Source organism: Symphalangus syndactylus, chromosome 12 (genome assembly GCF_028878055.3).
Source record: "Symphalangus syndactylus isolate Jambi chromosome 12, NHGRI_mSymSyn1-v2.1_pri, whole genome shotgun sequence".
Lineage (NCBI taxonomy): Eukaryota > Metazoa > Chordata > Mammalia > Primates > Hylobatidae > Symphalangus > Symphalangus syndactylus.
Window position 1 is genome coordinate 50,495,658 of NC_072441.2, and position 60,948 is coordinate 50,556,605.

A 60,948-nucleotide genomic window follows, 5' to 3' on the forward strand; every position below is an offset into this window, starting at 1 on the left:
TGGACTGTTCCCAGACAGAAACCCAAAGGTAAATAGCATAAAATATAATGCAATAGAAAGACAACATTCATTGTTTTTAACATTTTTAATTTATTGGTTTTTTTATCACTAAGTCATTATCTCGTTTTTTATTTATTTATCCATCTACCCTATTAAACAAGCATTTATTAAGTATCTACACGGTACTTAGACTTCATGCTAGATGCTGAGGATACAGAGATTAGTCAGCGATATTCCTTACCCTCATGTAGCACACAATCTAATCTTCCAAAGTAGCCAACAGTAGTGGGATGAATCATGTCCCTGCCAAAGTTCACAACAGCCTGGAACCTCAAAGTGTGACCTTATTTGGAAGCAAAGTTTTGCAGATATAATCAAGTTAATGTAAGGTCAAACTGCATTAGGGTGGGTCCTAATCCAATGGCTGGTGTCCTCAAAAGAAGAGGAAAATTTGGACACAGATACACACAGAAGGAAGGTGGTTATGTGACGTCCAAGCAGAGATTGGAATTATGCTCCACAGACCTCTTGCCAAAGATTGCTGACAACCACCACTAGCTAGGCAGAGGCAAAGAAGCATGATCCCCTAGAGCTTTCAGAGAGAGAATGGAACTTCCCACACCTTGATTTCAGATTTCCAGCCTCCAGAACCGCAAGACAGTAATTTCTGTTGTTTTAAACTGCGTAGTTTGTGGTCATTTGCTATGGCAGCCTTAGCAAACTAATATAGATACTTATATTTTGATACATTTACACTGATCTCCAAATATCTGCTTCCTTTCCTTTTCTTTTGTGAAATCATTCCATTTAAATAGAAAAACTTGCAAACAAGTGCTTTGTTACAAGTTGATTTGAGATGCTCTATGGAGACCCATCTTCTTTTTTCCACTCATCTTCATCAGTACTTTTGCCTTCATTCAGAGTGGATGCTTTTTTTTTTTTTTAAGTACATCTATTTGACAGTTTGCTTTCATAGTGAAAGTATTTTTGTGGTGGAAATAAAGGCTGTTAGTAGAAGACTTACTAGAAGCTAAAGGCTTTTTTTTTTTAACCGAACAGCATGTGAATGGTTTCAAATTCTTTCCTGAATTTCAAATACTTTTTGTGAGAAGCAAAGATGGAAGGAAAATGATATCATGGCTTCTTAAAATTAAATGAAATTTCTACTTGGCCACGTCTTAATAAACAGAAGCCAGCTAAGCCATATTTCTTTTATCTGCACAAAATGAATGGCATTTCAATCAATAGATCCAACAGCAAAGAGCAAGCCATGGTACTTACAGCTGCCAATGTCAAATATAGTAAGTACTCAAGAATACATTGGCAGGGACAAGTTTTGTGCAAATGCTGTTTCGTGAAAAGCAAATTCTCATAGTAATTGTTGGTGACCATGGAGATCATGTTCTAAATTAACATTGTACGATTATTGATTTGGAGGTAGGAAATGCATTTATTCCTAAAGCTCATTACCTAGCAACCACTGAGGCAGAGTCAGCCAATCAGAAATAATCTTTCTCATAGAACTATGGAGGTCAAATTATATGTACGATGTGTGTGTGTGTGTGTGTGTGTGTGTGCATGTTCAAAAATGGCCATGGATATTCCATTATATGCAGGTCCATTACTTTTCAAACCTGTTCAAAACTAGATTGTTTTATAAAAATAAGAAAAAGCATTAAAAGATCTATTAGGTGCTTGGGAAATGGAAAAAGTATAAATTACTTGCATTGGTTAGATAATTTTTATGTTTTCTTCAGGGACAGACCTTTTTTTATCTTGTCTTTTCTACATCTTCTCCTCTGTTGCACACACACTCTCTTTTTTCTCTCTCTTCTCTCAGGACTAACCAGTTATAACATCCCAGAACTTAAATATACAGAACTATATGGCCAACGCAACCTCGTCTCATGTGGTATTTCTTTTAGAGTACTTCTTTCTGTGATAGTTTCTTGAGATAATGATGCTCAAAATTAATCAGAAAATCTCAACTTGATGTAAAACAAAATGTAACTGGTTTTCCCTGAAGTGAATGATTTCATGAGGTACAGCCATTGTGAGGTGTCAAGTCTAAGTTTACTTGTTTAACTCATGGAGTTAAATAGTAAACCACAAGAAAATAATGTTCTTCAATGATGATAAATGTTTGTGCATCTGCTTTAAGATTCTTCTAATTTTTCTCTCAGATTTTAATGTAGTGGAAAAAAATTTGATGTCACTGTATAAAAGTGGAGTTTTTTTTTTCTTTGAGATCACAGGGACACGTATCTTAAAAAATATGTTATAATAGGCCGGGCGCGGTGGCTCACACCTGTAATCCCAGCACTTTGGGAGGCCGAGGAGGGCAGATCACGAGGTCAGGAGATCGAGACCATCCTGGCTAACACGGTGAAACCCCGTCTCTACTAAAAAATACAAAAAACATTAGCCGGGCACCGTAGCAGGTGCCTGTAGTCCCAGCTACTCCAGAGGCTGAGACAGGAGAATGGTGGGAACCCGGGAGGCGGAGCTTGCAGGGAGACAAGATCGCACCACTGCACTCCAGCCTGGGCGACAGAGCGAACTCCGTCTCAAAAAAAAAATCTATCTATCTATCTATCTATCTATCTATCTATCTATCTATCTATCATCTATCTATCTATCTAACTATAAATACATAACTGGAAACACAAGAATATATATAACTTGAGGTTCAGATCCTTAGCTGAAACTAGTAATGTGTTCCATAACTCATCCATTAACAAATATTTATTTGTTATTAACAAATATTGAGGTCCAGGCAGTGAGAATTTACTAGTTAAAAAAAAAATTCCTGCCTTTGTGTAGTGCACATTTCATGATGACTTTAATTGTATTATAAACTAAATATTTAGTGAAAGGTGTATATAAGTTTGAGCAATGTAACTGGACTTTTTATTGAAGGGAAATTTATATATAATGTAACGTACAGACAGGAAGTGAACAATTCAACGAGTTTTGATAAATATATACACCTGTGTTAAGCACAACTGTTGTCAAACTACAGCACATTTCCAGAATTTTCCCTCGTACACTTTACCACTGAGTTTATACCCCACAGGAGAGATCACCGTTCTAATTTCTATCACCACAGATTGCTTTGGCTTGTTCTTACACTTCATATAAATGAAATTATAGAGTACGCACTCTTTCATGTCTTGCTTCTTTCACTCAGCATGAGGTTTTTGAGATTCATTCATGTTATATCAGTAGTTCATTCCTTTTTATTGCTTAGCGTTATTTCATTGTATGAATATACCGCAATTTGTTTATCCATTCAAATGTTGATGGACATTCGGGTTGTTTCCAGTTTTTGGTTCTTATGAATAAAGCTGCTATAAACAATCTGGTATAATTTTTTTTCCATACAAGTCTGTTGTCAGATATATGCACTGTGAATCTTTTCTCCCAGACTGTAGCTTGCATTTTCATTTCTTAACCATGTCTTTTGATGAGCAGAAGTTTTTCATTTTGATGAAGTTAATTTGTCAATTTTTTCTTTTATGATCAGTGCTTTTTGTCTCATCTTTCTGAAAGCTTTGCCTCCTTGAACCACAAAGGCATTCTGTTTTCCTCTAGATTTAGAGTTTCAGCTTTTGCTTTTAGGTCTATAAACCAGTTCAAGTTAATATTTCTGTGAGGTGGAAGTCAAAATTAATTTCTTCCTCATCTAATTTCTGCATCATTTTTGGAAGAGATTATTCTTTTCTCATTGAATTGCTGTGGGGTACTTGTCAAAAATCCACATAGTTGATCATATGTTTCTAGACTACTCTTTTCGCTGATCCTTTAAAAAATTTTATGCAATACCATACTTTTCATAGTAAACACTGAAATCAGACAGTGTGAGCTGAAATTTTTTCTTTTTTTTAAATATTGTTTTGGCTATTATAAGCTCTTTTCACATAGATTTAAGAATCAACTTTGTGGTATCTACTTTAAAAAGCTCACTGGAAGTTTTATTGAAATTGTGTTGATCGGCTGGGCACGGTGGCTCACGCCTGTAATCCCAGCACTTTGGGAGGCTGAGGCAGGCGGATCACGAGGTCAGGAGATCGAGACCATCCTGGCTAACACGGTGAAACCCCGTCTCTACTAAAAAATACAAAAAAATTAGCTGGGCGAGGTGGCGGGCACCTGTAGTCCCAGCTACGCGGGAAGCTGAGGCAGGAGAATGGCGTGAACCCCTGGGGACGGAGCCTGCAGTGAGCCGAGATCGCGCCACTGCACTCCAGCCTGGGTGAAAGAGCGAGACTCCTTCTCAAAAAAAAAAAAAAAAAAAAGAAATCGTGTTGATCAATTTAAGGAGAATTGACATTGTAATGATATTTAGTCTTCCAACCCATAAACATGGTATATCTCTTGGTTTATGTAGATCTTCTTTTATTTCTGTCAGAAATGATGTATACTTTTATATATCTTTTGGTAAATTTATTCCTATTTTCTATTTCTTGGTGCTATTTTAAATAGAATGAATCAGTTTAAATTTCACTTGTCAAGTATTTGCTGTTGATACATGAAAATTTAATTAACTTTGCATATTAACCTTGTATCCTTTGAACTTGCTAAATGTACTTATTAGCTTTGTTTTATAAATCCCTTAGGATTTTCTATGTAAAGATGATATTGTCTGCAAATAAAGACAGTTATAACTAAATTTTCAAAATCTTATTAGGAAATATAATGTTATTGAGGTACAAAAAATTAATGATGTAAGTATAAAAATGAGCCACTAAGCCTTCACCATTTCAAGGTTATGTGATGAATCTGAGACAGAGTTTATTTATATCCTTATTTACCTACATAAATTGAGTGCTAGCCATTAAAAATACAATGTGTGGCCAGGCGTGGTGGGCTCACATCTGTACTTCCAGCGGTTTGGGAGGCCAAGGTGGGAGGATTGCTTGAGGCCAGGAGTTTGAGATCAGCCTGGGCAACATAGTGAGACCCCATCTGTACAAATTAAAAAATTTGTACAAATTAAAAAATTAGCTAGCCATGGCAACATACACCTGTAGTCCTTGCAACTTGAGACTGAGGCAGGAGGATAGTTTGAGCCCAGGAGTTCAAGGTTACCATGAGCTGTGATCATGGCAATGCACTCCAGCCTGAGTGACAGTGAGGCCCTGTCTCTAAAAAAAGAAGAAAAAGTACATTATGAACCATATATGTAATTAAAAATTTTCTAGTAGCCACATTTTAAAAAGTAAACAGAAGTGGATATAATTTACATTGGTATTGTATTTTATTTAACTCAACATATCCACAATTATCATTTCAACATATAACCAGATGAAAATTATTAAAAAGGTATTTTATGGTCTCAGTTTTGGTACTCAGCCTTTGAAATTCAGCATGTAGTTTATACTTACAACATATCTAAATTTGGATTAGCCACATTTCAGGTACTCAATAGCCACGTGTAGCTGGTGGCTTTCATATTGTACAGTATAGATCTAGAGGATAAAAAATATAGAAACAAAGAACTTGTAGTTAAATGACTGTATTTTGTCTTTCTACAAATGCGCAGAAGCTGATAAAAAAACTTTAACATTTTACTTTCTTAAGGCACATATTGTGATATCGCGGACACTTTTCATTATTAAGTACTATTTTAGGAAGACAATTACAGTAATTAAGAGTCCAAGTTCTAAGGCTAGACTAGTTGTTTTTCTATGTTTCTTCCATTACTTGCTATTTGAGCTTGGGCCAGTTACTCATTCCCTCTTTGCATTCATTTCAAAAATGTTATTTCATCTCTAAAATAGGGACAATAATATTACCTATCACATAGAACTTCTGAGAGTTAAATAAGATAAAACTTAGAGAAGTTAAAAGAGATCAAACAGTGCCAGTCTGCACTGGCACATAGTAAGCAGTCAAGAAATATTAGCTATAATGAGTATTCACAGTGTGTGTGTGTGTGTGTGTGTATGTGTGTAAACACCTTGTGTATGACCTGGGTGAAAAGTGAATCCAGTGGAAAGATGTGTTCATTTATGTCCCTTTTGGTTGGTCTTATGGTTAAACTGAGCTGCGTGTATCATATTGATACATTAAAGTGGAGTAATTAGGAACATGACACTTATGAAGAATGTGTCTGTGGAACCGACCAAAGAAGCAGCTGCCTAGTCTGGTCAGCCAGGAGAGGTTCCATCTAGGGATCTCAAAATCACCCTGTATTTGGAGCTGAATGGACTTTTCAGTCATTTTCTATGGATACATTTGCTCTAATTTCTATTCCTGGTCCCTAGCTGCTAGTAACCTCTGCTGCCGCTATTGACATCTGGCAGCTCTCTGGTTCAGTAACAAGTCAAATTACCTTTTTCTCTTTGTTTTAATAACTATTCCCTCATAGCCTCCTCTCTCGAAGCCAGAAACAGGACAGAATTTAAAAAAGAAGCCCCTCTGAGGCAAAGTCTTAGATTTTTGAAAGAATCTATTTTGGACTCACTTTAAAATCCATTCATTTTGATAAATATAATCTAGCATGTGTCTGGAGCCAGACCAGTAAATTTGTGAAGATTCTCAGCTTCATCTCAGTACTCTCAGAGAGACAATAATTCTGTACTTCAGCAGCATAATGAGATTTATTTGCACAACTTCCATGAGTGTATCTATAGAATGTTCTTGTGGGGGAGAAGGGTTATTCAAGTGCTATCATCTGACTTTCCTGCTTTCAGTAAATGTTTGCTATTTGAGATATTTTTCTATGTATGTGTCTCTTAGAGTTTCTTTGCTTTGTGATGTGTTCTCCTCTTGGGAGGCTGGCAGTGTAAGTGGTTGACAAAAAAAAAAGCTAATAAATCAGAGGTTAATAGGGCTCTAGACAGCAAAGTACATAGAATAAGGAGTCTCAATAGCTGCGGAGTATTGGTGAAGAAGGAGCTGTCAACAGAAAGCCTGATTATTGCAAAGGGCAGGACAAAGCTCAGAAAAATTCCAGATCAGTTTTCAATGTGCTGAAGTAGTGCCTCACATCAGCATATTTCTCCCATGGGATGTAAAGTTGGAGCAAAAGGAGTCAAACAAAGATACAACTTTCTGTGTGATTTCAGAAATCTTAGCTTGGATTTTAAGGTAGTATATGTATGTGGGATACCTTGAGAGGACAAAATACACAGGAATGAAGAGTGTTCAGGCTCAGGTGCACAATACACCTTAAATGTTGTGTAAAGAACTAACATATTAGTCGGGGTTCTCTTAGAGGGACAGAACTAATAGGATAGTATATACATATAAAGGGGAGTTTATTAAGTATTGACTTAATGATCACAAGGTCCTACAATAGGCTGTCTACAAGCTGGGGAGCAAGGAGAGCCAGTCCAAGTCCCAAAACTGAAGAACTCGGAGTCTGATATTTGAGGGCAGGAAGCACCCAGCATGGAAGAAAGATGTAGGCTGGGAGGCTAGCCTCGTCTCTCCTTTTCATATTTTTCTGCCTGCTTTATATTCACTGGAAACTGATTAGATTGTGACCACCAGATTAAAGATGGATCTGCCTTCCATACCCTACTGACTCAAATGCTTATCTCTTTTGGCAACAGCCACACAAACATACCCAGGATTAATACTTTGTATCCCTCAATCCAATCAAGTTGACACTCAGTATTTCACCATCGCAACTAGCATGGTGAAACCTCCTGCATTTTGTAAGAGTTTGCCATTTGTGTTGCTTTTGAGGCTTCATAATTTAGCTTCTCTCTCCACCTGCAGGGAAATCAGGTACATTTAAATATTAACTGTTTGTGGTTGCACAGCCCAGGTGAATCAGCCCATTCAGCTGGACCTTCTGGTAGTAACTTGGCTGAATGTGCCGACAGTGACTGCTGACATCTGACTGTCATGGTGGCCACCTCGATATTGCTTCAGTCACGTCCTCAGGTGGTGTGAGGGAAATGTGTTACTGTGGTGGTAGAGGTGACTTGCTAGTGGGAAGAGGGTTTCTTTTCTTTAATATCTGAGCATAGAATCTGTGATGGGGATAAAGAAAAGATCTCACAGCCTCTAATATGCACTATGTAAAAAGAGTAAGTGGTTGAAACATTGTATATCTGAGGAGTGGAATCAGGAAAGAGAGCCTACAGTGTGCCTCTGACATAGGGGCACACTTCCTGAAGAAGCTAGCTGTCTCCGACTTATAACACAGGTGTTGGTTTCCCTTAAACTCAAGAAAACTACCTCTTCAAACATATACATTTCTCACACTGAAGAAAGAAAAGCATCTCATTTAAAGACGACATGTCAAGAATTGGAGTACACCAAGGCTTCCATATAAATTGTCTCTCAATATTTATTGAGCAGGCAATTTATGCCAAGTTTATTTCTAGATACATGGTGGAAGCAGGGAAGGGTTCCAAACAACCAGGGGTCAAATCCTGCAGCAATCTTCTCCAGCAACAACTCCTGTTCTCCTACTGGGTGTCCAGCTTTGTACAAGGCTCTGGTCCATGTGGGTGAGTAAGAACAGATGGGTAGACCTTACAGAATCCGAGAGGGTGACTGACCAGTCCACATACACCTTCTCTGGAGATTGCCACCTAGCTCTGAGAGACAGAGGGAAGAAAGGGAAGTATCACTGACAGAGTAAGTGAGCACTCTTAGCCCCTGATAGCACGTCACCTTCTGCAGCCTGGCAGCACTGCTTGCCATTGGAGTCATTGGATTACAATTCTTTTCTAAGAATCAACTTTCTGTTTTGGCTTATACTAGTTTGAATGTTATCTTTATTTATATTTATTTATTTATTTTTGAGACGGAGTCTTGCTCTGTTGCCCAAGCTGGAATGTAATGACATGATCTCTGTCTCCTGGGTTCAAGCAATTCTCGTGCCTCAGCCTCCCAAGCAGCTGGGATTACAGGGCTGTGCCACCATGCCTGGCTAATTTTTGTATTTTTAGTAGAGACAGTGTTTCACCATGTTGGCCAGGCTGGTCTCAAGCTCCTGACCTGAACGTCCGCCTCGACCTCCCAAAGTGCTGGGATTACAGGCATGAGCCACTGCGCCCAGCCTGGATATCTGTTATCTTTTGATGGAAGCCAGATATGTTTATTATTAAACAAAGAAAAAATGAATAAGTATAAAATTGAAACAGAAATAATCCTTTCTACTCTAATTTCCACCTTCCTGCTATACATGCATGCGTGTGTGTGTGTGTGTGTCTTTTTTTGAGCTGCTCAGGGTACCCCTTCTCTTTTCTTTACCCTTTTTCTCTTTTTAATTATTCTTGATTTCCTGGTCCTCATAATGATGTCCATGTAAATGAGTCCTTATTTTTTATCTTTCATTTCTATATTTTTTTAATATACTTTAAGTTCTAGGGTACATGTGCACAAAGTGCACGTTTGATACATAGGTATACATGCGCCATGTTTGTTTGCTGCACCCATCAACTCATCATTTACATTAAGTATTTCTCCTAATGCTATCCTCCCCCAGCCCCTCATCCCCCAACAGGCCCTGGTGTGTCATTTCTATCTTTTATGGACATTATGATGTGGTAAAATTGGACTATTCAGTGATATGACAGAAATCTATTTTACACATGTTAATGTATTTGTTATTACTAAACAAATATAGCATTTATATAAACCACAGCCTTTGTCTATCTCAATCTCTGCATGTCCAAGTCCTACCTATTTGAGTCAGCTTAAATGCTGCATCTTCAATATGTCTTCCTTATTCCTCTTGCTCACTTCATCCTTCTCCTCCTCCTCCCTTTCAAAGCTACCTACCATGGCAAGTAATGTCTCTCCTTGAATTTCCCACACTATTCTAAGTGCTTTACATCTGATAACTCATTTAATACTAACCATACCCTGTCATGTACATAACCTTGTCATCACCACTATTTGACAGATGAGGAAATTAAATATCAACAGTCATATAACTTTCCAATGTTCATGCTATTAGTAAATAACAGATCCAGGGTTCACACCTAGATGGTCTGGTTCAAGGGTCCAGGTTTTTAACCTTATTCTATAATGCCTAACTCTCTCCAGGGCTTTATGCCTAGTAGTGTTGATGAACACTACCTTTCCTGCTACACACTAATCGTCTTGAGTGTAGAGCAGCTGTCTGACTTTCTTTGTCTCCCACACATTACCTAGCAGGGTGCCTTGTACATTCCAGAAACTCAATAAATATTGGGTGAAGGATTGATTCTCTTATTTGTTACTGTATCACTTTCTGTGGTTTGGTTGTCCCTAAATTTAACCAAACAACATATTAGTTGATGGTCAATATGTTGATTTATCCAAAGCCTTATTAAGAACAGAGTAAGCCATCTCCTTTGCATCTTTCATGCCACCTCTCACCAACTCCCGGCTGAAGAAGAAAATGGAATTGGTTTGACATGATGAATTTTGTGGGCTGCTTCTAAACAACTTAATAACCTCCAGGATTTTACAAATTGATCTTTTTCTTAATGAATTGCCCCAGAAACTTTCAGATTTGAGAGCTGGACTAACTGCTCCATAATTCATGAGCTAGTACTGATGCTCTTCTTGTAGTGTAGGATGAACTGATTAATTTTTTGGACATTTTGGAAAATCTGATCTGGATGACTAAGTCCCTGGCCTGTTTTAAATCTTATTTCTTAAGTCCTCTGGTAGGAATTATATTATGTCTCTGACAATAGTAGCCTTTGTAATGAGAACTGAAACAAAACAGGCATTAAACATGTCTGTGTTAGCCAAGGGCTTCATGTGATTTTTTAAGAGGATCAAATTATATTCTGAAAACTCAGACCTAATGGAGAGAGGTATTTTATATTTAATGATCATGTATTGATAATAGTTAATGATTTATTTGCCCTGTGGCAAAAGAATTAGCTATGGCATGCCTTTCCTGCTCTCAGAATCACTGTACAGAATCACTGTTTTTTCCTATTCATCGCCCATTTTTGAAATTCAACCCCAACTCTTGATATTTAAGCAAGTTCATGTTCATTTGTGAGCTGTTTGCACAGCAAAATTCAAACAAATCTTTAATGCACATTTGTCAAGAAAATGGCATTTAAAGTAATTGTGGAGCCCAAACTTTCTCTGCTGATTATGATTAAAGTAGAATCATGTTCTATTTAAGAGGTCCTGAGACTGATTATGGGGCTTGGGATACTGTAGAGCTGATAGTGGTGATGGCTGCAAGCAATATGCAGAGCCTGACACCCAGTGAATGGCCAAACTGTTAATGGATAGTGATTCCGACCATTACGATTCACTAATATGAATGGCCTTTGGGAAAAGTAGCTGCCTTGGACATTTGGATCATGTCTTTGTTTGGGCTGCTATAATAAATTACCACAGACTGGGTGGTAATAAACAATAGAAATTTATTTCTCACAGTTCCAGAGGCTGGGAAGTTCAAGATCAAGGCACTGGCAGATTTATTGTCTGGTGAGGACCCACTTCCTGATTCATAGACAGCTGTCTTCTTGCTGTCACCTCAGGTGGCAGAAGGAAGGAGAGAGCACTCTGGGGCAACTTTTATAAGGGCACTCATCCCATTCATAAAGGCTCTGCCCTCATAACCTAATCCGTGTCTACAATCGCCACCTCCAACTACCATCACATTCAGGTTAGGCTTCAACATTGGAATTTCAGGGGGCATAAGTATTCAATCTATAGCAGCTTGGAATACTGGTGTGTTTTTGTTTCATTGGTTTTAAATTTGCTCATAGAATTTGAAAAGTTATTTCACTAGTAAAAAGAAAAGTCCACGGAAGCAAAAATTTCCTCTAGTCATGAAAAACTGTAACTTTTTACACAATTCTCAGATCTCATATTTATAAAATGAGAATCTTGCCATGCAAGGTGTCTTTGAATAGCCTGCTGGGTGGATTTGAGAACTGCAGTATATTATAGGGTGAGGAAAAGAGTAAAACACACAAAGAGAAAAATAGACACAGAGTCTATCTTTAAGGACTTATATCCTAGTTGGTTTTTAAATGTTGAAAAGTAATGAACATATATAGCAGAAACACAAATGCGTCTACAATGAATTACAACTCTAGAAAAGTATCATGATGTCATAATGTTTGGCTTGAAGTGGAAGGAATTTTGTAAGTAGAAGCTATGATCGTTTTGCTACCAAGGGATGGCAAGGGGATGACAAATCAAGGCCACAGCTACTACAGATATGATAAAGTAAGAGTCCATCTTTTCAGTCTTGTCCAAAGACCTGAGTTCAAGACCAGGTTCTCCCACATATTTGTTCTGGGATTGTGGGAGGTTTGTTTAAGCTCTGGGCCTGTTTTCTCAAATATAAGATGAAGACGTCCAATTATTTGTCCCCTGAGGTGTCTCCTAGTTCTAATATTCTTTAACTCTACAAGCTGATGGGATTGCCTGAAGGCCCACAGTTTCAGTGGTTTCATGAATCTGACCAAGAGGTTGGCTTACCAGATTCTGTTGGTTGGTTCTGGCAGCCATGGTGCTAAGCAGCAATGTAGGTGAGGCAGGGAAAGGAAGGACTTTCTCTGTATTTCTTTGTCATTGGAGCTGATTTCCATCTCTACCTCAGTCTTTGAAAACCAGTTATGAATGTAGAGTTTCTGAAGCAAGACTACAGCTATTCATAGGACTGCATTCCCCTTAGGTAAAAGAGAAGGAAACAAGGCTGGAATATTCCGGCACCTTTTTGCCATAGAGTCAATGTAGTGTGGTAGGTAAAGCATTCACTAGCTTAGTGAGTTAGATAAATTGCTTACCCTCTTTGAGCCACATTTTCCTCATTGGTAAAACTTGCCTAATAATAGCATCTATCTCATAGAGTAGGATTAAGAATTTAAGAAAATAATCTGAAAAATGGTATTTATTGAGTGGAACTAAAGCCAGGCACTTTGTATGAGCTTTGAACTCTTACTTAATCTTACTTATTTCTCCAAAAAAGTAATGAGAATGTTGAGTAGAGAGACTGAGGTATGCTAAAATAATTAGTTGAAAGACCATTAGACTAGGGCAGATCCAGTGCCCTGTGTTAAGTAAGCAACGTGAAACCCAAATCAATGTAAACTTTCATATTCTAGGTCAATTAGAAATCACCAATTACCCCTAACTAGTGACTTTCCACTATTTAGGCTTAACCAATCAGAAGGTGCCAACTAACCTCTGACTAGGGACTTTCCACTGGAATGATCCCAATAAGGCAACTGCTCCACTTTAACCAATCAAATATTTTCTTTGCCTTGCTCTAGTTTATAAGAGCCTTCCCCTCATGCTCCTTCTTCAGTGGAGCTCAAAATGGCCCACAGTCTGGAGCTGCCTGATTCATGAATCGCTGTCTGCTCAAATAAACTCTCTAAAATTTTAATGTGTCTTAGTTTATCTTTTAACAGGTGGTAGAGAGGGAGGAAAGAGAAGCACCAGAAACAATGTTTTTATAGTGTTGTAGCTTCTCCTAGATCTGGCCTCTGTCCCACATATTTGCCTCAGTTTTCTCACAATTCATAGGAAAATTGCTGTCAAATGTGTGACCCCCCTTTAAATTTCCAGAGGAAAGTAAAGAAGCAAGAGAAAGTTAGTGGACAGGCATTAGTGGCTAAATATGAATGTGGTTCTATCATTTTATGTTCCAATATATGCTTTTTTAACATTCTCTAATTCTTCTCCACATTTCAACTTGATAAAAATCATTTGCTGTCCTTATGTTCAGTTAGTGGATTTCTTCTGGGAGAAAAAGAGCTTTTAAAAAACCTACTGTAATGACCACAGCACAAGTGAATCCTCTCTGTAAATTCACTTGTATTTTTTCCTTGAATATTGTAAATGAAATGTAGGAATAAATTTAACATCCCCAAGAGAAGCAATGGTTTCCTATTCTATTACTTTCAGGCCCACTCTTATATTGTTAATTTGTTTTTGGTCTCCATAGAGGGCAGCCTAAGATAAATTGCATTTAAAGTGAAACAGGAGTGATTTGGAAGACATAGGGTAGAACTGGCTCAGATGAAGATTTTGAAACACTGTGGTGTATTATCTAGAATGACTGAGATTCCTTCCCTTGAGAACTTTGTAAGTAGACTGGCTTCCTCCTTGTTTATATTATTTCAGTGCAGTGATAGCTGAAAGAGGGTGTGTGTGTGTTTGTGTGTGTGTGTGTGTTTGTGTGTGTGTGTGTGTGTTGGGGGTGGGTGGGTATTCAAAAGCCCTTCCAGTCCAATTCTTCAGAGTTTAATACCAAAGGAGAAGGGACCTTCATAAAGAGCCTTTATCATTGGAGCCAACTTAATGACAAAGAGCAATTAAGCATTTCTATGGTGGGTAGTATTCTGTGTCTGTTAGCTATTATTAAAACTTACTGAGTTTTTGAAGGGATTTATCTCTTGTTGCCTCTCTTTGGCTCAATAGGGCAATGAAATCGGAATTGCATGCCTGCGACAACATGGGGGCGTTGCCACAGGATGAAAGATGTTACCAATTTAGCCTGACGACCACTTCAAAGTCAAGAGGAGGAACAGATGGGTTGGCATTGGAAAATTCTCCTACTTGCTTAAATAAAAATAACTCATAAAATACTAAAGATGGAAAATTGATTTAAAAAATTAAGCAAATACAATTCAATTTTTTGTTTCTATTGGGTTTTTTTAGACAATAAAGTTGTGTCTGATCTAGGATCAATCAAAAAGTATTTGTTGAGGGCCTAGTATCTATGTTATGAACTACATAATACAAAATTAATGAGTGTTAAAGATGTGGACTGCTTCTGAAGAGAGTATGTATGATTACCTGGACAAGCTACACTCACATGTGTGTATGTGTATATATGTTGTGTGTGTATACATTTAAAAATATGTGTATATCTATCTATATATCTATAAAATTGTATTAGTAGCAGACTTTATATTGGAATTGTATGTGTATCACATGCAGATAAAACTAAATGTTAAATTGTGAAGTACTATCATGAAAAGAACTATAATCTGTGCAATATGCCATGCAGATATTGTAAAATAAATTTTTAAAAGGAGATTAATATGAATGGAGGCATCAGGGATGACTTGATTGGGGCATTCAGGTGCGTGGAGATTGATGGGTAGTTGGGAGGAACAAGGCAATCAATCAACTATGACAAAGAGCTTAAGCCAAGGTAGAGGCTAGAGTCAGGGAGGCAAGAAAAGGACTTGCTTAATAGAAGCTAGTATTTCTTGATTTGAAATTGTAAGAGACAAAATAAACTAAGCACCTGGGCTGAGAGAGCCAGACAGAGTTGGAATTAATGTGGTTTCCATTATAGGGTCTTAAATTGGAGATGGCATAAGATTTAGAGGTTGGATGAATTTGGAATTGAAGATAAGATCCACCTTCATCACCGTGTTGTAAGGATAGGGACTTGCTTAAAGGAATTAATTTGGAATGATGGGAACCAAACAATTGTGTAAAATGCCATAATAGAGACAAGTAAAGTTTTAAGGGTGGGAAGGGATGTAATTTGACATAGAAATTGCCACAAGCTTGGTGACACCATTCATTTAAAAAACATTTGTTAACACAAGTTTGTGCTAGGTACATCCAAAAGACAGGCTTCCCATTCTTCTGGAGTTTATAACGAGAAAGATGTCCACATTTAATACTGTCCAAGTTTAATACACACTACTGTTCTTGTGTAGAGGAAAAAGCAGCTTCTTTTTCTATAATTTATTGCACGTTGATGGTATTCCAGGCACCGTATTAAATACTTTACAAATATATCTGTAATCTTACAACAAACCTGTAAGGAGATATTATTAACTTCTTCTTATAAATAATAGAATACAGGTGATTAAGTGATGATTAAGGTTAAGTGGCCGAGCTGATGTGCAAACCCAAGCTATACAATCCCATTATTCTGTAGTATAGGCATGTAGTGCATTTACAAGGAAAAAGGACCAAAAAGTGTTAATGATAGAGAAAGCGAGGTAAACAAGAAAGATGTAATTTGAGGAAAGCCTCTAAACACTTGTGAAACTCTCATCCCAGCTGAATTTAGGACCAGTCAGTACAGCTCATTTGTCACTGTGCCTGTCTACCTCATCAGCTCCCCATTAAGTCTTCTTGTGTTCATGCTGTGTGTATCCGTTTCCTAGGGTTGCCACAGCAAATAACCACAAACTTTATAGCTTACACCAATAGAAATTTATTCTCTCACAGTTCTGGAGGCCAGAAGTCCAAAATCAAGGCGTCAGATGGGCTGCATTCCCTCTGAAGTCTCTGGGGGAAATCTTTCTTTGCCTCCTCCACTAGTGGCTCCAGGCATGGCTTGGTTTGTGACTGCGTAACGCCAGCCTCTGCCTTTGTCTTCACATGACCTTCTCCTCTTTCTCCTTGGGTGCCTCTACCCTGTGTGACTCCTATGCAGGCGTTTATCATGGGATTTAGGGCCCACTTGGATAGTCCAGGATGCTCTCATCTCATGGTCTTTAACTTAATTATATCTGCAAAGACCTTTCTTTTTCCAAATAAGGTCACATTCACAGGTTCTAGAACGTGGACAAAGCCTTTCCCCACTTAACCATGTGTTTCATTTCAGGAAGCTCCTGCTTATGTTTTGGACAAATACAACCAAGACAATTCAGCTTATTACCAATCTAGTTGTGGCCTCTTTACTCCTAGAGGCAGAAGACCTGCTCAGGGTTCAGCTCTGTTGTAGTTAAGGCTTCTGGTCAAGTATAGGCAGGTGAAAGGTGCACAGAAGCCCATGGGTTTTCCCCCTTTCTTAATTGGGGCTTTTGTAACATTACACAATTGATCAAGATCATACAATTTCCCCCTTTCTCCTTGATAGGGAGAGATATACACAATTCTCTTTTGTGTTCTAGTTTGTACATAGGGCATTAGAATTTGTATTGTTATTGTACCTAGGAGTAAAAAGTCTGTCTGGAACATAAATAATGGTTATGACTTGAAGATTATTTCTTTCTTAATTTGTCAGTGTTACTCCAATAAACCAAAGTGAAAAAGATCTTCACATAGCCCTGAGTTACTATATTCTGTTCTACTCATTCATACATCAAGGCATAAATGATAAGGTATAGTATGTGTCTGGAATGAAGCCCTGTAATCTGACCTGCAGATCAAAAAAGTGCTAATAAGTGGCAATCAATCCATCAGCCAACAAATGGTTTTATTTTCACTCAGTATGGGTTTCACGCTTAAAAGGGAGATAGATAATTAAGACTTCATGTTTCAAAATATTAAATATTGATTTGTAGACATTTAGCAGCAGGCATAAAGCTCTCCTGAGGGATGACAACAACTGTCTAAAAGATTATAAAAGATTTTATTTCTCTTGGTAGAATTTAGCATTTATTTCTTATTTAAAAGATGTGAAATGAGAGTTAGTAAAATATTATATCAAGGAGAGAGCTCAGAGCTCTGCAAATGGATGTCACGTCTGTGGTGTGTGGCTAGCCAGAGTTAAAATAAAACCATTTTGCTAGTTTCATATTGGCTTTTGGTTTATTGAAGTGTCAGAAGGTTTATAAGCTCTTCAACTCAAGTTTTGATTGTTTTATCCAACTACTGTCACTTCTTATCAGTATTAAAGGCAAAAATCAAAGAAAAGGCCCAAGGGAGGAGCACTTCCAAATGTTGCTTTTTGCTGTCACAGTTGTAGCACTGATACTCTCTTGACAGGCCCTTTTTCTTGACACCACAGAGTAATTAGGGGAATTTTTATAATAGGCTTCACCAATTAGTTAATACATTTTCTGATTAAACACTCCTTTATCTCAGCCTTAGAGAAACTGCCTAAATGAGTAAGAGCTGGAGATTCGACCTATAGTCAGGGCGAGAAGGGAGACAGCATGGGGAGTGCAAGTGTCACCAGGGCTTTGATCTTCCCAAGACTTTGAGTCAGGAATACTTGTCAGTGAAGGCAATTGGGACATTAGGGCCCAGCACAATATTCAGACCTCACAGAGTAATTTTGCAATCAATAGACTAACGTTATGTGTGGTTTTCTAGCACCTTGAAGAAATTTAGTGTCTTTCAAAAGGTTTATTCTACTAATAAGCTCTTTTGGTTGAGTGACTTTGCAAGGTAGAGAAAATGTCATCAAATTGAATGAATGTGGAGAGACTTACAAAACAGTGTAAAGTTCTGGGAACACCCAAGATATAAGATTTACAAAACTTGCAGAACTTCCCCATGTTGCCATAGCATTCTCACAGATGCAATTTGAGTTTCAAAGTTATTTGTATTATTTAATATGCTTCAATAAAAACAACAATGCTCCCCCAAATCTTATGCCATTTGGTTGGTTGAATCAAGTTTTTATAGTCGATAAAAGTAAAATGCACACTTGTGGTCCCAGCTACTCAGGAGGCTGAGGTGAGAGGATGGCTTGGGCATGGGCATTTGTGGGTGCAGTGAGCCATGATTGTGCTACTGCACTTCAGCCTGGGTGTCGAGATCTAGGCTGTCGAGATCCTGGGAGCGATATCCAGCCTCAAAAAAAAAAAAAAAAGAAAAAAGAAAAAAGAGTAAAGAGTAAAATGCTGAAGTTCCAATTCTTTTGGCCACTTAAGGCTGGGGGTTTGTCCGGTCGATCTGAGGATGTGGTGGATGTTGGGTCGTCTCTTTTCCTGGGTTTACAAGTGGAATTTGGGTTGAAGTTTTTATAGAACCTCTTTTCCATTGAAGATAATCTAATGTTTGAGCATGCAGCTTTAAGGAGGTCCCTCTGTTTACTAAGATTTAGGTAGGTAACATATCCTATGGGCATAAACTATGCAGAGAAATGAGCAGGAGTTTAAAGCTTCCAAATTGTAGCCACAATCTCTCCAATGGAAGGTGTCCTTGGATCTCCATGCCCAGTGGTCTGCTTCCTATTGTTGTTGTTGTTTTTAAATCAATTGCTCCACGGGCTTTAGAATTGCTCATTAAGGAGGTTGAGAAAGAAACAAATTTGGTTCAAGTTTTTGTGCTGAAAATTTGCACTCTCTAAATCTGAAGTGCCCAGAGCTAGGGCTCTGCACCTCTTATCTCAGGCTTTGATAGCTCCATTGCATACAATCTATGGCAAAGTGGAAAATATTTAATGAACAGCCTTGTTGTATATGAAATTGATTTCTTTAGCAAATATTTGTTTGGGAGTTCCATGTGTGAAACTGACAAGCAATGTCACAGTCCATTTTACTTTTTTTATTATACAGGTATATTCAATTTTCAAATAAAATATATTTGAATTTCTCATTTAAAAGTTTGAAGTTCTTATGATGCATTTCAGAGCTATCATTTTTTCTATAATGAAATACTTAGAATTAAAATGCATTCTTTTAAAGGCACATCCTTTTTTTTATTAGACATTTGAATGCATCACACCGTTTTATCAGCAGTAGTAAGTAGAGGATAGAATAGGGAAGTGACAGAAAATCCATCTGACAGAGAAAATAGGCTCTCTTCATATGTGTATGTGATTGCATGTGTGTGAGTAACATTACAGCAATCGTAATATGGAGCGAGACATCTTTTGGCATCATAATGTTGAATCATAAAATAAGATACAATTTTTAAAATGTGGTCTGTTTTGATCACTTGATTATTTCATACTAGCAGCAAATAGAAAATAGACTAAGACAAGAGAATCTACTACAGTCGATTCTAAATTAAGTCCTAGGCTATATCTCTTTTACAAGTGAAAGGGAATTGGAAAGGCAAGTCATCTTTTTGGGAAAGAAAAATAGGCAATATATTTAGAAATAAACACTCATATTTTGTTTTAAACATATATTTTATAAAACAAAGAAGCAGCTGTGGCTTCCATAAGAGAATCATAGAGCGTACATTAAATGGAAAATTTAAAGCTGTAAAGTTGAAGTGGGAGTTCATGTCAATTATCATTGCCTCTAATAATTTAGCTAGTATTTCCTAGTATGCAAGAAAATCTCTAAAGTATATGATCGTGTTCATATTTATATTTTACTTTGGAAAAACAGAAGAAAACAAACAAAAAATTGTCTTTTTTTTTTGAGACCTTCCGGGACATTTTTATTAGACATGCAAATTTCTTCTAATTATCAGGTGATCAAGGAAGTATTTGCCATTTCTAAAATAGAAAACGTTAGATTCCAAATATAATGCACCTCGAAGAGGGAAAAACCTGGCACACTTAATAATGTATACTTCATTTACAGTTCTGAGAATATGCATTTTTCCGGCCATGACATTTCCCCCAGTCATGGTTCTGATGTATCTGGATCTCCAAGTACGTTGTAACTAGAACAACAACTGAAGGATATACTCAGTAGAATTCATGGAGAGGAAATAGACATATTTCAGCATGAGAGAATATTTATGCATTATTTAACAGCAATAATGTTTGAATCATACATTATGCAAATGCAGTTATAATCAGGAAAATGAAAGAACTTGGACTGCAGCAACATCCTTAAACCCACCATTAGGTACCTATTTGTGCATAACATTTGATACTGCATAATGCCTTATGATGCTACACCATGTCACTTGAGGAGAAAAGTTATCAGAGATTAGCCAGATATCAAATGAAAAGCTGATGAACCTCTGATTACTACCTGATATTGACTTCTATAAATTTATCCTCAAACACGTGTTAAAGTGTGAATGATAATTAAAATGGTATTGGAATAAAATGCACTTTACTCAAATGTTGCCTATTTAGTCAGATATGAATGACTTCATCTTCTTTACCAAGAGAGGCCTACCTATGTGTAGGTACTGTTCTAAGAATTTTATAAGAATTACCTCTTTTATTCTCATAAAAATTACCTCCTAACAATGCTATGAGGTAGACCCTATTATTTTTCCTACTTTACAGATGAGGAAACTGATCCACAGAGAGGAAGAATAGTTTGTCCAAGGTCACTAAAGTATTAAGTGGCAGAACTTTGGCTTTGAATCCAGGCGATCCAAATCTAAGCCACTATGACACATTGTTTACATTACTATGATAGTTATTTGTGTTCTGCTTTTTCTTTCTGACTATAAACTAACAGCATTAAAAAAGATAATAGTTGAGCATTTCTTATATCCCAGGCACTGTGGCAGTCACAGTGGATGCAAAGATGAATAGGCATAGCTCCTGTTCTCCAGGGGCTCACAGTCCAACAGGGAAGATAATCATGAACTTACGCCGCATCATAGGATGTGCAGGGAGGGCATTAGAGAAGCAAAAGGAAAGGTATCCGATCCATCTGGAAGAAAGGCCATAAGAAAGTGAGGAAAGCTAAAGGAAGAGTTACTATAATTGGAGCTTCATCCTATCTACCTCGTCCCTTCCTTAAGCTCTGGCTCCTGGACTTCCATACTGTTTGTCCCTAGGTGCCATGGAGTCTAGGTAGAGTCTGGAGAAGGTACACTCCCTGACTTTAGCAGTGATTCCTCATGACTTAGAGAGCCTTATAAAATTCATGACTCTTGCCCTAGAAAAAAATATACCTAAGTGAAATTCTGTGAAGTATTATGGTTTTGTGAACTCTCTAAAATCCACTTAGGACCCCACATTAAGGACTCCGTGTCTAAAAGAAAACAAGGTAGCTGAATAATGAACCTACTAGAATACAATGACAACGCATGGGTGTACAGCAGCAGTTCTCAAACTTTTTAATCTCAGGACTTCTGTATACTTTTTAAAATTATTGAGAACTCTCCTGATTTTTTGTTTATGTGGATTATATCAATCTATACTTATCATATTAGAAATTGGAACTGATAAATCTAAACATATTTATTAATTCAAAAATGACAATAACGAACCCCATTACATGCTAACATAAATGTTGTTATAAAACATAACCAGGCCAGGCACGGTGGCTCACACCTGTAATCCCAGCACTTTGGGAGGCCGAGGCGGGTGGATCACCTGAGGTCAGGAGTTCGAGACCAGCCTGGCCAACATGGTGAAACCCCACCTCTACTAAAAATACAAAAATTAGCCAGGCATGATGGCAGGTGCCTGTAATCGCAGCTGCTCAGGAGGCTGAGGCAGGAGAATTTCTTGAACCCGGGAGGTGGAGGTTGCAGCAAGCTGAGGTTGCGCCACTGCACTCCAGCTTGGGCGACAGAGTGAGACTTTGTCTCAGAAAAACAAAACAAAACAAAACAAATAAAAAACACCACATTTTCAAAGATAAGAAAAGTTAATGACTAGTGTTATTGTATTACACTGTTTGTTTGTAAATCTCTTTTATGTCTGGCTCCATAGAAGAAAACTGGATTGTCAGGTCTGCTTCTAAGCTTTTAATCTGTTTCGATATGTTACTCCTGTTGAAGCAAATGAAGAAAATCTGTTCTCAGCTATGTAGTGGAAAAAGGGGAGTACTTTAACAGTCTGTTAAGATCATCATCTGTGAATATTCCTCTTTGATACTACACCAAAACTTAGCAAGTGGTTGTTTATTAAAGGTTACTTACAATGCCAAAGCTGAAATCACATTAAACAAACTTTTCATACTTTGTTAATTAAAATCCCTTGGTCTGCTTTTAATTTTGAATAGCTATTTTGCCCTTGCATGACTTTTGGAACATTTTCAATGGTCATTTGAAAATATAAATTCAGGGAGTTACGCGGATCTTCCAAACATTGACATATTTCATTGTATAATATAAAAAATGCACTCATTGATATCACCACCAATCTCAAACAATTTTCAAGTATTGGGAAGCAGCAAGCTTATCATTTAGATACAAGTTTCTAAAATTTCAATTTTCTTTCAAAACTTTTAGTCTTATCAGTGGCGGCAAACATTGTCAGGTGCTTTTCTTGATGTGCTAGGCTTATTTTATTTCGTTTTGGGAAAATGTCCGCCAAATACACAAGATTGAGTAATCATAGCTTGTCGGTTATTCTTTCAAGTAAAAATAATGTTCCACAAAGTGTCTTGTTGAACTTGCAACTCAAACAATCACACAAATGCTTTTCCTCGACACAAAGCTTGTATCTCTATATGCAGCAAAAGTGCTGCATGTCTTCTTCCTATTTTGTCATCTAAATTATTAAACACTGAGAGTTCAGTACCGGCCTGGGCAACATAGTGAGACCCCATCTCTCAAAAACAGAAAAAAAAATTTAGCCTGGCATGGTGTCACATGCCTGTAGTCCTAGCTACTCAGGAGTCTAAAGCAAGAGGATCCCTTAAGTCCAAGAGTTCTAGGCTGCAGTAAGCTATGATCACATCATTGCAGTCCAGCATACGTGACACAGCGAGATCCTGTCTCTAATAAAAAATAAATAATAATATTATTACACATTGTACTCAAGGATTCAGTTTTAATAAAATTAATAATTTTTACTCTTTTATTAAGATATTTCTAAGTGAAATGGGATTTTGCAAAAACTGTGTGAGGCAACTGAAAAGCACAATAACTATCTAATACAGTAGATGCCATTGCCTTGATTTTGCTAAGGCACCAGAAGTCTTACCCACCATTGCTTTTGCACAATCCATGCAACAGTCAAAATGAAAAAGGTAAATGTCTTAGTATTATTATGAAAAAATTTTTGACCCTGCAGATCCCCTGAAACCATTATGGGTTCTTAGGAACCCTTAAGATTCTGCATTTCACACTTTGAGAACCACCGGTGTAGATGATACAAGGAGAAGAACCTGTGAGGGAAGGTTGAAAGGTTTGGGAAACAGACTGCAGAGAGAGAAGCTGGCTAATCAAAGCCGTAGTATGTGCCTTAAGTAGTTTCAGTGCAGGGAAAGGCTGCAGACATCTTGGATGCCCAATACACCAATTTTAACGTTGGATTTCCCTAGGATAAGGATGTGCGTTTCCTTCAGGAGTCATTTTTCTAACTGCAATTTTTGAACTTAGTATTTTGAACACAGTGATATCTATTTCTCTGGGCAGAATTTAAAGAAAGAGTGAATAGGAAATGGTAGGAGGGAATTACAGTCATCCAGCTGAAAATAGAGATTTAAAAAGAATCTCGCAAAACAAAGCCTTCTTAAAGAGCGAGCGTATATTATGAACACAGAAGCTTCAGAGAATCCAGGTTCAGAGTGGAGTGTTGACAGAGGCAGGACTGGAGAAGCAGAAGGCTGTTCCGCAGTAATTAAAACTAAACTGAAGAAGCTGAAAGATGCTTGTAATTCTGTGTTTTCATAGCAGTGGGTTCAAGCTGCCATGGAAGAGGCTCTATTAGCATTTACATTACGAATCTCATTTCTTCAGAGGTCATAGCTCAAGCTGAAAATTCACTTCTAGTGAAAACTCCGTACCTTTTTGTTGGCCAGTGTCACAAATGGAATGCTGCTTAGGTTTCTTTTAGTTGTCTAAATATTGTAGGGTTGCCTGGTAATAAATCAACTTTATGCAATATTTTTCTACTGTTTATCTGTAATCATCTTGAAACACTAGGGTTTCTTGCGTTTGGGTAGAATCCTGTATTATATACAGATCACTGATAAAAAGATAATTTCATGTTGTGAAACAGGTTAACAAGAAAGAATATTACTCGCCATTCATCTTTCTGTCTCCAGCAAAGCATATCTTCCAGAGAGATAGCCGTTGATGTCTTTTTTAAATGCGGTGGTAATCTCCCCCCCCCAGATTATTGCCATATGGATGGAAACTTGTGGTAGAAAGTTATCCTAAGCTTCAGATTTCATTCATACTTTGCGATTTTCCTGGCATCACCATTTCTTTAAGCACAGTTAAAGTATATTGTGTAGAATCTTTCATACGGTCCAATATGCAGTTATTTCTGGGACAAAGTTAGCATTTGGTAGTATTTCCTGCCAAGGAATTTTGCAAAGGAAATTGCTATGCTGTGGTATTGCATGAAGGATGTAATTTGCTGGGGTACTGAATACCTACCACAACGAATAAAAATACGTACTCACAGCAGAAAAAAAAAGCCTGGACTAGAAAAACCTGCCTTGTTCTTCTTCCCTCTGTTAGTCACAGTCAGGCTGGAAAGAGGACAAGTACACAGCTCTGGAGAGAAAAGTAAACGAGATCAGGTGCTCATGTCATGATTACACTCAGTTGGAAGAAAATTCTTTTCGAGTCCGGAATGTTCTAGACACCCACATGTGGCTTTGTAATTAATATGGTGATTGAACACATTTATAAAATTCTGGGCGAGGAATAGAAGATAGATTAATGGAAAAACTTTCCATTAGTGTAGTCTGCTAAGAAAACCCCAGAGATTTCTCAAAGTTCTTTTTGGAGTATCTCATTTGGAAGCTTACATAAGAAGAATCATAGAAAGAAAACATCATAGTGATAAAGGGTCTTGGAAATGGTTCATTTCTAACCCTTCATTTCTTAGGCAAAGTGTATTTTCAGCATTTTAGAATAGTATCAAATGAGAGTGAACCTCTAGGTGAAAAATGGGCCGGAGAACTTGAAATTTCTTTTGGGCCCTAAGTTTTCATGTTTTAATAAAAATAGATATAAAAGTACTTTCACTGAAATAAAAGCCCTCCATAAATTCTAGAGATTTTAGTTATCTTAACTGTTGGTTAGATGCCATACAGTGAGATAGTAACAATAAAATCAGATCTACACTGGCTGAAAAAAGGTTGTCTGTCTATGGAGCCTTTCAAGGGAGGTGAAAGCAGCTCTGGCCTGCTGACTGGTCTTAACGGGGAGCAGTTGAAAACAGCTTAGAATTTCCAAATCGGCACAAAAGCAGTATAGGTGTCACTTCAATCTCATATAACCTTAAAAAAAACCCGTGTTCTCTTTTTGATTCTGAATGAATATGGCCTAAAAAGAGGCCATGGGAAAGAAGGATGATATTTGCGCACTCACCATGAAGACTGTACTTGTAATATATTCTTAATATTGAAGCCTTTGTTTTTAGAAAGGTAAAATACACCTCTCCCTCCCCTAATACATTCCAAGCTGAAACATGGTACCAAGAGCTTCATCCTGCACAGTTTCATTATTAATAGTGCTATCATTAATGCAAATGTTGACACATTATCTGCACAACCATTTTCTAGTAAGGAAATCCACAAATAATATTTGACATCTTGTTTACATAGCAGCTACAGTGTGTATTTTTCACTCTTCTTTATATCTTTACTGCATATTGGAGCTCCACATCATTTTGGCCTAGTTCAAAGTCTTTTAATATGCAAACCCGAATCAACATCAAAGGACAAATCAGCTTCAAAATGATTTTCCACACTAACAGTCCTGTGCATCTATGCCAAATATTATCACATTGATTACTACACATTTTTAAGATTCCATGGTTTCATGATGCTTTTTCTGACCATTAATATGATGTGTGGACTTCCACAATATGTTTCTTGGGCATAATTTTAAATAAGTTTTCATTTTCTTTTTTAAAATATAGACTTCATTAAATGTACGTTTTTTTCATCATAATCTAGGCTTTTCTAAGATCAGGGTGTTAATGATACTTCAATTATTTTAAACCATTGTTTGCAATGCAATTAAGCAGACATTGTGAATCTTTAACATTAAGATTTCCTCTATATGAAGAAATTATATAACCACTTGTAAAAGTGCTATCAATTCTGCAGGATTTTAATCAGAAACAATCTTTTAAGAGCTATACTTCACCATAGGATGCAAACATCTTGTCTCCTAAGAAAAGCATTGTAGAGAGGGTTTGCTAATTGATTTTTCCTTAAGAACAATCTGTTTCTTTTCCAGTTTATTATAGGAAACACTGGCATTTGTCATTTTTCCAATATTTGGAGCTTGCTGCCTTAATAAATGCACATATCAGATGATGCTCTCTCCCTGTCTGATGGGCGGATGGTGTTGGGCAGAGGAAGGTCACAATGATGCTAAATTTGCTGCTGAGCAAAGGATCAAAGTGTAAATGGAATCCAGAAAGCTGGGAAATGTGAGTGTGCCAGTGTAAATAATCTATTAATTATTGACAGCTAAGAGACTGAAAATTCCTATTTAGTCATGACATCTTTATTTTCATACGGATGGAATCATTTCTGGCATTTTTTAAATTAAAGGTTTTTTTTTTTTACTGTAGATATAAAATATTTCAATTTATAGTACATCTCTGCTGGTGCTTTCTTCTTCTTTTGACATTTTTGTCTGATTTCCACATATTAAAACAATATCAGATATGACAAAAAGCAAGAAGAGCTCCAAGTATGAAAAACAGAACAATGGTATTAGGGTTGCCTATACATTAAAAAAAAATGTGTTCCAACATAGAGGGGAAACAAACCTCCAGGTACAAAGTAAGTGATGTTTGAGAAGCTTCAGGCATGTTAGCTATTTATAGAAAGCAAGTGACATTGAAGGTGCTGACACTTATGAGACCATTTAGCAGATGCTACAGGAGTATAAGCCATTTTTCAAACATTTTCAAATATATTGAAGAAAAGTACAAAGCAAACATGAAAATATTAGTGTCCTTGCTGTAAGTTTTTGAAATTATTATTATAAAGTGGACAATGATATAAAACCTTAATATGTTCAATTTTTATGTCTACAACCTTATGAAAGTTAATTTTAATATTATTTTCAGAATTAGCTATTTGTTTAACTGAAGTAACTGACACTCTGCTCATCACAGTTTAACTGGATAGAGTATAAATTTAGCCTAAAAAAAAGGTTGGTACCATGCCAGACATTTGGGGACTTCTGAGGCACAGTGGGTTGGTGCCCCTGACACATGGGGGAGCAGCTTTTATTAACAGCACACTTCCATTGGCGAGGTAACGTGCAGACCTTTGATAACTATAAAGGCCCTCTCTTCTGGGTTTCTTAACAAACTAAAAGGTTGAATCAGGTTCCCTGAAGTTTGTGAACCCCTTTTTGTACATTTGAGTCAAGTTTGAAGCCCAAATGGGCCAATTTATGTTTTCAGGTTAGTTTTGCTTTGAGTTGAGGAAATATGTTTCAACCTTCCATTCAACAACCAAACTCAAGGGGTGTGAATAACGGTGAACTGTTCACACAAGCCTCTGCACACCTCCACTGCTGTGTTTCCTACTGCTGGACTGCTGGTCCGAACTGGCCTCAAAGGACTTGACACCAGAAGGAGGTCTTTCATGTTTCTCTGGCTTTGATTTCACACTCTCGGCTACTGATCATTTATGATAAACTGGAGCATTTTGAGGTGAGCAATGTCATGGTTACTGCCTAGATTTGAAATGACACTATATTGATGCATTTTACAAGTAGAATATATATTAAAAAATAGAGAGAATATGTATAAGATACATTCTTTTAAAAAGAAATGTTTTAGATAATATGTCCAAGATAGAGAGTGAAAGAAAAAGAATAGGAAGAGTTCCTATGGAATACATTTCAGTGTAAGGAGTTTTATATAGTTTGTTTAAAAGAAGGCAGGAAGGGTAAGTAAAAAGAAAATGCTATCAGAGGTTATGCAAATTGAAAACCATTATTCCTAATAGAATCACATAGTAAGAATGAGTCTCTGTATCTTGTCTTTAGTTTAGATTTTTTTTTCCTTAGGGAGATGCTGTGTGTTGTGTGTCCTACAACAAAAGCATCTGAATTGGAAAAATAACGTATCCATCCTTACTGCCGATAACAAGGGAGACAGCCCAGCCACGGCCCTCCTGGTGAAATGCTCATTCTGTCCAGCAGAGGGCACTAGCAACTAGTGCACACCAGTCCACACATCATGGTCTTTCCCGTTTGATAAATAACCATATCTTCTTTTTTTAAATTTAACTTAATTTAAAGTTCCAGGATACATGTACAGGACGTGCAGGTTTGTTACACAGGTAAACGTGTGCCATGGTGGCGAATAACCATGTTTTCATTACATCACAACCCACAGTAGTGAGAAACACCTTTTTTTTTTTTTTTTTTTTTTTTTTTTGATACAGAGTCTTGCTTTCTGGAGTGCAATGGCGCTATCTCGGCTCACTGCAACCTCCGCCTCCTGGGTTCAAGCGATTCTCCTGCCTCAGACTCCTGAGTAGCTGGGATTACAGGCGCCCGCCACTAAGCCCAGCTAATAGTTGTATTTTTAGTAGAGACGGGGTTTCACCATGTTGGTCAGGCTGGTCTCGAACTCCTGACCTCAGGTGATCCGCCCGCCTCAGCCTCCCAAAGTGCTGGGATTATAGGCGTGAGCCACCGTGCCCGGCTGAGAAACACCGCTTCTTATTTTTGTTGTTATCACAACATAATATCTTTCCTTTACCCCAGTGAACATTTCAGATTCCTCTAGCTTCAGTGAAAATATCAATATCCAATTCAAAGCACTCTCTCAATGTCCAGGATGGGTCTATTAAAACAAATCCGCACAGCCCTTTCCACACTTCTGAATAAAATGAACTTTCCTGACTTTCCTCACATGAACACTTCTGCTCATTTCAGCAGGATTCAGCAGAGAGACAGCATCCGGAGTGCCTGAGATCTTCGGGTGAACGGAAGAGGTGCTTCAGAATGTTTAAGACCCTTGGCTCTGCTATTGCCGTACGAACTTCTTACGGAGGAGACCTGATCAAAGTTAAACAAACCTTGATTTTACAGGAACACTGCAACGTTTTTGAGTGGCCATATCTTTACATATTTAAATATTATTTAAGTAACCATCATAAACATATTCAAATAATTAGATTTATTTGAAAGTCTGCTGTATGTTGATCAGTATAATTCCTTGGAGAGTGACAAATATTTCAAATATATTGCCACAATATCATTGTAAAAGTTTAACTAAAGGAATTTGACCCTTTTTATTACCCTGAACAAGAATGTGCAAAACAAAGATGCAATGGACTGTATATATCCTAACTGTTGCTGAGTAAACTTACCAATAAAAGCCAATAGCAATATCTCCAGATCATTGACAAGAAAGAGTTCCTTGCAATATTTTTATACATTAGCATTATTGAATGATGGTTACATAAATATAAATTGTGAGAATGTTTTTATTGAAAGGAAAATTTACCGGGCATTTAAATTATATTTATATAATTTATATAAATTCGTATTTATAAATTTAAATTTATATAATTTATATACACATTTTTAACTTTGGATGTTTATGGTTTTTCTCTCTCTTTTTCTTGGTGGGGGAGTGGGGACCTAAATCCTATGGCGATGTATAATGATTTAAAAAATTAAAAACATGAATGTAAACTGTGTATCACTGAAATGACATATTTTACTACAGAACTATACCTTCTATGGCTTCCACTAAAAATATAGAATACATTGGTCAATCGGTCAGAGTTTTGAATTTTTTTTTTTTCAATCATTGGTTTATAAATAGCATCCATCTTGCTTTCCATCACCATCATGCCTGAGTGAGTGTAGAAAAAGTTGCATTCAGGAAGATGGTAAAATGTTACAGGAAGATTTATGCCATTTTGAATGGATTGTTTCAGGTTGCCTGAATTTTTAATAACCCTTTCTTGTCACAGAGAAGAGAACTTTGTTATTTTTGGCTTTCATTAGAGTTCTCACTTCAGAGTCGGTTAGTATGGGTTTCTGCTTTCCAAGCTGACATCTCTTTTCTATTTAGCATCTGTTACATAAACAGGGTGAATAGCTACAGGGTTCCAAAATTGTGAGTGAAGCAGCTAACCCCCTTCTTCCTCACTAGCCAACATAACTGACAGCACTTACTTAGCTCTCTCCATCCCTGCTGTCTTAGCTCTGAAGGGACTCTGTAGCACTGCCGGCCTGACTCCGCGCCGCTGACGGCAGGCAGTGTTGTTGGGAAGAGAGCAGAGGAAGGGAGTCTGGTGGTGTGACGATGAAGATAATAAAGGAAATTATTAATGCGTCTACAGTATTTTTTGCATATTTATCTTACTGATCCTCACACCATCCCTCTGAGAAACATGTTATTATTACCTCACATTTTTAGTATTCTGTGTACATATTTTAAAATTCTATGTACATATTTGTAAAAAAATTTTAAGTAAAGGCAGAAGAGAAGAAATACTCCAGATAGGAGAATTGTTTTTTCCACTCTTTTGCAGACAGTGTTAAGGCTGGGGTTGGGCAAATCAAAATGCCTTAAACACAGAGGAAAATATTTATCTCATGCAACAAGAAGCTTAACATAGGCAGCTCCGGGGCGCAATGATGTCCTCAGTGCTAAGCACTAGCTGTCATATTTCTGCTCTGCTGTCCTCACAGGGCACTGATTCATCCTCAGCTTGGGTCTTCATAGTCGTAAGTTGGCTGCTGCCCTTCGGGGGTCCCAGTCACGTTGTCACACAACACAGGGTCTAGCGCAGGCTCTTGAAGATAGCAAAGACTACAGAAGTCTTGTGTGCTGAATTGAACTGCACCACCTCTGAGTTCCAGGGTTGGTTTAATTCTCCGGTTCCACATAGAAGCAAGATGGCTCTAGTCTTTCCTGCCGCTCAGACGCAAGCACATCATAAAACAAACAAACAAACAAATCAAAAATTCCATGAGGCTCAGAGACTTTAAATAATGTGTTCCTGGATTTTGAAGCATGTATGGAATATGGTGCCCATTGTTCTGTCTCCAAGTACGGTGCTCTGCCCTGAAAGGTGTTTGGGTTAAGAGAAGGCAGCTCTCTCAGGTATCTGTCGATTTGCACAGGCTTCTTTGTACACAGTAGGCATTCAGCATCAGCTGATTTGATTTTAGGCTTAAAAATGAAATTAAAATGGAGCTACCTTGGGCTGTTTGGCTTTGTTCTCTCTCTGGCATTTTCCTGTGTTAAGTTTAATTGCATTTGAACCAGACTCCACTGTTCTGGTTCAGGACAATGTCCAGAACCCAGATAGCTTTTTCTGATCTGTTTAACTCTCTGCTAACATCCACACAGATGGAGAAAATCAGAATCAGTGGACTCATTCTATTGTTTCAGGATCCTGGACCCCCTCTGTAATCAGCCAATTAATCTACCCTTTTTGAGCACCTCTACAGTACTACTCCATTCTAGCTGCTTCAAAGTATACAAGATGTAGTGCTTTTTGTCCATGTACTTACAATGTATTTGGAGAAACATGTCAAGTACATGTGAACAACTGGCTAACTAACACTTTTAAGGTGCATTACATGGAACAGATAAATAAGCTCTATGGGAAGTCCAGTGCACAAATAGACATAAGATGTGGGCTGGCCCTTGGCAGACGAACCGGTCACAAGAAGCTCTATTCAAATTTTATGAACATGGGTTTTCTCAGATACCTGCCTGCTGCACTACCTGGTGAGACTGGAATTGAGGCAAACCTAGGGCCTGGAAAATTAGGGCAATTGCTTAGGGCTATGAACTGTATGCAGTGGGAGAGCGATTCAGAGAGTCAGCCTTGAAGGGCAAAGGAGGATTTCTGTTTAGGTAGATTTAACTAAGACGTAAAGTTTGAGGGATATTTTCAAACAAAGAATCAACCAATATGTGTACTCATTATGCCCAACACAGAGCCCCCCAAGCGACACAGCCCTCTTTATGACTTAATTGATAAACCTGATTTTACTTGCCTATAAATCTTATCAGGAGTAGGGGGTCATTGGACTTGACAGCAAGAATTTTCTGTTTTGTTACTGTTTCTTCACAGACTCTGAAGCTTGGATTAGAAAGAGAGGTGCCGATTTGGAAGTCAACAACACAGAGGTGGCTATCAACACCGGAAGAGTAGATGAGCGATGAAGGAAAGAAATTCCATACATAGGGGAAGGCTACAGATAGAACCTAGAGGATCGCCAACCGCAGTTCCTCTTAACCACAGACATGACTCTGGTCTTTGATGCTTCATTTGTAGAGTGAGGACAATGATAGTATCTACCCCATAGAGCTATTTGAAGGTTTAGTGAGTTAATAAATGCAAAGCACTGGACGATTGCTTCATAGATAGACAACACTCAATACTGTTATCAAGATGAATCAAATTCTCACTCCCCCTCTCCCATTCTCCTCTCTGCACATTTCTCCTGTGCCCATGAAACTGCCCTCCTGCCTGTAAATCCTCGCCAGATGTTTAGAACCCTCTGCCAAACATTTCTTGAGTGATGGGTGGACCTCCAGGCCTTTTTCTTTACTTTCCACAATCAAAATATAACTGTTTCATTTTAAATTCCACTAACTCTACCATGGGTGTTTGCATTTTAACCAGACAATGCCTTCATGTGAAAGAATGTCTGTATGGCTGAGATTTCGGTCTCTAACAGTGATTTCTCGATACAGGGCTGTCTCTGTACAACCTTCTCAAAACACACTTGTAAGCAGCCTCCTACTCGTGAGACCTCGAAAGTGGGAAAGGAGACAGCAGTAAGGACGATACAGAAATAGGCACAGAGAAACCAGCAGGTACCAAGGATGTCATCAAGCGATTTCCACAGAAAGCAAGCATGGATTAAAAGAGAGAAGCCAACAAATTTGTGGCCATTTGAAGCCTAAAGACACCTTTTAAAACATTTCTTAATTTCTTTAAGTTTTTATCTTTTTTCTCCCTATGGAAGAAATCTACCCCATATAACATAAACCACTAATACTGTGCTCTAGGCAGAACGTAGTTCCGTGAGCCAATGCAGGCTGGTTTCGGGGAAACTAACAACATTATTGATTTTAGTCAGGCTTATTAGAATCAGTGTTACATGCCCTTTTCCTCTACCAGATTGTATTTGGACTTCATTATGAAATCTCATTACATTAAGAGGAGGCTGCGATGAGTTCTGTAAATAAAAAATTTCCAAAGATGGATTTGTTAAAATTAGTATATCTGTGAAATCTGCTTTGGGTATCAATCTGTCAAGAAAGGGAATCATATATTTTCTGATTATACCTTGCTTTTTAAAAAAATATTGGGAATATTCACCAATTCTAGCAGCATACAGGAAAGCTTCACTTGTTTTCCTGTTAGGAACTCCTGTGCAACATATCGTCACAGAACCTGGGTGAGACATCGAATCACATAATGATTACAGACAGCTTGAAGGGATGAACATGGCTTTTTCCTCTCCATGCAGCTCAGTAACACAATAGGCTCGTGAATCCCAAACTGAGAGCTATGAAAATGGAGTCAAGTCTGTAGCTGGCAATGCCTGGAATTTTTAGTGCAGGAACACGGAGGACTAAAAGAGATTCGAAACACCGGACCCATCCCATTTCTGCTTCAATATGTGGCATATCATTTGGATTAGGCGACTTCAGTGAATTGATAAAATTGATGAAAATGAACTGATAGAGGAAATTACTTTTCCAAAACAAGCAATTGCAATATGCACTTTCCTCTTAGACACTCACTCCTGTGTCTGTTTATTCAGTATCTGCATGCACGACCTTGTAAATACTGAAGAAAATGATGAAAACTATTTAGTCAGAGAGCTTGGTGCTTTCTCTTCCAAAATTATAACCACAAACTCAACACCAAACCATGTAGTGTGGTTTCACTGAGAACTGAGAGAGCAGTTCTGGGATTTTCATTTAAGAGGCAGGGAATTATGAGACATTAGAGTGAACAAGTGCTGTCCCAAACCTCTTCCCTGCATCTCTCTATCTGCTGCCCTCGTAGAACCCTGTATCCCCTTGATCCCAGAATGCTTCCCTCCCTCCCTCCCACCCAGGTGACATTTAAGACCTCTCTTGTTAGCCCAAAGCTATGGCTCATGCCTGTAATCCCAGCACTTTGGGAGGCCGAGGCAGGTAGATCACCTCAGGTCAGGAGTTCGAGACCAGCCTGACCAACATGGTGAAACTCTGTCTCTATTAAACATACAAAAAAATTGGCTGGGTGTGGTGGTTCATGCCTATAATCCCAGAACTTTGGGAGGCTGAGACAGGTGGATTACCTGAGGTCAGGAGTTCAAGACCAGCCTGACTTACATGGTGAAACCCCATGTCTACTAAAAAAAAAAAAAAAAAAAAAAAAAAAAAATTAGCTGGGTGTGGCAGTGGATGCCTGTAATCCCAGCTACTCAGGAGGCTGAGGCAGGACAATTGCTTTAACCCAGGAGGCAGAGGTTACAGTGAGCCGAGATCACGTCACTGCACTCCAGTGGGGGCAACAAAAGCAAAACTCCGTCTCAAAAAAATAAAAATAAAATAAAATAAAAAAATGAGCCGGGTATGGTGGCAGGGGCCTGTAAACTCAGCTGCTTGGGATGTTGAGGCAGGAGAACTGCTTGAACCCTGCAGAGGTTGCAGTAAGCTGATCACAACACTGCACTCCAGCCTGGACAACAGAGTGAGGCTCTGTCACAACACAAAAACAAAAACAAACAAACAAAAAAACCAAACCTCTCTTATTCAGGGCATTGTTACAATTTATTGGATTCATGCTGATATGGGAGAAAGACCTAAGCATGGAGTTACAGGGTAGAATATTACAGTGTGAGAGAGTCACACAGACAGGTTGGGAGAATTCTCAGGACTCAGATCTCCTGGTGCAGGGTAGGAGTTGCAGTGACAGGTTGATTTCTCCCATCTCTTCCGACATGGGTTTCCCCATGTGCCACTCCCTGTAGATTAGTAGTGGGGTCACAAATGTACTCAAACCATACTAGCATGCTGGGACAATGTGTGTCTTTGTATTCTGTAATTGATCTGAGCCTCCTTTATGAGCCCCTTCTCTCCTGAATACTTCGAGTTGCCAGTTAACAAGATATCAGTCACCTCTGCTTTAACCAGTCTCACTTCAGCCTCTGGTTCACCCATCTGGCCTCTTCCCAGGGCTGCCTCTGTGCTACTGATCCTGCATCATGGGGAATTGGCTTGGTTCCAAAGGCTGACGATGTCCTAGAGACCTGGAGTCTCAAATAGCATGCTGGCACTTGTCCCAGTGTTCCTGAGGTCCCCTATGACTGTAAGTTTTAAGTTATCATCCCCTCTTGGGATGTGACTCCATGACAGGAAGGGGGCAGAGGAGGAGAGTTGTCTGCATATCTAGATGCACTTGCACTCTCTACCTTTGCTTCTTTTCTTCCTGCTATGCCTCATGCTGGCAAGATTGGGCTTTTATTTTACTTATTCGTCCTATTTGATAGGGAGTTTTCCTATATCTTGCATTCTCCTTGTAGACCCCAGCATCATGATCTCACTCCCAGCGATATTGTTTGGGTATTTGTCCCCTTTATATCTCATGTTGAATTATAATCCTCAGTGCTGGAGGTGAGGCCTCGTGGGAGATGTTTGGATCATGGGCGCAGATCCCTCATGGCTTGGTGGTGTCTTTGTGATCCAGAACTCTGGATCTTGAAGATAGTGAGTTCTGACAATCTGGTCATTTGAAAGTGTGTGGCATCTCCCCCTACACACTCTCTCACTTGTTCCTCCTTTTGCCATGTAAAGTACCTGCTATGGCTTCACCTTCCACTTTGATTGCAAGCTCCCTGAGGCTTTGCCAGAAGCTGAACTAATGCCAGCACTGCTTCCTTTCAAGCCTGCAGAACTGTGAGCCAATGAAATCTCTTTTCTTTATAAATTACCCAGTCTCAGGTATTTCTTTATAATAATGCAAGAACAGCCTAATACAACCGGACATCATTAAGATTTAAAGAGAGATACCAATTCACCAGTAGAAGATTACAATTTAGCAGGTATTTCAAGGACATTAAACTCATTGTCCATTATTATTTTCGTAGGTGTGAAACTTGAATGGAATTATAAAATATAGGGGCTTTGTCTTTCCCATACAAGCCTTCTTCGGGATACAGTTGGCCCCCTGTATCTGCAGGTTCTGAATCAAAATTGGTGAATAATAAGAGCCAACTAAAGAACTTGAGCATCTGCAGATTTCAGTATCTTCATGGGTCCTGGAACCAATTCTCCATGAATGCCAAGGGACCGTGGTGTTCATTTTCCAAGACAGAATGGAGATGTCCATTGCCCCAGATTTCATACTGTTCAGCTAGATATTCTGACATCATTAGAATGTCTTAAAATTCTTTAAGCCAGATGGACATTTACTTTAGTTTAAGTCATCACAGTATACTTGAAAAAGTGTGCATGAAATGGTAGCATGAACTATAAAGGGTTATCAGTTCGATTGTCATCAGTGCGCATTTATATTTATAAAATTCTCTTGCAGTGGTTCATTACAGCGCTGAAAAGCAAGGAAGTTCCTCATTACTAGTTTATAGAGTTATATGCACAGAGGCATGAGGTTATGAAATTAGTTATCTAATCTTCTACAACGGGGAGAAATCTCCTTCTGCTTAACACTAGTCAAACATTCTCTGGAGAATATGATATGATTCTGGATACAAGACATCACAAATTACTGCACATTCTCAGAGGGCAACTGGGATTCAATCACTCAACATATATTTATTCAAAAGCCATTTATTGAACTCTAAGTGCTAGCCCATTTTTTAGGTGCTGGGGATGCAATAGTGTTGTGTTAAGTAAGGTGAATAAAGTCTCTGCTTTGAGGGAGCTTGCATTCTGGCAAGCAAACTAAGAAAGAGGAATATGGGCAAGTATGAAGAATCTCTAAAGTCCTTCAAGAGTAGGCCTATCAGAAGAAGAGAAACCTTGGGGAAGGGAAGATATTTGATGATTGCAAATAGTAGAAGGTCTGAACTTTAGAAGAGGAAGGAACTTACGTTTCTATTGGATGTTGCTCCGTAAGACAGAACTGGGACCAATGGGGAAGGTTAGGGAGGCAGACTTTGCTCAGTATAGAAGAGGACTTAGTAACAATTAAAGTTCTACTACATCTGAAAGTTAAAAGCTCTTGAGAAAGTGTTCCAGATAAGGCTGGGTGGCCATCTGTCAGAGGCAGTCACAGGGGGCTGCCTGCTTTTGGAGAAGAGTTTGAAGATGGTCTGTGTGGAACCATTCAAATCTATATCCTTATGATTCTGCTCAGGTAATTAACTTTCGAATGTATCATGCTGAGCTCATGGCATTTTGAAAAACAAAATATTTTGGAACTAATACACACATCTAAGCACACAAAGTAATCACAGGTATTTTGGACAGCAGGCTAACACAAAGACATCACATGGGGACTATTATAAAATCTGGGGTCTAAAGGGTTCCAGGGGGCTTACAATAACGGATGAGAAGTAGAATTAGAGCCCGTGGGGAATGGAGCAGGAGAGAGGAAATGGTGTCAAAGGGTTGACAGTTCAGGGCCAGGACATGGGTTCTGTCATTAAATGGTTGAAACAGGTCACTTTAATTCCCTAGTCCTCAGTTTTCTTATGCCTAAGAGAACATTTTGCATCGATGGCTTCAACTAGATCTGATATTCTGAGATGGGAAGAAAAGTATACATCCCTTTTCCTTGCCACAAAAGTCTTTTGACTGGCAAAGCTGATAGTGAGTTCAGGAGGGAAGTGTCCTATACTACTGCTTTCACACAAGTTTACTCACATATTCATTTACTGTCATCCACAGCTCAGTGTTCAGAACTTTGGGCAGTATTGATAAACTTCTCCTTTTATGTATATTTGCTAATAAGATATTGCAGTTAGTTATTTGATTCTAAAGTCTACTCACTTAGATGTTACCTTATAATAATGGTTAAGATTAAGATATGGTCAACAAAAACAGGAAAAGATGTTCAGCATCATGAGTCATCAGAGAAATGCAAATCAAAATCACAAGATGCCACTTCAAACTCACTAGGATGGCTAGAAACAAAAAGTTAGATAACAGTAAGTATTGGCAAAGACAGGGAGAAATCGGAACCTTTATTCTTGCTGGTAGGAATGTGAATGGTGCAACTCTTTTGGAAAATAGCATGGCAATTCCTCACATGATTAAACAATTACCTTATGGTCAGCAATTCCGCTCCAAAGTATATAGTTTGGGGGGCCGAGATGGGCAGATCATTTGAGATCAGGAGTTTGAGACCAGCCTGGCCAACATGGTGAAACCGCGTCTCTACTAAAAACACAAAAAAATTAGCCAGGCATGATGGTGTGCACCTGTAATCCCAGCTACTCAGGAAGGTGAGGTGGGAGGATCGCTTAAACCCAGGAGGCAAAGGCTGCAGTGAGCTGAGATAGACCACTGCGCTCCAGCCTGGGTAAAAGAGCAAGACTCCATCTCAAAAAAAAAAAAAAAAAAGAAAGAAAGAAACAAAAGAAAATATATGTTTCCGCAAAAACTTGTACATGAATGCCTATAGCAGCATTATTCATAAAAGACAAAAGAGGAAAACAATCCAAATGTCCATGAACTGGCAACCAGATAAACAACATACAATGGAATATTATTTGGCCATTAAAAGGAATGAAGTATTTGTACCTGCTGCAATATGGGTAAACCTTGAAAACATCACGCTAAGTGAGAGAAACTACATGTTGTGTGATTCTATTCACATGAAAATACAGAATAGGGACATTTATAAGACAAAAAGTAAATTAGTGGTTGCTTAGGGTTTGGGGGAGGGGATAGCAGGGTGATTGTGAAAAGAATACTGAGTTTCTTTTTAAGGTGACAAGAATGTTTTAAAATTGTCTCTGTTGATTGTTGCACATATGTGCAAATATGCAGAAAGCCATTGAATTATACACTTTAAATAGATGAATTTACGGTTATTTGAATTATATATCAATAAAGCTCTTTTTAAAAAGTAATATTTGAATCCATGGTTTGAAAATAGTCTTTAATAAAATACTTGACTCCCCAAACCAGGTTGTAGGACACCCCAAATTATAGCTTTAGTTCAAATAAGGAGAGTCCATTTCAGATTCCATTTGAGCCTTTAAAATCTGTATTTTAGTAAGTGAGGAACTCAGACCTTCAGTCTCTGACGATTTGGGGAAACTAGGTTTGCGGAAAAATAATTCCTATCCTTTTAATGCTTTCTGTGTCATTTGTCCTAGGTTCTCCTTCCTAAAGATGCAAAAGATGCAGAAGAGTGAAATATCTAGAAGATACCCAAAAATCAGTTGCTACTATACACCCTCCAGTAAGCTTCTATCAAAAAGGAAAATTTTTTAAAGAAAAATGTTATAAAAGAGGTATATTGTTTTTAATACTATATTCTTGCAATTTAAAATAAGGAAAAAATATAAAGAGCTTCAAAATGTTATTGTCTCTTGTTACATGACATGGCCAAAGTTTTACTTACTAGCATTTATTAAGTACTCTTGTGCCCTAGATGCTTTTACATACCTTTAGTCATAATCCTGTTTAGGGTTACAGAAGCGGAGTTTAGAGAGACTGCACTTTGCCTCCAATTACACTGTTTTTGATAAGTGGTAGAACCAGGAATTGAATCTGTATCTTTCAGTCATCAGAGTCTTTTGGTCTAAACTGCCCTTGAAGAAAATGGACCAACACCATGGCTTAAGTCCTCTTGTTGCTAAGGACAATCAAATAATACTAGATGAAAATAGGAAAGCTGGCTACTCAGAAGATCCATCCTCAAAGTTTTCTAACATAAAGCCACCTCCTGAAGTGAGTTATCCTTACTAATTTCTAAAAGGGTAGCATCATTGCCAAGAGTCTTCCCAATCCAAACTTTCTTACTTTTATGCTAGCTGAATTCAGATGGCAGCACCTTCCCTCTCTTGTCATTTTCTCTTGCTTTCACCCTACACAAATTGCTAGTGGTTGAACTGCCAACACACTAGAGCTCCCCTAGTGCTTCTCACACATCTCCAGAAATGATGTCAGACCAGCTCGGCTCATGTTCATATTCTCCTTGGCTGATGAAATATTTAAGCCATGCTGATAGCCTCAGATGGCATTTTAGATGCAGAATACACCAGCCTGTTGTGCCTCTTTGCAGAGGAACAGTAGGCTGCAACGCCCTGCCTCCATTTCTCTCCTATGTTTATGCTAAGAATGATACTTCTTCCTAATGGTGTTTTAGTCAAAAACAGCTCATCATCAATACTTTTTTTTTTTTTAACAAAAAGAAGCCATTTCTAGTAGGCTTGGCTGACAGAGTGTATACAATTAGTAAGACCTTTAAGAGAAAGAATTTACAGAAAATGCTCCATTCGTTGACTTTTAATTAAAATGATAAGAGCAACAGATCGAGTGAAAGGAAACCTGTTGCCATTCTGTCAGCCCTGTGGCGGGTGTGTGGTGGGAGAGCGAGGCTGACTTTGCAAGCACAAGCGAGCAGGTCATTGTGACTGCAGCGTTCACACCCAAGCTAATTGATAAAGACATTCTCATTTTGACCCAATCCCATGGAAAACAGGCAAACAAACCAAAAACACTTGTCAAACAGCTATGCTAACACAGGTAAGGTTAATAGGTGTGAGAGACTAGACTTTCCTTAATATTAATCAAAAATAATTTAGGCTTTAACACAATGCCCTTGCTTTTTAATTTTGATGGTAAAAATCAGAACGCTTCCCTTCAATGCCATTAATGGGGTCAGCCTCCAAGTCTGAGCGAGTAGCCATGCCGTCAGTCCCATGGAATCCTAAAAACCATCATCATTTGTTTCTAAACAGATCATGAGCTATTTACCATCTCAGTGTTTTGTGCACAGCTGGGTGTCTGGCAAGTGTCCAATATCCATTAACATTTAAAAATTAGTCCCATAATGCATCTTTTCTGGGGCTTGAGAAGTATACACAGTGACACATGGTGGGAACCAATTACACTTGCACTACCATTAGTCTGGCTGCATTCAACTTCCCAGTAAATGCAGGCTAATTTAGTTTCCAGAATGGTGTGCCTAAATTCATACAATAATCTTAGAGAAGGCTGCATATCTAAAGATTTATAGTGGAACAAACTGCTCAGCAAGAATATTATTTCTCACAGTGAAACATGACAGCACATCACAGGACGATTCATTGAATTTCTGCAAGTTTCCTTTCAATACGTCCTTTCTAAAACTTCCAGTCAGGGGATGAGTCGGAGGACACAAACAGACTAACAGATTTCAGTAACCATTTCTGTTGCCTGGGTCTGCAGAGCTACCATCACTTTGTATGCTAACAGACAACTTTAAATGTGTCTTTCTCGCCTTTGGAGTTATAGCTGGGTTACCTTAATCCATTTTTCCAGTGAATGGACAAATTCTGCCTTTGGAATAGAGTACTTTGAACTCTTTTTGGGCATTGTATTACCTTATTGCCCAAGATGAGCAAAGCAAACGGTATAACTGGTGGTTTGGTAAAAGGTTGAATACAGAGAAGTTCAGAAATAAATGCTGTCTGGAAAGTGCTGTTCTCCAAACTTCCACTGTCTGGAACAATTTCTCTAATAATATCCAAGGCAAAATAGGGAGTCAGGTCTATCTGGAAAGCAGCACAGAGAGAACCTCCTTCCTTGCTAGGTGCCCATTCCACTCGCAAAATCAGGATGGAGACTGATTAGCTTCTCCGGCTAATCATTCTGGGGCACATACTGTACCAAGCTTCTTAGCTCGCTCAGTCTATGTCATGCTGCTTAATAAAGCTAAATTGCTCACACAAACAGAATACTGTGCCATGGGCTTTTAGGATTCAGAGGTGGTTTAAAAATATAATTTTTCACTAACATTCAACAGAACAATTTAGCAATAGCTTACAGAAAATTGCAGGAAAGCAGTAATTTTCCAAATGTGCACAAACTGATTCAGCAATTTAAAAATTAGAGACTTTGGGGGTGGTTAGGATGTGCAGTGAGCTAGCAAAGTTGTCCTCTCTGAGGGCAGACTTCCCGTGCCTCAGGCTATGCTGGGGAGCACCACTTCCTCTTTCTCTAGCATCTTGAAATATTTAATGGCAAAACTTTGTTTGGAGGTTATAACTATTAAGTTAAAAATTACGTTGACTGAATTGATTTAAATTGGAATTGATTCCAGGAAATGCCAAGCCCTCTGTAACTGAAGAGTAATTTTTAATGAGTTTGGAGCAAATACTAGTTCTCTTTCAGTGTGCTCTTATTTTGAGAAGACCGTATATTACAATGTTTTTCATTGAGAAGCTTATAAACAGCATCGAAGGTACAACTGCCTCATCAGGGCTCTTGATTTGTGCACTTACTGAATTAGGAGTTTGTGGATAGCATTCTTTTCTTATTGTTTGGGAAGTATGAATCACTGCCACTGCTGAAAATGTATAGGATAGGCAGTTAGGCATATAGTATATTAAAATAATATAAATGTACCAATTGAGGAAAACAATGAAACCTATTATTTAATAAAACTGTCTATATTGTATGTTTCCAGATCATTTTGTAGGGCGATTTTAGTGTAAAGATTAACCCAATTGGTGCAGATTAGATGAGGAAAGGCCTGATGTGAGTGAGAATATTTTCTTTCAATAACCTTAAAAGGTATAGATTTTATCTATAATAGTCATTTGGATATGTGTCTTGCTTAAAATAGTTCAATACAGACTGGGGAAACAGGTGCACTTATCTTTTGTATAAAGTGCATGCAGGGTTATGATCTCATCACACATACAAAAAAACCCTTTACAACTGGAATCATGAACAAGAAATGTATTTCCTTCAACTTAATTATTTAGTTTCCTACCAAGAAGTTGCTCTGCAGAGGTCAATTATCCTTCAGGGATATCCTGGAAGAAATGAACAATTAGCTTGATTTTCTGTTGAATTTGGAGCTTGAGACTCAGTATGTGATCTATTAAAAAAAGGAGATAATTCCTCTTAAACCATGTCCTAATCTACATTGGAGTCTTACACTGCAGGTAAGAAATCAGCAAAGTAATCCAATCCACCACCATGGGGCCAAGACTGAGTATCTTGATATACAATAATCATGGCTTCAAAACATTAATGGGAAAATCTCTCATGGGGAGCTATGAAGAATAACAGAATTCACTCCTCTTATGAAGTGCAAAGCCTTATGAAAGGGAAATGCCATTTGATTTTTTTTTAACTAAACAGAATTGCTCAAATCTGATTAAAGAGAGTAGCAGCAAACATTGTAATTTGGGGTAATCAGGAGAGTGTACAGTTTTATGGAGAGATGAAAGGCATGAGTATGACTTTCATAAGCTTGAGACTATCCAGGAGGCTGACTGTTACCTGGCTCTGCTCTAAAAAAAGCTTTCTTGCCCTAAGAAACAGAATTTAAAACGGGGACTAAATTCAGTTAAAAAGCATCCTCCTGCACAGAGCTATTCAGAAAAGCGCTGAACTCGCCTATGTAATGAATCTAGAGAAAAAATTATTTTCTCTCTGGAAATGTCTTTCTCTTTTTGAGTTATTTTAACATGGGAGCTGTAATACAACATTCTTTTTTATTTTAGTTTTTAAATTTGAGGATGCTAGTTTCAGCTGGCTCGATTTCCTTGGAAGTCAGGGCTATGCTTTAAGCTTAATAATATTGGATGACCCTCAAGACCTTTAAATCACCTTCATGCCACTGATTTAGCATTTCCCCTGAGGATGCATTCATTTGTTCTCAGTCCTGAAAGTCTGGCTTTAACACACACATAAACGCACATGCACACACACACACATGGAAAAGAGATGAAAATATGCAGAGGGTTAAAAGAAGAACTCAAAAGTGTATTATGGAGTAGGAACTTGCTAGAGTTGTGTCATTTAAAAGATAATCCCAAGCAAATAGTTTTATAGCCAGCTGCTGGTTTTCTTTACAACAGAAAGATCTGTTTTATCAAAAACCACTGAGTGGGTGGCAGAAATAAGTCTCTGCATGGAGATAGGGTAGAGCTCTCTTAAATGGCTGCTACTTATGATACCAATGATAATTTGTAATAATGCATAACGAAGAGCACCCTGAATTCATTTAACCAATTTCAGTAAGATTGAAACACTTTTCACACATTTTCATTGACTTTTTTTTTTTTTTTTTGAGACAGAGTTTCACTCTTGTCACCCAGGCTGGAGTGCAATGGCGTGGCCTCGGCTCACTGCAACCTCTGCCTCCCAGGCTCAAGTGATTCTCCTACCTCAGCCTCCTGAGTAGCTGGGATTATAGGCATGTGCCACAACACCCAGCTAATTTTGTATTTTTAGTAGAGATGGAGTTTCACCACGTTGGCAAGGCTGGTCTTGAACTCCTGACTTCAGGTGATCCACCTGCCTCGGCCTCCCAAAGTGCTAGGATTACAGGCCTGAGCCTCCATGCCTGGCCTCATTTACTTTTACAGCATGCTGGAAAAGCAGAGTGGGCAGATCTTACTTCTCTCTCTGCAGTGAAGAGATGTGAAGACCAGAGCTGAGAATACGTGAAGTGAGACAAGATTAGGTGCTTCTGGTTGAACCCGTTTGAGTTATTTTTGTCTGATATATATCCCTTTCAACATTTTTCTGTGTTCAATTTCACACTGTTTCCCATCTGGCCTAAGTGGATGGGAGGGGAGTCCCAGGATTTCAACTCAATCTGAAAGACATGCTATTTGATTTTAATTTCCTTTTTCCTTAAACTCAACTTCTGCAGACTACCTCGACATGACCTAGTAACCCCAAGCCATCAGACTGGCATCCAATGTGACCACAGGAGATTTTATGAGGAAATGTATGGTCTGACCACTCAGAATGGACCTGTATTTCCAAAACTAAGCACCAACCTACTTGGCAGCTTAATGTGTCCTAAAGGATTGGGTAAAGGGAACTATCACAGCTTTTGGTGTCAGACATACCTGGGTTTAAGCAATGGCTGATGCTTAGTCTGAGTCCTCACTTCACCATCTGGAAAATGGAGACAAGATCAGTAATCACCTCAGAGGGTTATTTATTTTAGTAATGAGAAATGAGATAATGCAAGTAAAACATGTCTGTAATTATAGTAGGCTCTCATCACAGACCCAGCCTGAACCAAGCAATTTGTATCTTAATGATCCCATATTAGCCTTGGACTCAGTGTTTTCTCCAGCCTGGTCTTTCCTGTGTACATTTTCTTAGTCAAAGTTCCCAAGTCCTAACTTTTTGTTATTCCGTGTTGAATCTCACAAAGGAACTTTCCCAAGTATACGCTTTATTTTGAAAATATATTACCTAACTCCTAAAGTCAGAAAGTTTTCTTCGGCTATATAGCTTCCAAGGTTTTTCTGCCCAATTGCCCTCCAGAATGTGTAGGTTGAATTAGATCAAGCTTACTGAGGAAGCCAATTACTAATTTCCTTGCAATGGAGAAGTGAATTTTGCCATGAGAAGGTCTCACATCTCATAAAACTGCCTATGACAGTGTAAAACGCATCATGGGAGTTTCCAAATGCATTTCTCTGCTTTGCCACCAGAATTGAGGCATCAGAGAATATCAACAGCGACTTGGAGCCCCAAAGTCACTGCTCAGCCCATTTTCCAGATGAAGACACTGAATCATACAAAGGTCTCGTAGTTCTTCAGTTACCAAAAAGGAGAAGAGCCTTGAACTACTGACCTCTAGTGTTGTACCTTTTGTATCTCAGAATAAAGCACAATCTTTAATAAATTGTTTGTGAATACAAGTTTGAAGGCAATGTCTATTCATAAAACTGACCTAGTTAATCTAGGCAATGAAGTTAATTAAACAATTAATTCCTTGGCAGGCAAAAGGAGGGCAAGTTGCTAACAAGCAAAGGACTGCTAAATTGGCTGTTTGGGCAATTGTTTGATGAAATCATCCTCAAGTCAGTCCGACGGTCATTTCAATAACCTTCTAGATACAAGACAGATCAGGGGGTGATCTGTCTCCACTGCTGTGCTGAATGAATGGGCAGTGATGGTGATGGTGGTGGGCCATCCAATTTAATAGATTGAGATGGTTTTCATTCTTTGGGATTTACAGGATGCATAATTGTGGCTAGTCATTAATTTTGTCTTATTCAAATGCAGGTTAGTTCTTGATGAACCATCACACATTTCTTTCCCTTGCACAGTGATTTATTTCCTCCATTCATTTTTCCTTCAGTGACACTTTTTTTTCCTAATATTTTTTTAACTTTAAGTTCCAGGATACATGTGCAGAACGTGCAGGTTTGTTACATAGGTATACGTGTGCCATGGCAGTTTGCTGCACGTATTGACCTGTCCTCTAAGTTCCCTCCCTTCGCCCCCCACCCCCCAAAAGGCCTTGTTTCCCACCCTGTGTCCATGTGTTCTCGTTGCTCAACCACCACTTATGAGTGAGAACATGCAGTATTTGGTTTTCTGTCCTGTGTTAGTTTGCTGAGGATGATGGCTTCCAGTTTCATCCACGTCCCTCCATAGGACATGATCTCATTCCTTTTTATGGCTGTGTAGAAGTCTATAGTGTATATGTACCACATTTTCTTTATCCAGTCTATGATTGATGGGCATTTGGGTTGGTTCCATGACTTTGCTATTGTAAATTGTGCTGCAATAAACATACATATGCATGTGTCTTTATAGTAGAATGATTTAAATTCCTTTGGGTATATACTTGGTAATGGGATTGCTGGGTCAAATGGTATTTCTGGTTCTAGATCCTTGAGGAATCACCATACTGTCTTCCACAATGGATGAACTAATTTAAATTCCCACCAACAGTGTAAAAGCTTTCCTATTTCTCCACACCAGTACCCATTGTTTCTTCACGTTTTAATAATTGCCATTCTGACTGAAGTGAGATGGTATCTCATTTTGATTTGCATTTCTCTAATGATCAGTTAAAGTGATGCATTTTCACAAGGCCTAACTACATTAGTTCATTTTCATGCTGCTGACAGAGACATACCTAACTGGGCAATTTACGAAAGAAAGAGGTTTAATGGACTTACATTTCCACATAGCTGGGGAGGCTTCACAATCATGGTGGAAGGCAAGGAGGAGCAAGTCACATCTTACATGGATGGCAGCAGGGCAAAGACAGAGCTTGTGAAGGGAAACTCCCATTTTTAAAACCATCAGATCTCATGAGACTCATTCACTATCATGAGAACAGCACAGGAAAGACCCACCACATTATTCAATCACCTCCCACCAGATTCATCCCATGACACATGGGAACTGTGGGAGTTACAATTCAAGATGAGATTTGGGTGGGGACACAGCCAAACCATATTACTAACAAAAGATGGGCAACCAACTCCAGTGCAAAGTTAAATACAACTGTTCAAATGCCCTTCTCCAGAAATTAAGCAGATGTTTAAGTGACAGCCAGAATGACAGGAGAAATCAACAAAAGGTGATTTTAATTTTTTCTCTTTCTCTCTGCTTCTAGAATCATGCATTTTTCCTAATGAACTGAGAGAGGTGAAGCTGCCTCTCTGTTGGTAAGTTTCACAACACTCAGAAGCAAAGATGGATTTGACTCCCATTTCTGATTTCATCCTGGCATTCCTCTTCTTTTACAGACATGTTTTTTTCTCATCGGTCTCTCAGAGTTAGGAAATGTTTCAAAGGCTATAGCATCAATTCCATATATCTTAGTTGTCCCCAAATGGGCTCTGAAGAATTATCTTCACTAATGTAGGGCCAGCAGTGAGCTCTGTGACAACTACTTATGCACCACATTTCTTGGTGCCTAACTACTCATGTCACATGAAAGCCCTAGGTCCTCCACATGATGGCACATAAACAAGACTACTACCTGAACGTCAACAGCTCAGAGGCACCTCTTGCTCATTTGGGAATCCCAGTTCCCCTTCCCCTACCAACTTGACTCTCTTGTGTGCAGGCCCACCCTGGGATACAGTCACGTAGGATTTAGTCTTTCAAATTCTTTGCAAGGTGTTTCCCTAGCCTTGGCTGTGTCCTGAAGAGGAAGACTGCTCAGCTCAGCAGTAATCTTGTAGTTCGGTAGCCTTTAGGGGACTTGAGCTGCACAATAATGGGGGTGGAGTGGGGCTGGAGGCCCACTAGTGGAGAGAGAAAGGAAAGGCCTTCTCCCCAAATCTCTGTTGTGCTTTGCACCTGGGTTCCAGAGTAACTTAATTGGGGCCCTGTGATGGTTAATATTGAGTGTCAACTTGATTGGATTGAAGGATGCAAAGTGTTGTTCCTGGGTGTGTCTGTAAGGGTGTTGCCAAAGGAGATTAACAGTTGAGTCAGTGGACTGGGAGAAGCAGACCCACCTTCAATGTGAGTGGGCACCATCTAATCAGCTGCTGGGAGGCTAGAATAAAGCAGGCAGGAGAAGATGGAAGAGCAGACTTGCTGAGTCTTCTGGCCTTCATCTTTTTCCTGTGCTGGATGCTTCCTGCCCTCAAACATCAGACTCCGAGTTACTTGGCTTTTGGACTCTTAGACTTACACCAGTGATTTGCCAGGGGCTCTCGGGCCTTTGGCCACAGAAGGCTGCACTGTCGGCTTCCCTACCTTTGAGGTTTTGGGACTCAGACTGATTCACCACTGGCTTCCTTGCTCTGCAGCTTGCAGATGGCCTATCGTGGGACTTTACCTTGTGACAGTGAGAGTCAATTCTCCATAATAAACTCCCTTTCATATATACATCTAACCTACTAGTTGTGTCCGTCTAGAGAACCCTGACTAACACAGGCCCAGAATTGCATAACATCATCTATGAATAAAGCTCTTTTTGTCCTAAAGTCTCCCTCTCTTTCCAGACTGATGTCCACCAGACAGGTGGCGAGAGGAGAATGAGTGGGTGACCCAAAGGCTACCATGCCACCACTTCTGCTTTCTCTTTTTCTATCTCAACACCCTTCAAATATAATAACAACCACAGCCACACTGCCGTCCCCCAAATGCCTCTTTGAGTAAAAATTCAAGCCTCCTTGAATATTAATTCATGGAAATGTATATATGTGTGTTGGGGTAGGATAGAGAGCCAGATGGATGGAAACATTCTTATCTTGAAGTGCATGAGCTGAGTCGGGAAGAAAATGAAATATTGGAGACAGCTGACTAGGCCCTTCCTGTAAAGGTGTCCAGTTCTCTCCATCCAATGGGCCAGGCTGTTTCCCACGTTGTCAGAGGGTAAATCCTCTTCCTCATCGGCCAGTCTACAGTGTGGCTGACTGCAATGTCTGCTTCACTGACTTCCGGAACTAATACGCTGATGAACGTTTTCAGCAGCTCTTTATTGAAGCGTTCATGTAATTGCTCTCTAACCACAGAGTCAGGAGATGAGGGCAGTGAAATTGTGGCGCTTCTGCACTGCACATAGGCCTTCAGGATATTCCAAGTGGACACCTTATCATTCACTAATTCACCCCATTCTCTGTGCCCATCCTTTTAAAGCCCTTCCCCATCTGTGTTCCCAGCATCATTCCTATCCCCTTCCATTTTCCTCCAATAGGCCTTGAAATTCAACACCCTGGCCAGAATAATGGAGCCATAGTATCCTTGATGTGTCCAGCAAATTCTAAAATGTTGGGTCTCAGGCCTTTCCTGCCTATCATGGCTTTTTCCTTCTCTCCAGTCTTTCTCAGAACACAGAATAAACTTTCACATAGAGCCTGCTGGTTCTGCTGAAAGCACTTCCTCCTCCCCTCAACGCCTGCCTTCCTTACCCTTCTCAGATGCTTTCTTTTGTAAGACACTGTGCCTAATCTTTTTCTTAAATTTTATTATTATTATACTTTAAGTTTTAGGGTACATGTGCACAATGTGCAGGTTTGTTACATATGTATACATTTGCCATGTTGGTGTGCTGCACCCATTACCTCGTCATTTAGCATTAGGTATATCTCCTAATGCTATCCCTCCCCCCTCTCCCCACTCCACAGCAGTCCCTGGTGTGTGAGGTTCCCCTTCCTGTGTCCATGTGTTCTCATTGTTCAATTCCCACCTATGAGTGAGAACATGCGGTATTTGGTTTTTTGTCCTTGCGATAGTTTGCTGAGAATGATGGTTTCCAGCTTCATCCATGTCCCTACAAACGACATGAACTCATCATTTTTTTATGGCTGCATAGTATTCCATGGTGTATATGTGCCACATTTGCTTAATCCAGTCTATCATTGTTGGACATTTGGGTTGGTTCCAAGTCTTTGCTATTGTGAATAGTGCCACAATAAACATACGTGTGCATGTGTCTTTATAGCAGCATGATTTATAGTCCTTTGGGTATATACCCAGTAATGGGATGGCTGGGTCAAATGGTATTTCTAGTTCTAGATCCCTGAGGAATCGCCTCACTGACTTCCACAATGGTTGAACTAGTTTACAGTCCCACCAACAGACACTGTGCCTAATCTTTGAGGCAGATTTATTATATTTCTCCTTCTCAACATACTTTTTTTTTTTGAGACAGAGTCTTGCTCTGTCACTCAGACTAGAGGGCAGTGGCGGGATCTCGGCTCACTACAGCCTCTGCCTCCAGGGTTTAAGCGATTCTACTGCCTCAGTCTAATGTAACTGGGATTACACACCACCATGCCCGGCTAATTTTTGTCTTTTTAGTAGAGATGGGGTTTTACCATGTTGGCCAGGCTGGTCTCAAACTCCTGACCTCAAGTGACCCTCCTTCCTTGGCTTCCCAAAGTGCTGGGATTACAGGTATAAGCCCAGCTTCCACATACCTTTGACCTTGGTGTTTTGTTTTGTTTTTGAGAATGTTCCTGGCCTTATTTGTTAAAGACACACTCGATGCCTCCCTGCCCGGATTATATTCTGAAATTCTAAATTTCCTTAGATTAATTCACATGAATAGCACCAAAGCCAAATCTCTTTTTTCTAGTCCCCAAATTTCTTTCTGACACAGGACTGTGGGTGGAGGAGGGAGGAGGACTCACAGGTCAATTTTCACCAGATAGCAGTAGAGGCTGTGCTACCGAAGGAGGGTGGGGTGGGATCTGTGCCTTGAGAGTGCATATTAAGTTTTACACATGTTCTTTCGTCTTACGAAAAAAATTACTGAAGACACGAAATCTTTGTCTTAGGTTGAGTCCCTCAGAAGCAGCCCCTGAGACAAGGATCTGAGCATAACTCATTCATTTGGAAGGTGGTCTCAGGAAACACTAACGGGAATGAGGAAGTGAGTCTGGAAGAGGATGAAAGGAAGCCACAAAGTGTGCAGGGCTCCCTCTTCTCCCAAACCCTGGGAGACTGAGGAAATTACCACAAAGTTGTCACACAAGGACTGGGAAAGGTGGCCATTTTTCTCCCCCTCCATTATTGAGTGCTGCTCCAGGAGGGATTAACTCCCCAAGCATTTCTGGCAGCCCCTGCCCTCTGTTAGAAACCAGACCCTTGGGGCAGAGCCCTAGGTACTTGAGGTTAGGCGCCAATAGCTTATATTAGGACAGTCAGAGCCCCGGCAGAGGGGAATGGGCAGGACACTCGCTTCCCCATCTGTTATGCCCTATTCAAAGACATGAATAGAAACACACTTTTATATTTTACTGGTCAGTGACCCAGAAATGCAGAGAACCCTCCTTCCCTTTGGTCAGAAACTACTCCATGCAGTTTGCTGGTGTGATTTTTAAAATGAAAGTCCTTCCCACACCCCCTCCACAGAGGAGGGTCCAGTGAGGGAGGAAGGCTGCTGGAGTTTTACATCACCTACAGTCACTGGTCTTTGTATTGATAACTCCTAAGAAAGTGGTTAGTGTCTGATTAATGAAAATAAATATTTATTAAATGGAAGAATAAATAAAGAAATTGGGATTGAAGCCAAGGACACCTGATCCCAAGAGTTGTGTTCTTTTCATTTCATTCAGTCTTCACCTTGTTAGGGAATCCCTGAGCTAGGGAGACTGGAAACAGTGGTTGCCACCAGTGGTGGCAACGAAGTGTCCCTCACTGGGAATTTGCAGCCTTGGCTGATAATGGCTTTTGTGTCTCTACAACTGGGACCTGTAAATTGGCCTGGTAACCTCACCAGAATGCAAAAAACCCCACTCTATTAAGGGCTGTTGAAAAATCATCCAAAATGTCAACACTCTTAATAACAGATCTATTAATAATTCAAATGTTTTAGTAACAATATAAGCATTTCCTCACATTATATCAGAAAATTTGGCAATGTTTGCCCATATTTATAATTGTGATTGCTTTATTTTTCAGAAATAGTATGATTATTAGGCACAAATGCATTTGTTTCTGCACTGAATAGCCTGGCTTGATGAAAATCTTCCAAAGCCAATAGCTCTTATTTAAATAAATAAAATTTGTCTAGAAAACTTCTGAATTCATTCCAAGAAAAAGGAAGCTATGTTTAGCATAGAGCTAGTGGTGTTTATGCGTTTTGTTTCTTATAATTCTTTCATAATTGGTTATGGATGGTAGCTTTCTATTCAGGATGCATTCTATTCCGCTGGCTGTAATAGGTAACAGAATTTCCATGGTGTAAATTTGCATACACATTATGTAGTTCACATGCATGCACATTTACACACTTACTACATTTGTTTATTCAACAACTACTTATTTGCTGATTAATGCTTTCGTCATAAATGTACAAACTTATTTGAGGGCCACAATAAGATAATTGCTCTGTTAAAAAGGAAAACACAGTCTTTGTCTTAAGACCTAATTCAAATCCCATTAGCTGCTTAACATTGAGTAAGTGACTTAAACCCTTCAACTCTCAGTTTCTACATCTGTCAGATTGTGATAGATAATCCTTACTGCATGATTGATGAAGGTTAAATTAGATTATACATGTGAGTAAATTAATACTTAATTCTATGAATGACTTTATAAGGTTGATATTACTATGCATATTTTTACAGAGAAGTCGATCAAGATTCTCCCAAATATGAGTCCTCCAGTTTGCACAGAATGGCACCTATCTAGCTAACACCTGAGGGCACATTCTGATTTTGCCCTCAGTGTATTATTTAGTGGGTTACTGAGTGAGATCTGACATCTCACTTTAAAGTTTTCAGGGTTATATAGAAGTAGCAAAAAGATTCCTCTTATCTCAGGTGACACTACAATTGTTCTTATCATGGAAGAGACATAGAATCTCTTTTTTATCAATTAGATACTCATTAAGGTTAGCAAACTTTTATTGATTAGTGAAGGAGTGTGTGGCTGGTTAAAGGGATAGCAGCAGCTTAACTGTTAACTGCAAAGCAGGGGACACCTAAACACTTCTCTGAAAGTATTTTTATATATTTTTTGCTGGGTTTTATTAAACATCCAGCATCAAGTTCTAAGAAGGCTGTTTAAATATTTGAAAGAGGATTGATTGTGTGTTTTGACATAGTTGTGCTTTTACAGGAGTATCAATGATCGTATGGATTGGTTGTTGGTTTGATATACTTCTTACATGAGTGGTGTTGACAAAGTCAGAATATTCCTGAAAGTACATGTTTGGCTTCACCAGCAGCATTTTGTAATATTGAGGCAAATATTTTTCTTTGTATTTGGGAACACAGTTCTAAAATCACAGAGGAAGAGAGTGAGCCTACATGATTTTTGTATACAAATATTTATCTTATAGACAACTTTTCAGGAACATTTAGTGCATAAAGCCAAGTAGATCTATATATCGATCAGGCTGGCTGGTTTCCAGGGTAGGAGAACTTGATTCCTCTCCCATAAATTCACTATTCTCTTTACAGTTCCAGGATTTTCACTGACAGCATTTCTCCCAAGGCTACAAGGTCTTTGCCACCTACTTGGGCATGGGTGAAGAAGAAGAAAAAAAAAATAAAGGAAGAAGGAGGCATGTATAGAACATTTACAAAGCATAAAAATGTTTACCTTTGATATATTTTTTATAAGAATCCTAGAAGAAATAATCTTTGTATTTTTTCTTTGATTTTTGAACTACTTTTGGCAAAAGAAAGAGGCTAAGGCAGCGATGAGGTGGGTTTGGAGCTTGGTCCACCTGCACTCTCCTTTACCATTTACTTATCCACATGGCCTGGCTTGAAGGCGTTCTCTCCAGTCCTGAGTGCAGGCTCATTCCCTCAAAACTGGGTGCAATTATACGCCATGTGGGGTTGTTGTGAAGATTAAAGAAAAGTACTCAGCAAACAGTAAGTAATTAATAATTTTTGGCTATTTTTAATTTTTTAACAAGAGTATGATCACCTCTGGGAAGGCAGAATATCTACTAGTTAGAATGTAGTATTAGAAGTGGGCAAGTTGCTAAATTTTGTTTTTAACCGTACTATTGACTCACTGTACACTTGGTGTTAATAATGCAGTTGTTTAAGTTACATAGAAAATTTGATGTTGCAATTTGGTGATGATAACAGGATCCTAAAGTGATTTCAGAAAGGGATTTGGAGGTAATGAGGGAGGGAACAAGTCACACAGAACCTTGTTGACCATTCTGAGGATTTTAGCTTTGACTTTTACCACTTCGAGGTTGTAAGTAGAGGTGTAAAATGACCTGAATTATTTTTTTAATGTACTGTTCTGGTCACTGTGTTGATAGTAGCCTATAGCATATGACTGGAGGTGGGAAGGGAAAAGTAAGGGAGAAACAGAAAGACCTTTCCGGCAGATAGTGCAGTAAGTAATCCAGGTGAGAGGTGACGGTGACTAGGATCAGTATGGTTGCAGTGGTACTTTTGAGAAGTAATCATATTCTTGATATATATGTTCAAAGTAGAGATAATAGCATTGCAGATGGACTTACTGTAGGGTGCAAGAGAAAGAAATGAGTCAAAAGTCACTTCAAAGTTTTTAGCCTACACCACTGGAAGAATACAGTTGCCCTCAGTAGGGATGAGGGGAACTGAAGTAGAGTAGATTCGGGGTGGAAAATCAGGCATTCGTTTGGTACATACTATATTTTAAAATGTTTATTTAATTCGAGGTAGAGATGTCAAGTAGGCAGTCAGAGATGTGAAACTGCAGTTTGAAAACAAGGTCAGGCTGGAGATATAAATGTGGAAATAGCTTGCATACAGACGGCATTTAAAGCTACAGACTGGATGAGATCACCAAGAAATATGTGTGGTAAGGAAGACAGCACCAAGGGCTGAGCCCTGGAAGAGTTTACTTTCATTAAATGATGTCTCCTGAAGATTAAAGGAAAAGCAGCATTATTCAAAAGAGGCCATATCTATATTTGATCACTTTCTTGCCTTGTAATTGCAAAAGGTTTAAGTCCTCCTGCTTTTGCCAGGGTTCTGCTGAAAGAGAGGCTGTAACGGGACTCAGAACACAATACCCCAAAGTATGGCATGTTGATATGCTGAGTACTTTAAACTTAAGGACATTAGAAGAGCCTTATGAGCAGGTCACTCTGACCTTCTGTTGCCCTTCTGTCCCCTGCCCCTTTTTCTCCCCCAAAAGAGAGTCATAGAAACCAGAATTCCTTTTCCCCAATGTAGGTCATAGAAATTAGGATTCCTCTCCCTCAAACCAAACCATAAAGTCTACAAAGGTTGCTTTTTCCCTCCTCCCTTGAAGATCTGTATTCCAGAGGCATCCTGCCCCACACCTGAGAGGAAGGAATGCTATGCAAGGAGGTCAAGGAGAATCTGAACAGACAGCCCTCACTGGGTTTCCCTCCTCAGTCTATTAGCACTAGATCATACTTTATTGTGCAATCACATATTTACACAGCTGTTCATTCTTCATTGAATCTAAGCATAAAAATCGACAGCTTTCCCTTCAGAAATGAAGATCTAAAAGCCCTATCTTCATTTCTGAAGGTCTAAAAGATCCTATGTCACATAATATTTGGATTAAATACATCTGTTATGTTTTTCTCTTGTTAACTTGCTTTTTGCTATGGGAGTTTCGACTATGACCCTTACGATGGGTGAGGAAAAGTATTAAACCTTTTGGCCCTTACAATAGTAAACACCAGATAAAATTTAATCTCTTTAATTGAATGTCTCTTAACTGTCTTGGACTTGTATCTGGAATATATAAAGAACAATAACAATTCAATACTGATAAAACCAACTCTCAAGTAAAAGATGGGCCAAAGATTTGAATTGAAACTTTTCCAAAGAAGATATAAAGATGGCAAATGAGCACATGAAAAGATGCACATCATTAGTCTTTATGGAAATGCAAATAAAATCACAATGAGACATCTTCAACTAAACGGTTAAAAAGTAAACATACCCCTCCCCTGCCAAAAAAAGCCAGCAAAAACTGATAGTACCAAATGCCAGGGTGGATAAAGAACAACCAGGACTTATATATTGTTGGTTAGGAATGACAAAAGGCACAGCCATTTTAGAACACAGGCAGTTTTTTTTGTAATAAAATTAAACACATACTCACCATATGTGTTTAACTTTATAAAGTTAAACAGCAATCCATATTTAAACAGAAATCCATATTTACCCAAAGCGGGGGTAGAAACGGTCATACAAAAACCTGTACACATATGTTAATAGTGGCTTTATTCATATTTGCCAAAAACTGGAAACTACTCAAGTGTCAACTGGTGGATGGTTAAACTGTGATACATCCTACGATGGAAGACTATTTAACAAGAAATAAAATAAATTACGGATACACACACCAAAGTCGATGAACTCAAATGCATTATGGTAAGTGAAAAAAATCAGACTTAAACAGCTACATATTGTATAATTCCATAAGGATAATCTATAAAGACAGAGAAGTGGCTGTTGAGGACTCAGGTTGTGGAGAGGAGTTGATTACAAAGGGCACAAGTGAATATTTGCAGGAAAGGAAACCGTTCTAACCTTGATTGCAGTAGTTATATTATTGCATACCTTTGTCAAAACTCATGGAATGATACACCAAAAAGGGTGAATTTTACTATATATAAATTATATCTTGGCCGGGCGTGGTGGTGGCTCACACTTATAATCCCAGCACTTTGGGAGACCAAGGCTGGCACATCACCTGAGTTCAGGAGTTTGAGACCAGCCTGGCCAATATGGTAAAACCTCGTCTCTACTAAAAATACAAAAAAAAAATTAGCCCAGCACGGTGGCCTGCGCCTGTAGTCCCAGCTACTTGGGAGGCTGAGGCAGGAGAATCTCTTGAATCCAGGAGGCAGAGGTTGCAGTGAGCCGAGATCAAGCCACTGCACTCCAGCCTGGGAGACAGAGCCAGACTCCGTCTCAAAAAAATAAAAAAATAAAAATATATATATCTCCATAAAGTTGATTTAAAAAAATAGCATTTTTTAAAATAAAACAATAAACAGCTACAAAAATATAATACAATATCAGAACAAACAAAAAGCCACATGGCTTTTAGTGCTGAACTTTTTGAGTTAACTACGTCAAAAAGTCAAGAGAAAGCAAGTTACCATGCTGAAGTCTTTCCCAAAGGATGGGCAAGAGGTGGAGAGTTATCATCCTCTTTCATTTGCAGCATCCAGGAACACTTTGAACAAAGCCAGTGATACACTTGCTGTGGACCTGTTGGATAGCACATTCGCCTCAGTGAAAGATGACCCCGCCTAATGTACTATAAAGTGTCAGCATACAACAAGCTTGTTGTATTTTTAGATCCCAGACTCAGAGACTCCATGTATGGTATTTTCACACGGGGTGAGGTTGACCCAAAACACCACAGGCAGATTCTCTGGAGTAAAAGATTTTTAACTACATGTCAGCAATGATTAGTTACAAAGGGAAAGAGAACTTGCCCCACTTGACACTAAATGACAGAACAATTTGACAAAAGCTAAAAACAGGAAAAAAATCAGTCCTTAAGACAAGAGGCTGATCCCCAGTAGTGTTAGGGACAAGTCTTTTGATTACATCTTTTGTCCCACGAATAATAAATCCCTACCCTCAAAAGGCTTTCTAGGCTGGTCTCCTAGATTTTGGCCTGGTGGCCTCCAAAGTATAATTTGCAGAGTTAAAGGAATCTGACCTGCATTTAATATTTAGTTCCTATATATCGCCACACAGTGTATTCTGGAGAGGGAGCCATAGAATTTCATTATCCCTCTACAAATCAGGTACAGCACAGACAACATGTTCTATAGTTTTTTAAAGACCTGGGTAACCAGTTAAAACCCTGATTACTGAAGATGCTCTTTAAAACCTCTTGACTTAGGCTTCTAGCCTGGTTATTATTAATAATTGTGATGCTGGCTTTCTGTGAAAGCTCAGTCACAGTATTTAATCATGGGACATGCAAGGCTTTGGTAGGGATAGTGTGCAGAGACACCAGACAGGCCCCTGTCATCAGGGCTGGCATTGGGGTGGGAAGAAGCAGGACTTAAGAATAAAATGATAATCGTCATAATGATGGTAATTCAAAGTAGCATATGCCAAATTACAAATGTGTGGTAGGAAGAGCAAACACAATAGAGAAGCAGCACATCATAAACAGAGGTTTGAGAATCAAATGTCTCTGCCCTTGAGTCCCGGTTCCATTCATTTTTAGCTGAAACACTGGACAACTCACATAACCTCTCTAAGCCTTCATCTTTTTACCTGTAAAAAACAGATACATAAATTTCACTGCCTAAACCTGTAAGAACTAAAGGGGTTCATGCCTGTAAATGTTTAAGGACAGCGTCTGGCATGGAAAGCACTCAGGAAGTGTTAACTCTTGGTGGCTTCTTAGCAGTAATAGGATTTGAAATAAGCAGTGATTTCTGCAGTGGTACATGGTATGTACTTCCGGGGAGGTCCTAGGTGGAGCCATTAATTTGGGAGTATAAATAGTACTTAAAATGATGGGCTGGAGGGAGATTATTCAAGGAGAGAAAGTGGATGAAAAGGAGGATAAGGTCTCGTCTGGAGCCCTTCAGCATTCCGAAGTTCAGCATTTTGGAACTGGAATGTTTTCCTCCTTTTTCCTTTTCATTCATTTTAGAATATACCTCTACAACATTTTATGAATTCCCCACAAATATCACAGCCGTGGAATTAGAGCTCTCTACCTAAATCCTGACAGGCTTCTCCACTCACTTTCATTTCTGTCACTATTAGTGGAACGTGGAAAAAGAAGTTACATAAACTTCCATTGGCTTATGTCATTTTAGTCCAGGTGTCCATTGTCAGGTTAAAGGTTTAAGCAATTATCTGGATAATTCAGGCAGAACTTACCAGGCCTCTGGGACCCCTTTCTCCTTCTGCTACTTTTGCCTAACCAGGGAATCACTTCAATCCTTTTTCTGCTCATGTAACTCTGGTCTGACCATGTCTTTACCCACTGGACCTTGTCACTGAAATAAATATATCATATTGGAAACAAATACCAGTGAGGGAAGGCATGCTTATTTCAAATGTGGGTGTATTTAATTTCCATATGGACTATGCTGTGAGCCAGTGTAAAAGGCAGCTCTAAAGCATAAGGGATAAATGAAGGCAGACAGTCAGGAACTGAGTCCTTGTCAGAATAAAAGGAAATCAAGCTCACAAAAGGTAAGGGAGATGAATTTTCTTGACAAGAGCCTGTATTACCATTTATTGTTATTTATGGCTCTTTGGGAGAATAGCTAGAATACTAAAATAAGGAACATTTTGACCCATGTCACAAAACACCATGTGAATTTATAGTCTCCTCGTTAGAGATATTTTTCTAATCATGAGGCAGCACATCACCCTCATGAAAAAGGAAGTGGCAGTGAGGGGGACAGAAAAGAGATTTTTGATGGAAAAGCCTGGAAAATTTTAGTTGTTTAAATGCTTGGGTTGGGATAAATAACAGCAGAATAAATGAAAATCGCACCAGCAAAGTATACCCTCCTGTTTGTATGACTGAATATAAGTCCATGAAACTTCTGGTGGTGCCCAAATAAAGAGAAGCCGCTAGCTCTAACTCAGCATTGACCGAGCCTGTCAGATCTTATCTTAATGAGCTACAGATCCTAGGACAGGAGAGGAACAAAACGAAGCTGTGTGATAAGGTACACAGTGCCGTAATTGGATCAAGCTGAGGCAGCGGTGGTCCTCAACAGCAGCTGTGGGTACAAATGAAAGGGCTGTCAGTCGCAAATAATTTGCTATGTTTCAGTTTTCACTTTTGTCCATAGAGTAGGACGTCAGAAGAAAAGTCTAAGAGCATAGCTTTCCTTTCTCCACTTGCCTGCCAGAATATTTCTCTCTATCCACACTTCAGCAAATTTAACAACGTGACAAATCTCGAGATGTTTGAAATCCTTTATTTACATGAATCCAATATACCTTCTCAGATCTTACAACCTTACTCTGCATCCAGTAAATTCCCTATGTTGCTAGTGCACTGTTGCAATTTGCATTGCATTTTCCACGATTTGCCAGTGTTCCCAAGAAATACTCAGTAAACGCTGATGCTGGGCACTGTGAAATGAGCCCTTCGGAGTAAACTGAGGTTTTGTTACAAGTGAACAAGCATTTAGCCTCCCATGATCCACAGCAATTTTATGACAATTCCGTGGGCATTGTTTTAGTAATCTAATGTTGTATAACAAACTACCCCCGAATTCAGTGGCTTCAAACAACAATCGATTA

At 38.8% G+C, this 60,948-nt stretch overlaps 1 long non-coding RNA gene across 2 annotated transcripts; it reads right to left on the reverse strand.

The window, feature by feature from the left end:
- Nucleotides 1-8,443: 8,443 nt before the first annotated feature.
- Nucleotides 8,444-57,941, reverse strand: LOC134734636 (uncharacterized). Of its 2 annotated transcripts, none has more exons than XR_010117760.1 (3): nucleotides 57,804-57,936; nucleotides 45,385-45,433; nucleotides 8,444-8,561 (listed from the first exon to the last, which is right to left on the reverse strand). It is a non-coding gene; the product is annotated as an uncharacterized lncRNA (long non-coding RNA). The 2 variants fall into 2 exon arrangements; XR_010117761.1 differs by lacking the exon at nucleotides 8,444-8,561 and adding an exon at nucleotides 35,148-36,941 and having other exon boundaries at nucleotides 57,804-57,941.
- Nucleotides 57,942-60,948: the final 3,007 nt, after the last annotated feature.